This window comes from Rutidosis leptorrhynchoides, chromosome 11 (assembly GCF_046630445.1).
Source record: "Rutidosis leptorrhynchoides isolate AG116_Rl617_1_P2 chromosome 11, CSIRO_AGI_Rlap_v1, whole genome shotgun sequence".
Lineage (NCBI taxonomy): Eukaryota > Viridiplantae > Streptophyta > Magnoliopsida > Asterales > Asteraceae > Rutidosis > Rutidosis leptorrhynchoides.
Genome location: NC_092343.1, coordinates 79,883,050 through 79,955,138, shown reverse-complemented (window position 1 = coordinate 79,955,138; position 72,089 = coordinate 79,883,050).

Below are 72,089 nucleotides of genomic sequence, written 5' to 3'. Positions count from 1 at the left end.
TATAACCCTAAGGTAATAGTAGAAATAAATAAAATCCTTCGGTGGTAGATGAAAAAGAAGAATGACAGAGATGAAAGTTAAGAGTATATCCAGGATCAGTACTGGATGAAGCATACTGATGAATGCTTTAAAATATGAGTTGAGGGAGAAAGAATAAAAGGTGTGAGTTGTAAGAAAACGAAGGAGGTGGATTTATAGTAAAATATCCGACAGAGAAATCGAGACAGATTATCGCATTAAATCGAAGAGGATCATAATCTCCTTGTTTACCGAAGAATCAAATCTTATTACGAAGATTTTCTCTAAAATCCCTTGATTACCGGAAACCAACCGTGACTACGTCACCTGTTAAGACAAATCTGCATTTATTCATTTCACTATTTTTCAATAGCTTTACTCCTACGCTTCGAGGAATTGAATTATTATATTCATATCTCTTATTCATGATAAAACTCTAATTATCAACTCATATTTGTCATGAAAACATTTTTATTGTTAGCCATGATCACCTCACTCAAATTTCGAGACGAAATTTCTTTAACGGGTAGGTACTGTGACGACCCGGAAATTTCCGACCAAATTTAAACTTTAATATTAGGTTATTTCAACATGTTAAGCAGAGTCTGTAATGTTGAGTTTCAAAAATTGTGAACTATTTACATGAATTCAGTTGACCTTTAACTGTCCTCGACGATTCACGAACAACTAATTGTAAACAGATACTTTTATAAAAAATAAATATATATAAATATATATATCAATTTGAAATATAGGATGATATATGATTTAATTATTAAATAGTAAACGATATAATAAAGTTGTTATTTTAAAATGAATATATATATATATATATATATATATATATATATATATATATATATATATATATTAAATATTCAAATATATTATAAGTACTTACATAATTAATGAAATGTAAGATTATTGTATTAAATGATGTTGCAAGTTTAACTTTAGTTGTTATATTGTCATTATTACTTTCATTATGGATACAAATATCAACATCAATATTAGTTTTATGCATATACTAGGTGCAATGCCCGTGCGTTGCACGAATATGTTTACGTTATGTGTATGCCACTCGGAAATGAGGTTGATTGTTGTAGGTTGTCTAAAAGGCACGATAGTGAAGCTTTTGGCTGAGGTCAGCTACTTTTTTGTATGCAGTTGCAACAAAGGATTTGTACAATGCATATAAAACATCAAATAAGGAATGTATGAAACAAATAGTTCTTTACATTAGGTAGATATAGTGATGATTGTTACACATGATTGTTCATGCAGGTTCATAGATGGATACAAATCATAGGAGATAGGAAACAACTTTCAGATACGCAAAAAGTACTCACTAAGCTCCATCTTCGATAAAAGGAAGCTTCTTCCTCTGGTCATGACAAACAGGGTGAGAATAGAAATGATGGACATAATAAACAGCGACCTCGTGTAGTTCCACATCAAGTGGCCCTGCAAGTTTTTTAAGAGGCGTGAGGGGAATTGTTTGGATGTAAACAGCAAGTCAATTGTATGCATTTGCAGCAAAAATAATGTAATGTATATAAAAATTATAAAATAAGGAATATAAGAAACAAATAGTTCTCAAAACATACCTCATAGAGGAGTAATGTGCCGAGTCAAAACTAATGTTATTATACATGGCGATGTCCAGCGACTGAAATTTATTGAAACCTGCAAGTTATAATAATAAAATATAGACTTTTTAGATATCTAATAATTGCAAAGGTTCCCACACTTTGATAATAATGATAGAATTGGTTATATTACGACATTAATGGGATTCGTTTGTATTTTTGGGAGAAAGAAAAAGGAGAAAAAAAAAGTCATGGAATCCTCAAATTTATAATATGTAATTCATGGGAGGTATTCGAATAAGCAAGCACAAATAATCCTAAATGTTAACATCTTCAATTTTATGAAGCATCACAAAGGTAACTTAGAGAGGTCATTTTAAATATGAAAGTGAAAGTATAAAACAAAGTCATCTTAAATTTTCCTTCAAACAAATGCAACTTAAAAGGCACCCTCACATTTGCGGTAAACAAATGCGAGTTAAATTTTTGTCTCGGACAAATGCTACTTAAAGTAAATGCAATATTACGTCAGCAGCACAAAGCCATTCTAAGCATCACAAAGGCAACTAAAAGTTCCTTAGCATAAAGAAAGACAACAGTAAAGGCAAACGGGGCAGGGTGAGCAGATTTGAATTGTTTGGAATATCTTGTAAAGTCAGTGATCGGTGTAAGCAGAAAAATAATTGTATGTGGTTGAAGCAGTAACTGTGTATTATGTATATAAATTATAATATAAGGTATATAAGAAACAAATACTTCTCATAACATACCTGATAGAGGAGTGGCGTCCCGAGACAAAACTAATGTTATTATACATGTCGATGTCCAGCGACTGAAATTCTATTGAAATCTGCAAGTTATAATAATAAAGTATAGACTATTTAGATATCAAATAATTGCAAAGGTTCACACAGTTGGATAATCATGATAGAATTGCTTAGGTTACAACAGTAATGGCATTCGTTTGCATTTTGGGAGGGGAAAAAATAGTCATGAAATCTTGTAAATTTATATACTCTGTAATTAATGGGAGGTGTTCGTTGAAGCAACCACAAACTATCCTAAAAGTCAACATCTTCAATTTTATTAAGCATCACAAAGGCAACGCAGAGAGGTCATTTTAAATATGAAAGTGAAAATATAAAAGAAAGCCATATTAAATTTTCCTTTAAACATTGAAGGTTGAGTATATTTGAATTGTGTGGATAATGTTGGAAAATCAGTTTGATATGTTGGGTCAGTAATAACTCCATATATGTGTTGAATTTATGTTCTGCAAAGGCACACCATCTTAAGATAATCACAATAAGGGTAGCTATACTTACAAATCACAGTATAAATGGAAAGTGAAGACATATTCTATATTCAGTAACCATAGGCTAATCAGCAATCGCTATCCTAAAAATAGAATTCTGAGTTACAGTCAAGGTTGGAAATACGTTGTTAATGATAAAAAATACCTGGTCAAGCTGCAACTCCTAACTGAAGAATGATATCATATATTAATGGATGTATGACAATTAAAAATAACATAAAGTGGCAACAATAAATTAAATGATGGGTTATATGGAGGGTTTAGTAGTATTGTTATAAATTGTGGTTCAAGTTGAAGAAAGTTTTCTTGTAGACAACATTTCTTGTGTGGTCCTTCAAACGCTCATTGGCGTCATTAACCATTACTATTTTTAGACCATCGGGATCAGTGACTCTTGAAAGGGCTACGTATAGTTGACCGTGACTGAATACATGTTTAGGCAGGTATAGGGCGACAAATTTTAGCGATTGGCCTGGGCTTTTGTTTATCTTCATTGTATAACATGGCCTGACCGGGATTTGTATTTGTTGCATGACAAAGGGCCATTTTGATTGTGTGGAAGTGAGTACAATTCTGGGTATTATCACGGTTTTCCCTATATGAGATCCAGTGATAATTTGAGCCAGGAGAACAAACTTTTGGAAGTTCGTTATGATGAGGCGTATTCCATTACACATGTCTGCGCTTGGACACAAATTTCGCAACAACATTATTGGTTGACCTATCTTTAGCTTAAGTTTGTGAGGAAGCACCCCTGGGAAATTTACCTGTTTTTTCAGGAATGTCGAACCGTGAAGCCGAATCATGAGGTTGTTATCTTTCAAAATACGATACTCATCTTTGTTCGGTATGACCTCAAAGTGATTGAGCAAGTAAACACACCCCTCCTTCAACCGTGGGATGAAATGGTGAGCAACATTATTTTTGGTAGTCAATTGGATCACATTGCCCTGAGTAACATGTGAATATGTGATGCATCACAATTTTATACATGAGAAGGAGAAAAGAAAAAGAAACTAAAAAAATGAGCAATCTATATACTAATTTTAAAGTAAAGTCAATTATGTTTAATAAATTAAGAACAACCTATTTTGATACTGTTTCATGATTTGTCCCCAGAGCAACCATAACAATTAGTTATGTAAAAAGAATAATATGATCCATATCATGAAATATGCGTGTAACTTCTGTTTAAATGATGCATACTAATAGTTTTCAGAAGGAAATCGTCTTTTCATGGTATCTCGGTTCTGTGGATTTGGGTTGGTGATCAATTACTAATATCCAAATTAAGTAAGACTCAGATAAGTATATATGTTGTTTGATTGATAACCAACCTACAATCTATTGATAACACATATACAAAGTTTAAAATCTGCGCAAAAAAATAATGTGCTATGTAAATGCGAGTTTTTACCTGCTCATCGGAGGCGATGAAATCAGTGCTCAAAAACTTCCCGTAAGCGGTATGCGTATCCTAGCTTCGACAGATCATCACCTTCACCTCTGCTTCCTTTCCTTGTTCAAGTTCATCAAGGAACACATAAGTTTTTTTCTGAAGGTCAGATGTGCAGGTTTCCTTACTTTCTGCAATTGCAATTGAATCTGGTGCTTTGGTTGATATGCATAACAATAGTGCAGGTAATGGCAATTTATAGCCATGTATGAGTTATGATGATGGGGTATGTGAACCAACTCTTCAACTGATCGATTCAATTCAAAATTTAAATGCAAATTTCAGTTACCTATCTTGCGTCCAGGAATGTGAAGGTGAGATTAAGGCATTCAATTGGATTGATTGATAACAGAACATTAAAGATGCAGTTTATCGAGCAATTGAAAAGTCGAACCCGGTTCGTCCGTCTACTCTTCCTGAACCATAAGGAGAAGAATAACCGGCGGGTTGATCGGCCGGTGATACAGTGGGAGACGATGGCTGTGTGAAATTAACCCTAATTGAATTGAGTTCAACTGCAAATCTACCCTACACGTAGAAGACGCAGAGAAGGAGGCGGTTGATTTGAGTTAACGTAGATAAGGGTTCTAATAAAAAAGAATATAAGTCTCATACGGAGTAGTAATAAATACCTTGTACGGAGTATTTTTTTATAAAAAGCTTATACGATGTTTTTTTTTTTTTTGACAAATTATGTATTTAGCTTTACATGCAAAGAGTGTGGTAATAAGGGTTTTTTTTTAACCCTAATTAAATAGGAGTAAATGTGCATATTTAATTTGTTTGGAGTCACTTTTTAGATAGATATAGATTATAATTGTAACTTGAATATTATCAATTATTATTATTGTTATTATTAGGTATTAATATTATAAATATTATTAGTATATTTTTTGTTAAACTTACTATCATTACATTTACTATTATTGTGTATTAATCCGATATTATTATTATATCAGTAATATTATCATAGCTATTATTATTAGGAAATAATACAAACTATTTTCTTTTATCATTAATAATATTAGTAATTTACTTAGTATTAATCAGTATTATTAGTATGATTAATAAGTATTATCATTATAAATTATATATTGAATAATTATTAATATTAAATATATATAATTTATAAACTTGAAAAGGAGATCGTGTAATCTGTTACACATTATTTTCAAACTGTAATCTAACTTTGTTTTTGTCTTCAAAATTTGATTTTCTATCCCTATTAGTAGTACGATTCTGTGATCTATCTATCTGCTTTTTATTTTATTTTTTTGTTTCTTCCCTTTGTCTAAGTAACTGCTGGCGATACCTCTTTCTGTATACAACCAACTATGATCACCTACCTGTTAATTTAACCATTCAACACTCTCTTTATCTATCGCAAATAATTATAACTGATAACAATAGGGAAATTAGACAAAAAAATATAGAATTCGCTGGTATCTCTGTTCCTTGTCACGATTATTAAAAATTCGATTTCTGAACAAAACTGCAAAATCTAAAATTGTAGTTTTGTTAGGTTTATTTTACTCAAACTTTATGCAAAATCTCAGCATCCAATTCTTCAAAACCATTTTGAATTTTTGAGTCAAACTTTGTAATTCAAAAGTCAAATAGATTGTTCATTGAAAAATTCGAGTTCTTTGTTATGTTTTAAGTTAAATTGAGAATGGATAAAGTTTCTAGGAGTGATTTTAAACTTATTTAGTATTGTGATCTTGGTCTATAACGTGCTCATTTTCAAAATCAATAAAAAAAATTAGAACCGTCGCTACAGCGGGTTCAACCTTTTTATATATAATTTTTTTTTTAATAATTCAATCATTTAATTTTGATAGGTTCCAATTAGTTTTAAGTACCTAAGATTGTCTTGTAATTGAGTCATGGAATTGGATGTTTTGGCTGATTGTTTTTGGGAAGGAGAAGAAGAAGGAAGCGTATTATATGCAGGTTATATTTGTTTGTGGGCAATATAAATTAGAAAATGGGCCATAGCCCAACGGTTTAGGAGTGTTGACGGGTATCGAGAGGTCTAGGGTTCAGGTCTTGCAGCAGCCATATATTTTTAGAAAAGGCTTTATGAGGTAGTTACTCTCATTTATTATTATTATTATTATTATTATTATTATTATTATTATTATTATTATTATTATTATTATTATTATTATTATTATTATTAGTTTTAGTATTATTATGATTATAATTATAATTATTGTTGTTATCAAGATTTGTTATTATTATGGTTATTATTGTTATTAATTAATGTTATTTTTACTAGTATTATAATTATTATTAGTATTATAGATATTATTATTACTATGATTATTATTATTACTAATAAAATTGTATTTACAAAAGTTATCATCTAGTACTAATAAAATGTTAGAAACAAATATGATTATTATTAAGATTATTACTAAAGTAATTATAATTATTATTACTTTCATTAATATTAGTATTAGTATCACTTTTGGTAACTATTAGTATTATTATTATTAGTATCATTACTAGTATTATCATTAATACTTTTATTATTATCATTATTATTAATTTTTATAAGACTATTATTGATATAAGTATTACTATTATTATTATTATGATTATGATTAAGATTACAAATTGATGTTACTGAAACTTTAACTATTAGCTTAGAAATTAAACACGAGAATTGTGATTATCATTATTATTAGTATACGTATTATAAATACAATTAGGATTATTATTATTTTTATTATTATTAATATTATTGTCTTTATCACTAATATCATTAAGTAGTATTATTATTATATTATCACAAGTATTATCATTATGTAACTACTCAAAAATAAACAGTAAAATTAATATTTTTACAATTACAATTATTAATATCATTATTATTATCATTAATAGAATTATTAACATTATTATCTTATTAGTAATATTAAGTATTATAATTATTATCATTTTTACCACTATTAATATTATTTTAACTACTATTATTATTAATATACAAATGATATATGTATACTAAACATATATTTATTACATATAACATAATGAAGATTAATATTTTTATATAACAAAAGGAATATAAGAAAACATACATATATTATTAATATAAAAAAAGACATAATTAATAAATTTATATATATTTGTTCGATTACAATTATGTACATTAATAAATATACAAATGATATAGGTTCGTGAATTCGAGGCCAACTCTGCATTGTTCATTGTCGTCATATGTATTTTTACTACAAAATACAGTATGGTGAGTTTCATTTGCCTTTTTACCCTTTATATTTTTGGGCTAAGAATACATGCGAAATTTTTATATAAATGTTTTACGAAATAGACACAAGTAATCGAAACTAAATTATATGGTTGAATGATCGAAGCTGAATATGCCCCTTTTGCTTGGTAACCTAAGAATTAGTAAACCGATCTACTAATTGACGCGAATCTTAAAGATAGATCTATTGGGCCTAACGAACCCCATCCAAAGTATCGGATGCTTTAGTACTTCGATGTTGTTTTATCATGTCAGAAGGATTTCCTGGAATGATAGGGGAAGATGTCGGTTACCAGGTGTTCAATCTGTATGAATGATATTTTTTTATCTCTGTGCATGGAACGTATATTTATGAGAACTGATAATGAAAATCTTGTGGTCTATTAAAATTATGGAAATGATTATTTATGATAAACTAATGAACTCACCAACCTTTTGGTTGACACTTGAAAGCATATTTATTCTCAGATACGAAAGAAATCTTCCGCTGTGCATTTGCTCATTTTAGAAATATTACTTGGAGTCATTCATGGTATATTTCAAAAGACGTTGCATTCGAGTCGTTGAGTTCATCAAGATTATTATTAAGTCAATTATAGTTGGATATATTATGAAATAATATGAATGCCGTCAACTTTCGTTGTAAAGAAAGATTGTCTTTTAAAATCGAATGCAATGTTTGTAAAATGTATCATATAGAGGTCAAGTACCTCGCGATGTAACCAAATGTAATGTATTCGTCCAGATGGATTAGGTGCGTTGGTTAAACTGAATGGCATCACGAGAAACTCATAATGACCATAACGGGTTCTGAACGCAGTTTTCATCACATCACTCTCCTTCACCCTCAACTGTTGATAACCGGATCGCAAATCGATCTTAGAGTAAGCGCTTGAGCCTTGCAACTGATCGAAAAGATCATCAATTCGGGGAAGGGGATACCGATTCTTGATTGTCAATTTGTTGAGTTCGCGGTAGTCGATACACATGCGAAAGGATTCGTCCTTCTTCTTCACAAACAAAACAGGTGCGCCCCAAGGTGAAGAACTTGGTTGGACAAATCCATGGTCTAGCAGCTCTTGTAGTTGACTCTACAACTCTTGCATTTCGGAAGGTGCGAGTCGATAAGGTGCGCGAGCTACAGGTGCAGCTCCTGGCACTAAATCAATCTGAAACTCCACCTCCCTCGTTGGCGGTAATCCAGGCAATTCTTCTGGGAAGACATCGGGAAATTCGTTCATAATTCGTACATCATCCACGCTCTTCACCACGGTTTCTAATGTTTTCACATGTGCTAAAATAGCAAGATGTCCTTTCTTCATGATCTTTTGTGCCTTCATACAACTAATGAGGTTCAGCTTCGAGTTACATCTCTCTCTGTAAATAATCAGTGGCTCACCATCTCCGTTTGGTATACGAATACCTTTATCTCCACAGATAATGTCGGCCCTTACCTTGGTTAATCAGTCCATACCGACAATCACATCAAAACTTCCCAGTTTGATGGGTATCAAGTCAATCTCGAAATCCACACCAGCTATGTTGATAATACCTCCTCGGCTAATTTGGTCAACTTTCTCAAGTTTTCCATTGGCTACCTCAACAAGCATATTCTCCTTTAAAGGAACTAACGACCAATTTATCTTAGAGCAAAATTGTCTACATACATAACTCCTATCGGCACCAGTATCAAATATGACAGAAGCTAATAGAGTGTTGATAGTGAATATACCTGTAACCAAGTCGGGGTTCTCACGAGCATCGCTTGTGTTTACGTTGAAAGCTCTTCCACGCGCCGGCCCGCCGTCCTTTCTCTTATTGGGACATTCATTCCTGAAGTGGCCATGTTGTCCACACTCATAGCATTTCCTTGGCCAGTAGGGTTTGTCTTCACAGTTGGGGTGGTGATCTTACAGTCTTTGCCAATATGCCCAGTCCTTTTACACTTTTCACAGACCACGTTGCAGTACCCGGTATGATGCTTATAGCATCTCTTGCACTGCGGGAGACTACCCTTGTAGTTAGGGTTTGAGCTAGGGTTCGGGTTAGGGTTCCTCCCGTCGTTGTTTCCCTTGAAACTTTCATGCCTCTTAGCTGGGTTTTGATCAAAGACCCTTCCCTTGTTGCTGTCCCACTTACATTTCTCATTACTAGTTCCCGATTCGGATTTCCCCTTTTCTAGTTTTTTGCTGGTAATTTGGTTCATCAGGGTGTGGGCCATGCGCATAGCTTCCGGGACATCAGCTGGTTTCGAAGAGGTGACATTTCCCTGAATGGACTTGGGAAGTCTCCACAAATATCGTTCCATTCGCTTAAATTCTGGGGTAACCATCGTGGGGCACATCAGAGCTAATTCCAGGTACCTTCGGTTATAACCATCAAGATCGGTTCCCACAACCTTCAACTACCAAAACTCAGCTTCCATTTTCTGAATCTCTGTTCTGGGGCAGTACTCCTCGATCATAGCCCCCTTAAATTCCTCCCACGGTGTAGCATAGGCCTCGTCAATTCCCTTAGCCTGGGCAAGGGTGTTCCACCAGGTTAAAGCGCCGTTCGACAGCGCACATGAGGCATACTTAGTTTTGTTCATTTCTGAGCAGTTGCTCAAACGGAACACATCTTCCAATTTCTCAAACCATCTTGTCAGTCCAACTGGCCCAGTACCACTGAAATTGTGGGGCTTGCAGCTTTGAAATTCCTTATAGGTGCACCCGTTATGATTGTTCTGGTTAACAGGTGGAGCATGGGGGTTGACATTCGCAATTGCTTCGGCTACTCGAGCAGTTATCATTTCCTCAATCTGTGCCGCAGTGGGCATTTCCCGTGAAACTCTTCCGTTTGCCATTGTTCTTCTGAACAAAAGTTTTGACTTAAGTCGAAATCCAGCATTCAATAAATAATAATACAGTATATGGTAACCAACATGGAATCAACACAACACATGCTAATTAAGTAATGAAACTAGATACAGATACCACAAAATCATCATATAGTAATGTAATTAGAACACTGTACAGAAATTAAACAACACTAAGTTCCATTCATTAATAAGAAAATTGCATACATCCGCATACGTTTCGTACAATACATGAGTAAAATATGAAACTACAAACAGGATTACATAATGAAATCTAATACAATAGCCCTATGGTGACGGTGGGTAAAGGATGTCCATCATGTGGGACACCTGGTCCTCGAGCTCAGTTACCCGAGCACGGAGGATATGCACTTCCCTCGTCAGTTCCTCGACGACGGGGGATGCTGGTGGGGCAGGCGGTGCAGATGGTACAGGTGGAGCTGGTGGTGCAGATGATGCTGGTGGAGCTGGTGGTGCAGACGATCCAACATCAGAAGTCGATGGTGCATAACGGGAAGCCTTACGCACCAATGGATCGGCAGGGTGAGGCACAACCCGCTTACAGGCGGTAACCCTAACCAACTGTCCGCGTGCGTCCACTAATGGTCTACCTCCGTTAACCCCTGGAATAATAGTACCATCGAAATGATACCGCTTCTTCGGCAGGGTAGAGGGCGGCTGCACGGGCGTCTCCTGTGACGACCCGAAAATTTCTGACCAAATTTAAACTTAAATCTTATATGATATCGACAAGATAAGCAAAGCCTGTAATGTTGAGTTACAAAATTTTGAAACTATTTCCTGATAACATTTGACCTTTGACTATTCTCGGCGAGTCACGAACAATTGGGTGAAAATAAAAATGTATGTATATATATATATATATATATATATATATATATATATATATATATATATATATATATATATATATATATATATATATATATATATATATATATATATATGAATATAAACAAAAGTATATATAATGATTTAAAATAATGAAATACCAGATAATAGATTGATCATTAAAATAAAATTTATATATAAATGTGTATGATTTATATAAATAATTATTATGATATATATTGGATATAAATATATATATATATATATATATATATATATATATATATATATATATATATATATATATGAATATAAACAAAAGTATATATAATGATATAAAATAATGAAATACCAGATAATAAATTGATCATTAAAATAAAATTTATATATAAATGTGTATGATTTATATAAATAATTATTATGATATATATTAGATATAAATAGTATATTTTATTATATTTAAATATAATTACTAATATGTAATATTAATGTATAAAATTTAATTACAAGTTAAACTATAAGTTGTATTATTAACTTTCATTAGTATTATTAACATTTATTAATATTAACATCAGTATTATTAATTTTTATTAATTATTATTATTATTACTATATATATTTATTTATTATTAAAAGAATTAATTAATTATATAATAAATAGATGAAGGGATTGAATTAGTTTCAAGTAGCTTTCCAGCTGTTGTTAAATTTTATTTATACCTGAAAGTTGTTACACATCAATCTCAATTCGTACGCACCTGTTTCTTTCATAATTTACTTTATATTTTATTTAATTATTTTATATTCTGATTAAAAGATGTCGATCAATTTGTCCATATATTAAATGAATTGCACGATGATTTTGATTAACACAATCAGTTCTCCCAATTATCACTACAAAACAATCTTAATAAAGTTCCAATCAATCACTAATTATTGTATTCGACTAGTTACTTCCTGTTATCTATCTAAATCTATCAATTCCTATCTATCTAATATATCTGTATACTTAAGACATATATTATAGAAACCAAACAACACCCACTTCTATCCTCTTACTTCTCCTTCTTCTTTATTGTGACTGCTCAAACGAACCAAAACCACTGCTACAATAATTATTGCCATCACCTAGTTCATGTTTCTTCAACCAACAAAACCCATTTTTAAACCACTTAAACCACACCTGCAACTCCCTTCGTGACTGCTGCTGCTATATCATGCTATTCCAACTTCTGTTTTATGTTCTTAATCGACTGCAGTACCTGCTGCTATTATATTGTGCTTCTACTACTGTCTAAGTGAACGGAGAAGATGAGAACGATGATGAACGAATAACATAAAAGATGATGATTATCAATGCTAGCTGCTGCTATAATATTTATGTTCTCTATCGTTAACATCAAACCCACAAACCATCACAAACTGTTACGTTGGCTGCTATTACTAACCTTATCATTGATGCTCACTTTATGTTTTACAACTCAAACCACCACTATAAACCATCATCGAATAACTTTAAAACACACTTGCAGCTACTACTACAATTGTCCACTGTGCAGCTACTCCTATGCTTTTGCTACTCCATTTTAAAATCGATAAAGATGATATGGAGCAAGTGGGTATCACACAAATATAATAAAGTGGCAGTCTCCTTCTTTTACAGCTGGTATGCTCCTGATATAATATTGTTAAATGGATGGTGACGTGGGGAAGTATAGGATTCTAAATCCAACAAATTTCTTTAAACGGCTCCTTATGCTATTTTATTTGAATCAAGCCCCACCTAAAATAACTTTACAGCTATTTTAAAAATCCTGATTCACCTACTACGGTTCTTGTGACATATACAGGCCGTAATCCTTTTAGTTAGATACATATTGGGCCGAGATAAATGGGCTTGAAAAACCATTGATGTGCCGATTCTATAACAATAACCCATAAGAAAACGTCTTATGTTCTGTTAATACCCGAAGGTAATGATGATGTGATGACGTATGGGGATAAGATGACATATGATATTGAAGATGATTATAATCATGTTGTTACATCGATAATGATAATGATGTGGACGATTATGATAACGATGATGTTGGTGAATGTTGAGTGACGATGATTATGATATGATGAAGACGATGGGAAGAACATGATGATGTGAAGTCGATGGAAGTCGATGATGATCGTTATCATATGTTTAGGTTATAAGATGATGATAATTAAGAAATGATAAACGAGTTACATAATGGTGATGATGAAATGAAAGAGATGAAACCATGATGTTATGAACATAATGATGTGATCGTGAGTGATCATAAAGATGATGGATGACACGATGGTTATAGATGATAATGATTATGATGTTAAAAGATCACGATGTTGAAGACACGAATGATGATGATAATATGTATGTTGATGATGAAAATCACGAAGCATGATGATGATGCTTAATGATTAACTATGATGTAAGATTGCGAGTTAAATAAGTTTAGGAGAATAGTTATTTTAGAAAAATAGAAACAGATTAATGGTTAGAGGGTGATGTCGGGAAATGAGAGGTCTCGGGTTCGAGCCCGGGCATAGACTTCTATTTTTGGAACTTTGTTTTTCTTGAAAGGTGGTTATTATTATTACTTTTATTATTATTATTATTATTATTATTATTATTATTATTATTATTATTATTATTATTATTATTATTATTATTATTATTATTATTATTATTATTATTATTATTATTATTATTATTATTATTATTATTATGTTTAATATAAGTATTATTATTATTATTATTATTATCAAAACTACCATTTTTAATAAAATTGTCATTTTGGTTATTATTTTAATATTGTTTTATTATTATTATATTTATTATTATTATTATTATTATTATTATTTTTATTTTTATTATTTTTTGTATTATTATTATTATTATTATTATTATTATTATTATTATTATTAATATTACTATAAATATTATTATTATTATCACAATAAAAGTAGTCATATAAAAATATACCTAATAAAACTATATTTTATAAATTATTTATTTAAAGTATATAAAATAAATATATTTGAGTTAATAATGAAACACACGAATTACTAAAATAACAGCTATAATAATAATAATAAATAAATTTATTCGACTTCAATTATATGTGTTAATATATATATATATATATACTTGATATAGGTTCGTGAATCTGATGCCAACCCTGCATTGTTCAATATAGTCATATGTATTTTTACTACAAAATACATTAGGTGAGTTTCATTTGCTCCCTTTTTAAATGCTTTTGCAATATATATTTTTGGGACTGAGAATACATGCGCTGCTTTTACAACTGCTTTACGAAATAGACACAAGTACTTAAAATTACATTCTATGGTTGGATTATTAAACCGAATATCGCCCTTCAAGTATGGTAACCTAAGAATTTAGGGAAATGGCCCCTGATTGACGCGAATCCTAAAGATAGATTTATGGACCTTGACAAGTCCCATTCGGGGTACGAATGCTTTAGTACTTCGAGATTATTATACAGACGAGAGGTTCTGTTTTGGGGATATTCTATGCATTAAGTTAACGTCGGTTACCAGGTGTTCAATCCATATGAATGATTTTTATCTCTATGTAGTTTGCGAAATGCCTGATATGAGATGTGTATTTATGAGAAATGAAAATCTTGTGGTCTATTAAAATGATGAAAATGATCATTTATGATAAACTAATGAACTCACCAACCTTTTGGTTGACACTTGAAAGCATGTTTATTCTCAGGTATGAAAGAAATCTTCCGCTGTGCATTTGCTCATTTTAGAGATATTACTTGGAGTCATTCATGGCATATTTCAAAAGACGTTGCATTCAAGTCATTGAGTTTAATAAAGATTATGATTAAGTAAATGACAGATTAGATCATTTATAGTTGGATATTATGAAATGGTATGCATGCCTATCAACTTTTGATGTGATAAACGTATGTCTTTTATAAAACGAATGCAATGTTTGTAAAATGTATCATATAGAGGTCAAGTACCTCGCGATGTAACCAAATGTAATGTATTTGTCCAGATGGATTAGGACGGGTCATGAAAGTTGGTATTAGAGCGGTGGTCTTAGCGAACCAGGTCTTGCATTAGTGTGTCTAACTGATAGTTGTTTAGATGCATTAGTGAGTCTGGACTTCGACCGTGTCTGCATGTCAAAAGTTTTGCTTATCATTTCGTGCCAAAAATTACCTGCTTATCATTCTTAGAGAATCACTTGCTTATCATTCTTAGTCTAGACACGTCTTACTGCATTTAGAGCATCGATAGTGTATAGACAAAAATTCATATCTTAGCGTATCTGGTAATTCATATCTTAGCGTATCTGTTACTGTAGACTTTGCCTGACAGCTTCCGTAGATTCCTCCGTAACTTATGGGATTTTAGTATTATATTTGCATATGTAAATTATGTATTGCAGGATACTAATCTACATCCTATAATCTAATTCATATTGAAAATCCTCCATCTGATCGTACGAAATGGATCCCTCAACCAGTTCGAATACCTCGGATTCTGACAGCTATTCCGATATGGATTTCGACTGAAGCTCCGAAGACAGTGTAACCAGAATGAATCAACCAATCAGCCATCCCCAATTCATTTAATGGGTTCGTAGTTAACTTAATCGATGGACACGCGAAGAAGGCGGCCCTTTCCATCCACCACATTCCCCTCTTGGCAAAGAACCTGAAGTACTTACCGGCGAACCCATTCGAAACACCATTTCCACACTCATTTCTAGAGTATCTCACCACGATTATATTCTATCTAAAATTCTAAACCTTATTGATCCACTCGTTCCGACTGACAATCATCCTGGAGTAATAGAAGAAGTTAACGAACTTCGCGCTCGAGTAATCAATTTGGAGAATATGGTGCACAACTTACAAGCACCAGCAGTATAATCGGCATCAACAGTATCACCAGCATCAACGATACCATCAGTGTCAGCACCAACAATACCAGTACCACCAACAACAACATCCGCATCCCAATCCTCAATCTCACAATCTGTCCCACGAACATCAACATCATACGCACCATAGATACCAAGGAGTACAAACAACAATGGACAATGAAGTATTAATTCATAACTTCATTGAAGATATATTCTGTGAAGAATATGTGGTTTCTAAAAGTTTTAGAGATTACTTATTCTAGCTCAAACCGAAAACCAAAATGAGATTAATATCACATTAACTCATTAAATCCATAATTATATCTGAAGAAAATATATATGTATATATATATTTTCATAAAGATTGTAATTAAAAATTCTTTCGTACAAACTGTTAATGGTAAAAATATTTTAACGGGTAGGTAATACCCGAGGAATATTTAGATTTCACATTAATAAGTACACTGTACATTCTTTCAAATCTAATTCAACAGTCATTTACTATCCTATTTACAATCACCGATATACGTATCCGCTCACCGCAAAATAACCATTTTCATTCAATTTCATATTTGAATTTTGATATATCAGAATCCAACAAGTGGCATAATGAAGAAAACATTGGACAAAATAAAATTTGTTAGAAACAAACGAATTAACTGTGAGAAATTTTGTTAAGAATCCACGCTAACTGTTTCCAGCTAACTGTTCCTAGCTAACTGATTACATTTTATTTATCGCAGTTTATTTATCGCAATTTAATTATCGCAATTTTATTTATCGTCATTTAATTTCTGTTATTTATTTTACGCACTTTAAATATCGGGACACGTATACAAGGTTTTGACATATCATATCGACGCATCTATATATATTATTTGGAATAACCATAGACACTCTATATGCAGTTATGCGAGAGTTAGCTATACAGGGTTAAGGTTAATTCTATAATAATATATATACTTTGAGTTGTGATCGAGTCTGAGACATGTATATAACGGGTTACGACACGTATTAATTAATTCAAATATTATATATTAAACTATATATGAATTGTTGAACTACTAATTGTGGACTCCTAACTGTGGACTACCAACAATGGACAATTAAAATGAATTAAAATATTGAGTATAACATATGAAACTAAACATTTCTTCAAGTTTGCCACTTGATTTCATCTTAAACCTCATTTGTATCTTGACGATTACAATCTGCGTTCAAACCTTTCATGATTCTCGAGAACACCTCAATCGAGAGAATGAACCAACCGCACTTCATCTACGTAAGAAGAGATTGATGCATATAGTTATGCACTTGAAAACACTCAGAACTTGAGTAACCGTTTAACACGTATCTGTATTAGCTCCTTTGGCGTTGTTATTACTGAAAATCACTTTGCAATTCTTTTCCAAAGTAAGCAATTTTGTCACGGCTCCAGCAAGTCAACTTTGACTTTCATTCGGATTAGCCTTATTATAACCTTGATATATAAGGTTGCCTTTCATCATCGTTACCGGAGAACCGTTTATATTCCACCACATTAGCAGTAAACTTACCAGTAACTTCATTACTCATTGGCTTAAGTCTCTCTGAAGAACTATTATAGTTGTTCATTAAAACCTATCATATACTCATCCGCATCTTGCAACGATAATTGTCATACCAATTGCTGGGAATTAGCAATCAGTATTTTGAAATCTCGCAGCATGTCTACATCAACAGTTATACGTATACATATAACATTTATCTCTTAGAATTATGATCTTTCATTCTGAAATTCTGAAAAGCACTCAGTCTACAAATCAATACTCTGAATGTTGAAAAAACTGAATGAAGCAGCAGAAACCGTAGACAACCATAAATGACCTTAATCATCGGAAGTTTGATGATAAAGAATAGTATGTTGGAAAAGCTCAGAAAAGTTGGAACTGGAAAACGGATTGAGCTAACCACGAAGGAGACCAAGGACAAATGCAAGGACCATACCCTATATTCAAAGAATCCAGGTAATTCTGGATCCGTTGAAATCTTTAGAGAATATCTTGCTTCGAAGTCATGTTAAAATTTTGCGGAAATTTTTTCTTCATCAACCTTCAAACTTGGAAATTCCAAAATATCATCATAAATATCTTCGATATTTCTGAGGATATTTTCATAAATATTCTCGTCTGAAATTATATACCTCTTCGTACTTCCTGTGTTTCATTATATTGGAAAATTCTGTAAAATCTAAGTTTAATTTATGAATGAATTCTGGAGAAATGTAAAGAAATTGATGCATGAATTAGTATAATATAATGACACTTGATCAACGTGATTATATTACAGTAAGTCATGCTGAGTTTCTAATGGGACATGATGATTCACAGATCATAACGTCATCATGTGCCATGTTACATAACTCTTTCATTCTGCTTAACTTCTGAACATATCAAGAAAGTATATTTTTGATAGTTCTATTCTCAGTGATTCTGATAACTTGACAAATAAAATCGTGCTATTACGTTCTTTCATGTTTAGAACATTAAGTTCATTCGAATTTCCATACTTACGAATTCTGGATCATTACTCGCTTTACTAGAGGTCGAGAAGAGAATAAAAAGGCAAAGAGATCCAAAATATAAGAGAAAATATAAAGCCCAATAACAACACGAAGGTTACAACTCGTAGATATTAATACGAATAGCAATATAAAGACACGGTATAATTAAGAATAGTATCACCCAATGTAATAGTGGAAGTAAACAGATTTTTCTGGTGGAAGATTGAAAAGAAGGATGACAGAAATGATAATTAGGAAAATATCAAGGATTAGAACTGGATTAAGCATTTTCACAATTTTTTAGATGTATGAACTAAGATAGAAAGAATAGGAATGGCAAGAATAATGGAACGGAAGAGTTTAATTTATAATGGAAATATCAGACAGAGTAATCGAGGCAGATCACCGTATTTAATTAAAGAGATCCTAATTTCCTTAAATCTCGAAGAATCAGATCTTATAGATTTCCAAGATTTCTTTTGAATCCCTTGAATTCCGGAATTCAACCATGACCAGTGAAAAGTTATGATGAAACTTGTCTATCTCATTTCATTATTTATTGATAGCTTCATTCGTACGCTATGAGTAATAGAATTGTTCTATCTATATTATTTAATAGTGATAAAACTCTATTTATCAACTCATTTTCGTCATGAAAACATTTTTATTGTTAGCCATGACCACCTCACTCAAATTTTGGGACGAAATTTCTTTAACGGGTAGGTACTGTGACGACCCGAAAATTTTCGACCAAATTTAAACTTAAATCTTATATGATATCGACAAGATAAGCAAAGCCTGTAATGTTGAGTTACAAAATTTTGAAACTATTTCCTGATAACATTTGACCTTTGACTATTCCCGACGATTCACGAACAATTAGGTGTAAATAAAAATGTATATATATATATATATATATATATATATATATATATATATATATATATATATATATATATATATATATATATATATATATATATATATATATATATATATGAATATAAACAAAAGTATATATAATGATTTAAAATAATGAAATACCAGATAATAAATTAATTATTAAAATAAAATTTATATATAAATGTGTATGATTTATACAAATAATTATTATGATATATATTGGATATAAATATTATATGTTATTATATTTAAATATAATTACTAATATGTAATATTAATGTATAAAATTTAATTACAAGTTAAACTATAAGTTGTATTATTATAATTACTTTCATTCGTATTATTAACATTTATTAATATTAACATCAGTATTATTAATTTTTATTAATTATTATTATTATTACTATATATATTTATTAATTATTAAAAGAATTAATTAATTATATAATAAACAGATGAAGGGATCGAATTAGTTTCAAGTAGCTTTCTAGCTGTTGTTAAATTTTGTTTATACCTCAAAGTTGTTACACATCAATCTCAATTCGTACGAACCTGTTTCTTTCATAATTTAATTTATATTTTATTTAATTATTTTATATTCTGATTAAAAGATGTCGATCAATTTGTCCATATATTAAATGAATTGCACGATGATTTTAATTAACACAATCAGTTCTCCCAATTATCACTACAAAACAATCTTAATAAAGTTCCAATCAATCACTAATTATTGTATTCGACTAATTACTTCATGTTATCTATCTAAATCTATCAATTCCTATCTATCTAATATATCTGTATACTTAAGACATATATTAGAGAAACCAAACAACACCCACTTCTATCCTCTTACTTCTCATTCTTCTTTATTATGATTGCTCAAACGAACCAAAACCATTGCTACAATAATTATTGCCGTCACCTAGTTCATGTTTCGTCAACCAACAAACCCATTTTTAAACCACTTAAACCACACCTGCAACTCTCTTCGTGACTGTTGCTGCTATATCGTGCTATTCCAACTTCTGTTTTCTGTTCCTAATCGACTGCAGTACCTGCTGCTACTATATTGTGCTTCTACTACCGTCTAAGTGAACGGAGAAGATGAGAACGATGATGAACGAATAACATAAAAGATGATGATTATCAATGCTAGCTGCTGCTATAATATTTCTGTTCTCTATCGTTAACATCAAACCCACAAACCATCACAAACCGTTACGTTAGCTGCTATTACTAACCTTATCATTGATGCTCACTTTATGTTTTACAACTCAAACCACCACTATAAACCATCATCGAATAACATCAAAACACACTTGCAGCTACTACTACAATTGTCCACTGTGCAGCTACTCCTATGCTTTTGCTACTCCATTTTAAAATTGATAAAGATGATATGGAGCAAGTGGGTATCACACAAATATAATAAAGTGGCAGTCTCCTCCTTTTACAGCAGGTATACTCCTGATATAATATTGTTAAAGGGATGGTGACGTGGGGAAGTATAGGATTCTAAATCCAACAAATTTCTTTAAACGGCTCCTTATGCTATTTTATTTTAATCAAGCCCCACCTAAAATAACTTTACAGCTATTTTAAAAATCCTGATTCACCTACTATGGATCTTGTGACATATGCAGGCTGTAATCCTTTTAGTTAGATACATATTGGGCCGAGATAAATGGGTTTGAAAAACCATTGATGTGCCTATTCTATAACAATAACCCATAAGAAAACATCTTATGTTCTGTTAATACCCGAAGGTAATGATGATGTGATGACGTATGGGGATAAGATGACATATGATATTAAAGATGATTATAATCATGTTATTACATCGATAATGATAATGATGTGGATGATTATGATAACGATGATGTTGGTGAATGTTGAGTGACGATGATTATGATATGATGAAGACGATGGGAAGAACATGATGATGTGAAGTCGATGGAAGTCGATGATGATCGTTATCATATGTTTAGGTTATGAGATGATGATAATTAAGAAATGATAAACGAGTTACATAATGGTGATAATGAAATGAAAGAGATGAAACCATGATGTTATGAACATGATGATGTGATCGTGAGTGATCATAAAGATGATGGATGACACGATGGTTATAGATGATAATGATTATGATGTTAAAAGATCACGATGTTGATGACACGGATGATGATGATAATATGTATGTTGATGATGAAAATCACGAAGCATGATGATGATGCTTAATGATTAACGATGATGTACGATTGCAAGTTAAATAAGTTTAGGAGAATAGTTATTTCAGAAAAATAGAAACAGATTAATGGTTAGAGGGTGATGTCGGGAAATGAGAGGTCTCGGGTTCGAGCCCGGGCATAGACTTCTATTTTTGGAACTTTGTTTTTCTTGAAAGGTGGTTATTATTATTACTTTTATTATTATTATTATTATTATTATTATTATTATTATTATTATTATTATTATTATTATTATTATTATTATTATTATTATTATTATTATTATTATTATTATTATTAGTATGTTTAATATAAGTATTATTATTATTATTATTATTATTATCAAAACTACCGTTTTTAATAAAATTATCATTTTGGTTATTATTTTTAATATTGTTTTATTATTATTATATTTATTATTATTATTATTATTATTATTATTATTATTATTATTATTATTATTATTATTATTATTATTATTATTATTATTATTATTATTATTATTATTATTATTATTATTATTATTATTATTATCATTATTATTATTCGACTTCAATTATATGTGTTAATATATATATACCTGATATAGGTTCGTGAATTCGAGGCCAACCCTGCATTGTTCAATATAGTCATATGTATTTTTACTACAAAATACATTAGGTGAGTTTCATTTGCTCCCCTTTTAAATGCTTTTGCAATATATATTTTTGAGACTGAAAATACATGCGCTGCTTTTACAACTGCTTTACGAAATAGACACAAGTACTTAAAATTACATTCTATGGTTGGATTATTAAACCGAATATCGCCCTTCAAGTCTGGTAACCTAAGAATTTAGGGAAATGGCCCCTGATTGACGCGAATCCTAAAGATATATCTATGGACCTTGACAAGTCTAATTCGGGGTACGAATGTTTTAGTACTTTGAGATTATTATACAGACGAGAGGTTCTGTTTTGGGGATATTCTATGCATTAAGTTAACGTCGGTTACCAGGTGTTCAATCCATATGAATGATTTTTATCTCTATGTAGTTTGCGAAATGCCTGATATGAGATGTGTATTTATGAGAAATGAAAATCTTGTGGTCTATTAAAATGATGAAAATGATCGTTCATGATAAACTAATGAACTCACCAACCTTTTGGTTGACACTTGAAAGCATGTTTATTCTCAGGTATGAAAGAAATCTTTCGCTGTGCATTTGCTCATTTTAGAGATATTACTTGGAGTCATTCATGGCATATTTCAAAAGACATTGCATTCAAGTCATTGAGTTCAATAAAGATTATGATTAAGTAAATGACAGATTAGATCATTTATAGTTAGATATTATGAAATGGTATGCATGCCTGTCAACTTTCGATGTGATAAACGTATGTCTTTTATAAAACGAATGCAATGTTTGTAAAATGTATCATATAGATGTCAAGTACCTCGCGATGTAACCAAATGTAATGTATTCGTCCAGATGGATTAGGACGGGTCATGAAAATCTCCTCAGGGTCCTCGTCGAAATCCTCCTCGCTGGAGTTATCGGATGATGAGTCGTCTGAATCATCTGAAGGCGGATGTGCTCGGTCGGTAGTCATAAGTCGGTATCTGCCAGGAAGGATCGGCACGACACGTCCATCAGGAAGGCGTCTAGCCCAATGTCCATGCTCATTACGGAAAGGACCGTCCCTATTTTCTCCAGGAATCACAGCACCACCGGAATGGTGCTGTGCTCCGGGGGTCCTGAGCTAGGTGGAGCTGGAATCTCCTCTGGGTCCTCGTCTCCGTCGGAGATGATCATCAGGTCAAATGCGTGGGTACTGTCCCCAGAGGATGAATCACCAGAGTCACTGAAGGGTAGTGATGACGGGATCTGTGAGTCAGCGGTAATAGCAGGCGAGGCGGCAGATGAATCTGAGTCGCTCACCAAGTCAATGATGATGGGAGGGATATCCGACATCTGAACAAAGAAAAATAACTTTTTCCATGTCAGTAAGTCATATAGCAAACACGTATTAGGAAAAGTAACTACGACAGTCCAGATCATCTAGCAGTAAATAGCATGGAAATAATAACAAATCCTACAGAAGTATCATGCAATCGAAAGCAGATAGTAGCATGCAGTAGTGAAAACAAGTAGCAGTATATGACATATAGCAGTAAATGTAAGCAGCAGCATGCAGCAAGTTCTGCAGAAACAAGTAAACTAGCAAGTTGTAGATTAGTCCTATTAGTGAATCCTACTCGATCCAGTCTAGACTCACTAATGCAACCTAATTCCCTACAACCAATGCTCTGATACCAAATGTGATGCCCAGTACAAAATTAACGTGTACGGATCATCAACAACAGGATCATTACAAGGTCAAACACTATATGCTGTTTTAAAATAAGTTTGCATTCATAAGAAGGGGTGACGTCATAACCAACATCAAAAGTTTTACAAACGATAGCAAGCTTCTACGAATAGAAGCAATTGACATAAGTACGAGACCCGAAGGTCATTACAAATTCATTGTTCAAAAGTAACATAGTTGTGAATGCAAGGTAAACGTTTCATACAGAGACATCTCTAATAAAAGCAGCGGGAGTCTACACAGCAGGACTAGTACAGCGGAAGCATCAAACCTCTAAGCACCTGAGAAAACATGCTTAAAAATGTCAACACGAATGTTGGTGAGCTATAATTTAAATGTAACAGCAATGTAAGGTAGGCCACGAGATTTCTTATTTCAAAATAGTATGAAAAGTATATGTTCAACCGTGGGCACTTGGTAACTAACTTAACGTAAATAACACCCCCTAAAAGTACACTTGGCGAGTGCGTAAGTTTACAAAGTATTAAACACCCGTTAAATGCTAGCGCTACTAGCCCGAGTGGGGATGTCAAACCCTATGGATCCATATCTAAGATTCGCGTTCACCGGTTCAAAAACCAATGACTAAACGTTACCAAGCTAAGGGGAAAGTTTATGCCATTGTATAACCCACACATATATAAAGTTTTAGTACTCGTTCCTAGTATGTAAAATGTAAAAAGCGCATGTATTCTTAGTTCCCAAAATAGTTAAAGTAAAAAGGGATGCTATAACTCACAGTGAAAAGTAGTAAAGTCGGTACGAGATAAGTAAGCAAGTAGTTGGTCCGAAAGGTCCTCAACCTAAGTCAAAAGTTACTAAGTCAGTAAATCGTTCCCAAAGGTTTAAAAGTATGTAAATTAGGTCTTAAGTATCATCATCACCAACAAAATAAGTAAAAGGTAAAGTAAGTTTCCAATCAAGAATAGAGATCGAAACAAAGGCTGATTTCGTTCAGCTGCTACGACCTCTATACAAATCGAAAAGACGTGTAGTCAGTGGCTATGGCTCCGTATGTGAGTCCTCCAACCACTGACCAATTTTCAGAACTAAAATCGTATTCATTTGACCGTGGCGACGGTTTAAGTACGAGTAGGTCAGAAATTTCAGCACAACTTTACAAAGGTGTAGTGACTTTCGGAAGGCTATAAATCCTAAACCGTAAATCGGATTAAGAAGAGTCCTAAATGAAAAGTCATCTACTCGAACCGAAAAATCTGGAAATCAACTTTTCCAGTAGCCCAGGTGACTGATCAGACCTCAAAAATAGTAAGCAAAGTGCTCTGGTGGGTTCTTGGTGCTTGATGTTCATCACGGTTCTCATCCTTGATGCTTGTAGCTTCAAGTGTACAACTCGTTGATGTGTTTGCATCACCTTAACCAAATTTTGACCATCATGACACTAATGTATGTCTAAGATAAATATCACAACTCATTTAAGGGTTGTATGAAGGTTGATGAACCAAAGTTACATCAAGATCTTAGATCCGACACATACATGAGTTCTAATAGTAATATTAAGCTATAAACTTGAATGTAAACTAAATAAACAAGATCTTAAGTTGTAGAACTTAGATCTTAGTTAGATCTTGAAGATCCTAGACTAGAAAGTCTAGGTCTAGTGTTCTTAAGTTAAACCCTAAGTTATGGAACTTGGATCTTTACTTTAATAAAATCACAAGTTATGAAACTTAGATTTTTATCTTGTAAAATGTATATAAGCTTATAAGCTTTTGTTTTAGACAAAATTTGGAAGACCATAAGCTATAGAAACTTAGATCCAACATAAGTGTTTAAAGTTATAACTAGAAAGTTTAACTTCCATGTTCTTGAACTTACAAAGTTTAAACTTTAGTTTCAAGAAAAATGAGATCAAGTTTAACTAGTAATACTTGACCAATATTATACAATCACAAATTTAAAACAAAAAAATAAAGAAATAAACTAAAGTTACAAGTAACAAGTTCATGTTTGTTTCATACTTAAGAAGATTCAAGCCAAAGCTTGGATCTTAAGAAAATAAACCTTAAGTTTACTAAACATGAACACAAGTAAGATCTTAAAGCTTATGAACTTTAGATCTTTATAATATTTCAAGTGTAGAACCATAAGCTAACAAGCTTAGATCCTTGTTCTTGGTTCCTCATCAAACAAAGGATGGAAGAAGCAAGATTACATGAAGATACAAACTATAAAGCTTGATCTTTAACAACAAACACAAACAAGTATGATGATGATGAAACTTGGCGGTTTTAAAGGAAGGAAGAAGAAGAAAAAAGAAAGGTTTTACTTACAAGTTAGAGAGAAAAAGTCTAGAGAAAAGAAAGTGTAAGTATGATGTGTGTGTGGAATGGAGTTTACACATGCATATATGTAACAAAAAAAAAGAAAAATTGAACCTCCCTCCCAAGCCTAAAAACCGTCGGCCTTTAGGCTCCAAATGGGGAAGTCAAGGTTCAACTTTCATGCATGAGAGAGTGGTGTATGCTAGGAAGAGTGTAAAGCCAAATACATGGGAAAGGTGGTCATGCATGCTTGCAACATCTTTGTCTCCTCACTTAACTAATTAATCTTGTTTAACCTTAATAAATCACTAGCAATAATGGGCTCACTAATTAGTCCATTAAGAATTGTAGGGTGGGCTTTGTAGTCCAAGTCCATTAATATAAGCCCATGTATAAGTATGCAACAACTTAGTAACAAGCCCAAGTAATTAAATATTTACATTAGTTAATTAAGAATAATTAATAATAATTAATTATGAACGTAAATAATATTCGAAATATTATTCGTGAAAAGCACGTGTCGAAAAGATGAGTCGGGACATTGAAATGTCAATTACGGTAACAAGTAAAATGTATAAGAATACATTTAGTACAACGCAAGTATTAATAATAAATATTAATAATATAAGTCGGAAAATTCATGGTCGTTACAGTGAATGCCATGTGCCTCTTTTCTTTTTCTTTTTTTCTTGATCGATAGCAATAGCATAAAAAGGGAGGTATTGATGGGTTTAGGGTTTTTTAAGAGGGTAGGCGTCTGATACCATGTAAACAATTGTAATATGATTATTATTATTGCTCGATTGAAATCGAACGTGCATACATGCTATTATAAGGCTAAAACCCTAACTAATATAAATAGGCTAAGCCCGATAAATACAATACATGGACTATAAATATATGAGCTAATAGTATGTGCTAACATAGATGTCACGACATTCGTGAATCGCGATGCACAAAACTAGAATATTCCATGTGTGAACTCAGAAGGCTTAATGCGTCAAATTACGAAAGATAAATTTTAGTGATTAAAGTGTCATGTATTATATTTAAAGGGGCTTCCGCTTTAGCAACCCAACTTTCAATCACCTCATTTTTCCATACCCAGTTCCTACTCATTTTCTTAACAAAACGTTTGCCCATACCGGCGTTCTTATCTCAGATTTTAGATATCTGCAACTACATTAAGGTGGTTTGAAAAGGTCAATAAGAACATGTGTTCTCATTTGTGTTTGTGTACCACGTTGCTGACATGACTTAACTAGAGCAGCTACAAGATCTGGGTCCCTACCAAGGATCGGGCTGACTTAGACCACGGATAATGGTGACACCTACGTGGAGTGAAAGAGGTGCACTTTTTAGGGCAAGTCAGTGACTGGACCATGCCATTTTAGGGGGGAGTTGTTATGGGGGGCTTTTGTCATAGGATGACAGTGACGTGACATTTAATTTTAATTTTTCTTTTTACTTTTTTTATTTGTTTTTTATTTAATTAAATAATAAAACATAAAACATAAAATAGAGTTAATAATCAAATTAAAATATGTTTTTGTTAAGTTATTACGGAGTATAATATTTACATAGAATAGATAGATATATATTTAATATTTATGTTGTAAATATCATCGAACAGTTGATATGCATTATCTGTCATTCATAATGTTGTCTTCAGTTGCAACATAAACAAACACAGAAATGGAAACAATGAAAAATGAAATCAATAATAAAGCTAACCTGGGAGCATAATCCGGCCAAGAAAAGCAGTCGATGTAGCCACAAATTCACGCAATTGTTTCCCGTAAGTGGTGGTTCGTAACATTGCAATCGGATTTGTGGGTTGGTGTTGATGGTGGCGGCGATGATGGCGGTCGCTGGGGTGGCCGTCGCTGGGGTGGATGATGGAGGAAGAAAGCTCTGGAAGGCTGGAAGAAGAAGAAGGAAAAAAAGCCGCCAATGTGATACTGTTATACTGTAGCTCCTGGCTAGTGGGATTGTTAGGTTAGTTACGGCAATTAGTATATAGTTAAATATATTTAATATTTATGTTGTATTTTTCAATTTTTTTCAAGTTTAAGGTTTAAATAATAAATGCATGCAAAATCAAGGGATAGAAACTGTAAATTATTTTCTTTTATCTTCTTCATCGAACAGCACATCACATCTAGATCTATCTTTTGTTTCTTCTTCTTCTTCTTTTTTAAACATTTTCTTCATCAAATAAAATCACAACAAAATTAAATCAAAATACACTCAAAAAGTAAAATCAAAATAGATAATATAACTGTTGAAGCCACGTGTTGGATTGCCACTCTTCTCCCTCAACCTCACGCCCTCTTCCTTCTGCGTGATCCGGCGACAAACGCCGCCGTACAAACGCACACAAACGCCCATTTCCGGCATTTGTGGCGGCATAGAGGCGGATGCCACCGCATTATCTATGGTCTTAACCATAGCAGCTACAAGATCTGGTCCCTACAAGAATGAGAAAGTGTATGCTTCACACTTTGACAACCATCTTTTTCAGTTTAAAATCGAAGCAATATTTTTTAAGGCACTTGTAAGTTGTAAGGTGTTGACGGTAAAACTTAGTTATCCTCTTAGTAAGCTATTTCAAGAAACCCCAAGTTTATGGCAATTGATCTTGAAGATGTAATTCGGACCTTAGATCAAACGTTGTATCTAGATTAATGGCGGAAACACTAATTAGAATGAGTCGAATACGTATTAGACTAACGGGATCAAATTAACCAATGAATAATTGATAGAATTGATGCCTAAGACTGTGTATTCGGTTGGTAAGGGTTTTGGGACGATTAGCAGCAAGTAATACGACGGCCTAAGGGTTTATGGTGTGTAACCTAACACAAAACCACGAAACCCGTATTTATACTAAATACAGTGACCATCGGCCGGTGGTCTAGGACCTTCGGCCGATGGTGACAGTCCCTCGACCGATGGTCCCTACCATCGGTCGATGGTCTTGAGCAGTCAACCGACTACTTGACCTATTCACGACATTATACTAAGTATCATAAACACAAAGTATAAGTGTCCACGTACATATATGACTGAAATATCAAGTACATAACAAATAGAACAATAAACGTAATAGAACTCGGGATTTATGCACCAACAAACTCCCCCTAAGACCTAGTTCTATTCCATAAGACTTCAGTCATCATACGGATCGATCACCATGTTGTTCAAGTAGCACAGCTTAGCCACTTTAACATACTGTTCAGCCTGTACCCTGTTTTCATGACGATAAAGCATACGGTTATAGTACAAAGTAAAAATATCAGCTTCGGTACAGTTCCTTAACCAGATCGGATCCAACACACGAATACAATCGATATCATCTTCCTTCAGCTTATCTAAAACAATCACAGCTTCCTCAGAACGATCATCATAAAACCACCAACGAAATCTCTGACTCCAATTCTGCGGCAATTTTCTTAACGGAACCTTCTTCATAGTCTTTGCCGGCTTATACTTCAAAATTTGTCGAGATACTCCACTAATAGGATCAACCGTGTACTTAATCCTCGGATACTGTGGTCTAAAATCCTTCCAGTTATTCGAATTGTACGCGATTCGAATTTTCTTAACCAACAATGATGAGCGATCGTTCATTCCACAATACAACATCTTTAACCTGGCAATCTGCATAAGCTAAAAATACGGCAGTGACTTGAACTCATGACCATGTTTGATGTAGTCAACTCCAAACTCTCGTTTAATTGCAAACATGTTGAATTCTCCAATGTATGCCCAGGCCAAGATCCTTCCTTTCGCACCTTTCCTCAAATTTATCATCTTCAAATACTTTGGCTCAAGCTTCGGTTTTTCACAATACTTTCGAATCCTCAAGATATCACACCAGTCAGCTTCTAACTTCGCAGCAACCTCATCATTATACTTGACTGGTAAGAACCCTTCAGGCAAAACCTCAGTTCTCTCTTTCTCTTTACACCTTCGATTCAAAACTTCGTCATCTGTTCTAAACAACTCCTCAAAACCAGGAAGATCTTCATTCCTATCATTCATATACGTAGGATATTCTTCAAAAGTAACATCTTCCATTAAACCATCAACTTCCCCATCATCGATATCCTTAGAAATCTCAGGGCCAAAAGAATCATCCTCTGATGGAGGATCATCGGACTGTGCGTCAGCAGCTTTAGCTTCTTCTTGCTCTAGACGCACCAGCTCGTCCAGCTCAGCTCTGGTGAAGTTGTGAGGGATCTCCCCCTCCTCTAAATCATCATAAACAATAGAATGCTTGAGCTCCCCCTCCAGTACCAGAACCACCTGTACCCTGAGTATTCATCGGCTGATCAACCTCTTCATCACTGTTTGCTAGCTCAAAATCAGGCTCATGACCAGATAGACTGTTCTCATTCCTCCACTTCTTGCCTGGTGGACATTGATAATCTTCCCTCACAAGATGACACACCAGCTTTCCATCACTAGCACTCTTCTTCTGATTTAATCGATTAAACGTAAGATCAGTCATATGTTTCAGCTTGATGACGTCCTTCTTTGATCTCGGTAGATCCACAGTTTGAGCATTAATCATTATCTGCAGGAACCTCGGATAAATCAAGTATTGTAGGCTCGTAACATTCTCCATCAACAGATCAAAGATAACACCCGAAAAATTGAAATCAGCTTTCAGAATCAAGGCAGCAAACATTCCCTGATAAATCTCACTCAGCTCATCAAATCCGCCTTGTAACGTACTCAAACACTTAACAATCACTAAAGACAGATATCTGTACGGTGGAGTAAATCCGCTTCTTTTGATCGTAGCACGTGTAATATCACCAGCATACTCACATCTCAGCACACATCCAGTAATCTTAGTCTTCGACAGTCTCTTGGGCATTTTCTCATCATCCTCAAACAAAAACGTGTTCCGAATAGTATACTCAGATATCTTAACCTCTTGATCACATACTCGACTTACTATCACAGGCTTATTATCAACAGTTTCCACTCTAGCGTTAGCCCAGAATTCTCTCTGATGAGAATAGTAAGCAGTACATGGCATTGACACCGCAGCAAATATCCTTGAACGTTTCAAAAATTCAATCACAGTCTTGTACTTGCTAGCATTTGGACCTTTGTCATTTAGACACGCCATCAGATTAGAGTTAGGGCTCGCCTTCAACCCTGGAAGACTAGCAGATGTGGGTCCCCCTGATGATTCAGTCTCAGAACTGTGGACAGCTTGTTCTTGATCCATTTGTGCACCTGACATGATTAACAAAAACTGCAAACACAATTCTTAATCAGCGTTAAATTCATGAGTAATTAAGTATCACTGATTTATCATCACAGAACATATCACATTAATACGATCACGGTTACATAATCACATGTTCAAAGTTAGATCATTACAGACATAAGATACCGTATCAATGCTAACAGGCTAGCATTATCAAATTACACAATAATCTGAAAATAATCAAACATAAACATAACATCAGAATCAATCATCCCATTATGGGATCCTCTGGCACTAACTTTTCTTCATGTTGAATCACACCAAGTTTCTCAAACAATTTATACAGTAAAGCTGCATATGGGAATGGTTCTTCTGATTCAAGAAAATCTTTCATCACATGAATGAGAAAGTGTCCCACATTCACTTGAATACCCTCTAGTAGGCAATATAGAAACAAGACTTCAGTACCAGACAGCAAATGATCTCCTTCTCTCCTAAAAGTCACATTTCTTTTGATGATTCTCAAATGTATCTCATATTGTGGCAAGATATCTTCATCACTAACCTCAACTCTACCAGTATACACTACCTTCTCTGGCTTGCATATCCTAACAATAACATCTGACAATCTGAATCTACTGGGAATCTTTCTGATATCTTTGCTAGGGTACAGTATCTTAACCCCAGTATGAGGAACGTTTAACAGGTTTGAGAATTCCTCTAAAGTCCACCTATACTGTTGATTAAATAGACCCGAGTGTACAAACTTCTTCTTACCATCCTCTAAAGCAACATTGGCGTAAAATTCTCTAAGTAGAGCAGGACAGTAATAATCCCCAATATCTATGAAAGCCTGACACCCAATCTGTTCCCAAGGACTATAAGTCTGTCGAGTCGCAATGACCTTTTGTTCTACTAAGATTGGTCGATATCTAGCTAGGATTCTCCTACGGTCGATGTTGAACATCCATTGACCAACAAATGAGCCACCTGACATTCTAATACAAACTACAAACACTAGCATTAGATGGGCATCACAGAAATTATCAGAGACCAATCATTCAATGAAAATTAATCAAAATAATCTACCATCGGTCCAACAGAATGACCATCGGTCGATGGTGGAGACCATCGGTCCGATGGTCTAGACCTACGGCAGATGGTCTAACCACATACACACACTGGTCAAATAACGACCTTCGGCCGAGAGACAAGATGTCCGGCCGATCGATGGACACCATCGGTCGATGGTCAGAGACCCTCGGCCGGAGGTAGTTCATCAGATCTGTGACTCGAAATTGATCAAATCGTCCGATTTGACGTTTCTAGTTCAAATTCCTGTTATAATAGATGCTAAAGGGGCCGTTTATCATACATCAAACATCAATTTCAACAGATCTCAAATAAAACTCATCCGATTTAAAGTTTATACTTCGAACACTAAATCATCGATTACAAACAAACGATTAAGAGTTATGTTACCTTGTTTACGGCGCTAAGATCACAAAGAAAAGATGAATAATAAAAACTGGATCAAAACCTTTCTCCTTAACTTCAGAAAATTAGGGTAAAATCACACAATTTTGGCCAGAGTGACTGACCCATTCGTCGCTGGGTCCTTTTATACCCTGTCAGTGACCATCGGTCGATGGTCAAGTCCGTCGGCCCGATGGTCTTGACACTCGGGCGAGGGTCTGAGTCCACCGGCCGGATGTAAGGACTGTCGACCGGTGGTCTGACATTTGAAAACTTTTAAAACTTAACACTTTTCAATATCAGACTTTTACCCATTTACACTAACTCCCCCTGGGACTGATCTCCACAATAAAAAACATCACGCTTTGTTCCTTTAATCTCAAAACAACTTATATTCAAAACAATAAGAAACCTAAGGTTCCTTTCACAGTAAACCTTACCCAGAACTGAGTTGTGGACTTAAAAGATGAAATATAAATGCACATGCAACTAACACATGAATGCAAACTAATTCAGAAATGCATGCTCATGCAAATACACAAAGCAAATAACTGTACAAGATCAAGTGTATCATGATCAGCAATATAATAACAGATATAATCAGTAACATTTAACCTTTTAGATCTGCGGATAATAAACCTTTAACATCAGTTTCATAAAGCATTAACATTAACAAATTCATGATGTTATCAGCATAGGAACAAATAATACTGCTTATCATCAGTCACACTTCCAGAAGAATAACATATCTTTTGTGAGTTGGCATATAAAATTGATTGAATCCTTTTGATTCGGGGATCAGAACTGAACTATATTGACATGTTATTCCATAGTTCATTCACGAACTTATTCATTATAGCATATACAGAACAACCTTCAAATATATCAATAAACATTCATCAACTTTCACCCTAGACTTCGATGATCACGTTAGATTAATTACTTTAACATTTTTCAATGTCAGATTTACATCACAAAGTCAGTCCTCGTTTGAGATCGCACGATTTCTCGGGTAGAACAATTGAGCACAAACCTGTTGACGCTGTCCTCTTATCACATCAATGTACTTTCGATTCTATTGAACATAACCATCTCACGATGTTTCTAGCAACCCTGTCAGCCTTTGGCTTCTACCTTAAACTTATACCTTTCGTTTCAGATAACATTGTTAATCTCAAATTTATTGCATACTCTGTTAAGGACGCATACCGGCCGCTATAAACCCCATACTTAAACGGAAATAGTATGATGTATGGTGTTGGATGGATGGAAGTGATATAAATATTTGAGTGATGGAACGCTAAGATACCTTCCAGAAGATATTCCCTCTATCAAGGTCAATAGGCACAATCCCATATCACAGACAAAAGATGTAAAGTTCACTAATTGAGATGTGAACTAAATGATTTAAGTTCTCTATATCTGATGATCTGATAAATTCTCCCCCTTGGATGTAGATAACGAAATCGTTCAAATAAGTCTCCGATTGGAATGTATGTTGTCTCAAACATTGATAACCGAGAAATCTCTGAAACTCTGTTCAATTCTTGATCCATGATTCTCTTGCAGCTATGTAGTGCATCATGTTATTTACAAATTGAAATAAATACATAAATAAACATAAGCAATCCATAACTTGCATTTTTTTTTTTTTTTTTTTTTTGGATTTTCTGATGTTGCATTTTCTCCTTACAATACATAAACAAAATAAATAAATAAATGATTACAACTAAACATGATGATGACGCACCACTGTCTTTGACATTTGTTATAACTGCACGGAAAACCAATCTTCGTATGTGGAAATCTAGAACCCGATGATGTTGCCTTTTAAAAATCATTCTGTGTCTGTGATACAAAACTGCACTTCTCAACCCTTTTAGAGAAAACACCTCCCTTTGGGTACCCGATATGTATGTTGTTGGATTTCGGTCCAAGTAATAAAGGTAAATAGAAACAAGTATGCATCCTAGACAAAATATGCTCACCTTGGGGACTCACAAAATTATCCTTTTGCTACCGAGTATAAATCGTAGTAGGGGAGACCTCAACCGTCTGTCGAGTTTCTGTTCAATCATTTCTCGGTACATATTCAGTGATAAGTAGGTGACTACCCTCAACCGCTGTAAACCTTTCCACGATTTCCTCATCATGATATTTACGCGTTATTAGTGTGATCATCTCTATCTAGAATTAGATCAATAAAGTTTACCAACATATTATCAATCATCCTGTATTACTTGTTTTTCACAACTTACATGTCAGTTCAGTATTGCAATCACTTCCCCACAAACATAACAAGCAACTCATTTTCTGATTTTTCACTTTTTATGGATTTTCTATTTTTCTAATTTTTATTTGTTTTTCTGGTTTTTCAATTTTTATGGCTTTTTGATTTTCTCTGTACAAAAGCATAAAACTATCTAAAAACATAAGCAAACATGCAAATTTCAGTAAAAACTAATCTATCATGCAAACGAAAAATGCAAATGATCTAGAAGCTATCATGCAAAACTATTCAAACTCTACAAGCAGTTTCTAACCATTCACAACTCAGTCTCAGGCTTAGATTCCTCTGTGTCAGGTACCTCAGTTTCAGGAATTTCAGTTTCAGGAACTACATCTTGAAGCAACTTAACACCTATCTCATTTAATAGAAATTCAAAACGTGGTTTATCAAAAGCTTTTGTGAAGAGATCAGCCCTTTGGGCTGTAGTGTCAATTTGCACTACATCAATTAACTTTTTCTCATAGCAATCTCTAATGAAATGGTATTTAATCCCTATATGTTTCGTTTTAGAGTGATTTACGGGATTCTTAGTGACAGCTATGGCAGCAGTATTATCAACATAAATAGGAGTGTTAGAGATTTTCAAACCATAGTCACGTAGTTGCTGTTGTATCCAGATAACCTGTGATGTACAGCTGGCCGCGGCAATATATTCTGCTTCACAAGTGGACTGAGCCACTGCTGTCTGCTTCTTACACTGCCAGGTTACTAGTTTGCTACCAAGAAATTGACACCCTCCTGATGTTGACTTGAAATCTTTCTTGCAACCTCCATAGTCTGAATCACTGTACGCTGTGAGATCAAAACCATCCTCACACGGATACCATAACCCTAAGCTGGGAGTATCTTTTAGATACCTCAGAATCTTCTTGACCACTAACATATGATGAACATTAGGGTTTGCCTGATAACGAGCACACAGGCACACCGCAAACATTATATCTGGTCTAGAAGCAGTTAGGTACATTAGAGAACCTATGATAGCCCTGTACAAAGTAGGGTCCACTGGAGCACCCTCCTTATCTGGTGAAATCCCATGATTAACCGACAACGGAGTCTTAGCTGGTCTCTCTGTATCTACCTGAAAGCGCTTAAGGATATCAGCAACATACTTCGTCTGATGTAAGAAGATGCCTTTATCCGTTTGAGCTACCTGCAAACCTAAGAAAAACTTAATAGTTCCCATGGAACTCATCTTAAACTTCCGTTGCATAACCTTCTCGAACTCATCAACCATACTCTGATCTGTAGACCCGAAAATAATATCATCAACATAGACCTGCACTAACATAAGATGTTGTCCTTTCTTCTTGATGAAAAGTGTCTGATCAATGACACCTCTCCGAAAACCATTCTCAAGCATGTAGTTGGACAACGTTGCATACCAAGCTCTAGGAGCTTGGTGTAGACCATATAGCGCCTTTTCTAGTCGATACACCTTTTCTGGGAAATGCGGATCCTTAAAACCAGGCGGTTGTTCAACAAACACTTTCTCGTTTATCTCACCATACAAAAACGCACTCTTCACATCCATTTGATAAACTTTGAAACCCATATAGGACGCGAAGGACAAGAAAATCCTGATAGCCTCCAGTCTCGCAACTGGAGCAAAAACCTCATCATAGTCAATTTCCGGGATTTGCTGATATCCCTTAACCACCAATCTAGCTTTATTACGAATCACTATACCCTGCTCATCTTTCTTATTCTTCAAAACCCAACGAAGACCATAGGGTACACAACCATGCGGTGGATTGACTAACCTCCAAACCTTAAGATGTTTAAATTGCAACAGCTCTTCCTGCATAGCACTTACCCACTCATTGTACTTTAAAGCTTCGTATACATCTTCCGGCTCGATTTGACACACATAACACGAGTGGGCATGAACAAACACTCTCCCTGTCTTGTTCAATGATGAATAAAAAGCTGTCACCAAATTTGCACTTTCACTTTGAACATCTTCAACTGCAGTCATATTTTCAGTAACCGCGGGAACCTCGGATGTAGAGATAACTCCTGACGTGGATGCCCCAGATGTAGTAGTTTGAGGAGGATTGACACTAGGCAGTCCTCTTGTATCCACATAATAGTCTGCCAGACGCTTTGGTGGCAGAATAACACGATTCGATCTCCGTACACCTCCTGCATCTGCTATCTGTTCTGGATCAGTCACAGTAGATGGTTGGTTATATAGAGGATTCAGATGTCTCTCTGTCAATACTGTACGTTCCACATCATCATCTAACTCACTATCTTCATCTGTATCAACTACCCCGTCCTCATTAGACTCAAGATTACCTTGAACACTTTGTGGACTTGGTTGCACGCTAGAAACCGGATTTTGAACCTGCGTAGGAATAGTGATAATATTTTCTGAAGAATTCCGAGAATCAAACAATATCTGAGTCAGAAGTTCTTCCTCTGTAGCACCTGGTGGAAGATTGAATGAATCAAAAAGCTTATCATACTCAAACTGCCATGCATAACCTTTACTGACACGAGGCGGTGCATTGCGCTGAATATCAACTTCAAACTGTTCTTCCAGACATTTTGTCTCATTGTTGTACACCCGCTTGTTCGGATTCCCGTAACCCAAGAAGATACCAGAAACAACCTTTGAATTAAATTTTCCTCCAGCATCACGTACCAAAATAGTACAAGGTGCGCCAAAGGGTTCAAAATGTTTAATATTAGGTTTTCTCTTATGCAGCAGCTCGTAACAAGTTTTACCATGACGCTTCACCACGAGAACTCTGTTCATAACATAACACGCTGTACTCACTGCTTCACCCCAGAAGGCAATCGGAAGACATGAATCAGCTAACATTGTTCTTGCAGTCTCAATCAAAGTCCTGTTCTTTCTCTCAGCAACACCATTTGACTGTGGTGTATAAGCAGGACTGAACTACTGTTGTATCCCCTTTTCGTTACAAAACTGCAGCATCTGATTGTTCTTAAACTCCGTACCATTATCAGTACGAATCTTTCTCACTTTCAATTTATATAAACTTTCGAGCTTTAGCAACAGCACCTTAATATGCTCAAAAGTATCCGATTTATTCTTCAACATCACCACCCAAGAAAAACGTGAATATTCATCAGTAACTACCAAGCAATAGGATTCTCCTGTGAGAGTTTTACAGTTGACTGGACCAAAGAGATCCATATGCAACAGCTCCAAAGGAATGTTAACAGAATGATGCTTTTTGGTAGCATGTGACTTTTTCGTTTGTTTCCCCTGTTTACATGGAAGACACACATCAGGAATATGAAAACTTTTAAGATTAACACCATCAACTAATCCATTGTGGACTAGATTGTTCATCTTCCTCAGACTCAAATGACCCATACGCTTGTGCCATATGATAGACTCTTGTTCAGTAGCTTTAGAAACGAAAGCCTGATGGCCAGTAGCTTCCTTTACATGAGCCTTACGCATGTCAAGGATATAGAGATCCTTGCATCTGGGAGCAGTCATCAGAATCATGTCTTCCGGAATAACAAATTCTTTCTTCAAAATATAGCATTGTTTATCATCAAATGCTACTGTATACTTCTTGTCAGCAACCTGAGAGACTGAAAGCAGATTGTTTGACATCTGCTCCACAAAATTAACCTTATCATAGCTGACATTTTCATTCGCGATTACACCTTGAGCAGTAATAAACCCTCCTTCACTACCAGCAAAAGAAACCGGTCCACCATCCACTGTTTTCACATTAGAAAGTAAGGACAAGTTCCCTGTCATGTGCCTGGACGCCCCACTATCAACAATCCATGTACTGCAGCGTGGATTGTAGGCGACCTGCACATTAAAGTAAGAGGATTAGTTAGAAAGGGCAACCCATGCCCTAATGGCAGTGGGTTTCCCGTCAATGCCAACAACTGGCAATTCCACCCATTGTCCCTTAGATCCCGAAGGACCTGCAGGACGTTGAACACCCTTCACCTCAGATTTTGGTCTCCAAACTGTATTTTTAGGCAATGGTTTTCTATAAAAATCGTTAGTTTGAAAAACCTTTGAATCAATTACTTTCACATTTGAATTGTGCACAGGAGAAGATGATCTTCTATAAAAAGAACGATTTGGACTGAGATCAATCTTCCTGCGGGGTGTCTGTCTAATGGGTCCACAATCCACAGCCCTGTGTCCCAGCCTCCCACATTTGAAACAGTTAACATTATCAAAATCATTAACGTTAAACAACCTGCGTCTAATCGGTGAAAACTGTCTTCTAGGCTGTTCAGTACGTTGTCTAATCGTAGGGGGTGTCAAAACCTGTTTTTCAACAGTCTGACGCCGACTAGGCGGAACATACTTGGACACTATCTCAGAATTAGAACTCCCACCTTTAGGTGGTTGTTCTACCTTAGGAACACTAACCTTCTGTTTTCCTGAATTATTTTCTTTAACAAACTTAATAGGAGTAGACAAAGTGGTCTTTTTCTTACTCTGTTTGGGCCTTTCTACACTCTTTGTCGGCGTCTTAAGACTCTCACTCCTATTCTCACTGTGTTTTGGATTCTTAAGAATCATAACTGGCTTAGTCACTGGTACAAATGGTTTGCTATCTTTCTCAGTGTCTATGTCAGTATCAGACTCAGTCTCATAAACAACCTCTGTAGGGTTCTTAGAATCAACAAACTTACTAGCACTAACCACTGGGGTCTCCTTAGGTTTACCATATGGTGGTTCCACCACTGGTTCCTTAAACTTCTCTACGGGCTTATTAACATACTCACCCATAAGAGGTGGTGCAACCTCAGAATATCCCAGACCCTCCCGATTAGAATGATTAAAAGTCTGAGTCATATACGACATCCTCTGCCAGTTATCTATTCTAGCTTTCTCAGACTCATATTTTAACTTAAAAGAATCCTTTTCAGCCTTAAGAGTCTCTATTTGCCCCAAATACATTGTGATCACCTTTTCATCATCTCTAATCGTTGATTTCATGTGACCTATTTGGTTTTCTAGAGACTTAATCACCTCAACATATTCTTTCTGTTTGTTAAGGTAGAAAAGGGCATCTTCATAGTTCTTCTTGTTGGTCTGATTTTCTAAGCTTAGGTTCTTAAGGTCAGTCCTAAGTTTAGGGCAGGTCTCACAAGTAACAGGTATTTCACTTAGCTTAGAAATAACGCATTCAAGTCGTTCAATTTCCTGTTCATAACCAAAACAATAAGCACATTTAGAAATTGAATCAGTACATACCTTATCGTTACTGGAAGTATTAGCCATAAAAGCATAGTTATGCCTTCCATCCTGTGATTCTGCATCTGACTCTGATTCGTACTCCGAACTTGTGCTGTCCGAATAATCAGCTTCATAACCTTCCTTACCCTCACTATTATCTGAACTAACTTGACTTTGAACCGTCACAACTTTCTTATCACCACTCACAAAATCACGGTTGAGCAAATGACCCAACACTTCTTTGAACCAAGTACCCTCATGACAACTTTTACCTTCTTCTTCATCGGATGGATCAGTAGTAAACTCAATGTCTGACAAATCCTTGGCTTTCCGGAACTTATCATACAGCTGTTCCTTAACCCTCTTTCTGAAACACCATTTCATAAGCTCCTCAGCTCTCTTTAACCTTGCATCACACTTGCACACGTAGCATGTGCAGTTTGGATTATCTTTACCCTTACAACCTGCTCTTCTTCGAACTACTCTTTCTTCCTCAATTTCAGCCGGACTCTTTCCCACAAATACAACATTAGCTTTCTGAGCATCAACTGGAATAGACCAGTCACAAACTTCATCAGGATATATTGTGGAACCAGTTAAGGCTTTAGTTTGAGCAGAACCAGATGATTCCTTCTCAACAATGACGTGTTGGGGAGTCACTGAGATGGTTGTACTAAGAAAAGGATCATGATAACCAGCCTTTGGTGGTCTAGTACAAGTCTTCTTGAAGTGACCAAGTTCATCACAGTTATAACATCTAACCTTCGCCATGTCAAAACCAAACTTAGAATCCCTGTTTAAACTCAAAGATCATTGACCAGTTCTCTTTAAATACTTCCTTGCATGCCTAACAATGCTACCCATACAGTACAGAATGTCCATCCTCTCTAGCTCATCTTCATCGATCTGATCATAATCTTCATTCTTGAGATGATTGTTAAGAACCTGTCTACTAATCATATCGTTGTAAGAGTTAACAACGATAGCAGCTAAAGCCATGTCCTCCTGAATGGACTCAATAGATCTTTTCCTGATATTGTCAGTTTGAAACATAGGACTCTGAGTCTGAGTCTGATGTGGAATCTGAGTCTGCTGAGTCGGAACGTCCTCAATCATCTTAATTGTAGAGTTCTGTATTTTGGCATTAAAGTAACCAGATTGTGACTTTGGTGCAGATATCTGATTTGCATTTGCTGTGATGTATGCTGTCTGCAATGGAGCATGACCAGAAGAAGAAGCACTAGATGTGACATTGGCTGCTACAGTACCAAGCCTTTTCCTTTTGGCCTCAACCTGAATATACTTCTCCATTAACTTTGAAGTAAATGCAGTCAATGTCAAAGGACGTGCAGAAGCAACATATAGGTTTTGGATCTTCTCTACTTCATAATCCCACTTCTCAGGAAGACCAAGTGCCAACACTTTTATTGCCTTATCATCTTTTACCTCAATCCCATAATCCGTCATCTCTGCAACCAATAACCTGTACCTTTCTAAGGTCTGGCTCAAAGTTTCTGTTGGAAGGGCTGCAAACACCTTCCACTCATCCTTCAACACTTTACCTTTAGTTGCTTTATAAGTAGCAGTACCCTCAGTTGCGGACACAATAGCCTGCCAAAGAGTATAGCACGTCTTATAACGGTTCTTAAACTGACCGAAGATTTCCTTAGACAAGGCTTGCGTTAACTGAGCATAACACCGACACTCAAGATTATACCCTTCGCGTTCTGCGGGATCAAAATCATGAGTTTCTTTAGGTTCACCGTCAGCCCCTGATGGCCAAACAAAAGGAGACTCAATACACTCCCAAAGTCGAGAATCTTGTCCATTAAGGTAAATCACAAACCTAACTTTCCATTCTAAAAAGTCTTTTAAGTTTTCAAGCCTCGGAACTTTATTGTTAGATCCTGATTCACTTTCGCTTAATAATAGTCTTTGAATTCCGGGTGCAATAACAAGTGCACTGTATTCGTTTGTTAATTTCTCGTTTGTATCAGACATTATTAACTGATTAAGTGATTAATTATGGATTAATTAAATTATTCTGGATTAAAAGAGGATCGGCCGATGGACTGAGAGATCGGTCGGAGGACGGAGACAATCGGTCGATGGTCTAAGGACAAACGGTCGATGGTCTAGACAAACGGTTCAAGGTTATCACAAACTGTCCTCCGGTTCAACTTAAGACGTTCGATCGAGTGTGAGTGACTATCGGTCGAAGGTCAAGACACTCGGTCGATGGTCAATGACGATCGGCCGAGGGTAGTTCTTACGTATCTGGGCAGAAAAAAAACTAGGGTTTTTGGCCAAAACTCAAATTTTGATTGATTCTAACGTTCTGGACTCAAACAAAACCGATGAAAACTTCACAAAAACACCTTTGAACACAAAAACACTCGAAAACACTGGATTTAAACGTAAAAGTTCCAACCTTTTAATTGAAACCCGTTTTGACACAAACCCTAATCACAAAAATCAAAAATTCGACTCAAATAACGTATGGATCAGCAACCCAATGCTCTGATACCACTTTGAAGATGTAATTCGGACCTTAGATCATACGTTGTATCTAGATTAATGGCGGAAACACTAATTAAAATGAGTCGAATACGTATTAGACTAACGGGATCAAATTAACCAATGAATAATTGATCGAATTGATGCCTCAGACTGTGTATTTGGTTGGTAAGGGTTTTGGGACGATTAGCAGCAAGTAATACGACGGCCTAAGAGTTTATGGTGTGTAACCTAACAAAAAACCACGAAACCCGTATTTATACTAAATACAGTGACCATCGGCCGTTGGTCTGGGACCTTCGGCCGATGGTGACAGTCCCTCGACCGATGGTCCCTACCATCGGTCGATGGTCTTGAGCAGCCAACCGACTGCTTGACCTATTCACGACATTATACTAAGCATCATAAACACAAAGTATAAGTGTCCACGTACATATATGACTGAAATATCAAGTACATAACAAATAGAACAATAAACGTAATAGAACTCGGGATTTATGCACCAACAGATCTTTTTGGTTTTCGATCAAACAAGTCTGCTCTGTAACTTCTATCTACAATGATATTGTAAGAACTAAGAAGCTAGTAGAATGTTTGAAGTTGTCACCTTCAAAAGGTCACACAAACAGAACTTGAATGATAATTTTATGTTATTTACACTTTTTTTGAAAGCATTTAACTTAGAATATTTCATAATAGAGAACATTTGTTGTCATATGTTGTAAATACTGATGGTTTATGTTGTCACTTGGGAACCATTGGTGATACTTTGAGGAGATGTCAAGACAACATTTGAGAGGTTTAGGTTTGTATACAAATAAAGAATAATGTTTCACGAAAATGAAACTAAAGGAGTTTAAAGTGTCAAAGATGAAATATAACAGGGCATATGTTATAAGTAGATAACTAAGTTGGTAGTTATGTTTGTTAGGCTGGTAGTTATGAGATACTCCAATAGGACATGAACCTCTAACATTAAAAGAATGAAAGAAAATTACAGATATACCCTTCTATGACAACAATCGCGACAATCATACCTGACAATCGGGTCAGATCGGGTCATGTTGGGTTTGGGTCGAATGATTAATTAGGTAACTCAGGAACTTCTGACAGTACCCCCTGTTGTAAGAAGTATAGCCAATATTATAGCGGTGAAATGCAATAACTCTGTTTCTTTTGCCAATATAATAAGCAAATAGTATATTACGAGTAATATAGATGCATTCCTAAAAAAGGATACAAAAACTTATGCTATCAAAACATCCAACGCATGCCATACGATTCATGAATCTAACTAGATTAGCAACCAAAATTACGTATACACCACAATGGAGGAAATTGAGGGATATTGCTAGACCATTTATTATAATTAGATTTATGCTAATTTTCAAAGTTGCTTCAACTACATTTGATATTTGATATTGCTTCATTTATACATATTCTTACTCGCAATATCGGTTAGTTTTTATTTAGTTTTTGGTTATAAATTGAAGAAATGATGAAGGAAATGTTAAAGTTTGAGTTTTTGTGTTCCTACGAGATGATTCGAAGAGTTATTACGTTTTGGAAGATATTTGGTCAAAGGTTTGAGTGCTCTCGAGAAGAAATTGCAAGCCGAAACGAAGTGTCAAAGTAGTAAATTGAAACAGAAAAATATTGAACAAAATGGTGAATCTCGCGGTCGCGAGATAACTTGATGCGGCCGCGGGATTGGTCTTTGCCAGTGATAAAATTCTCGCGTTTGCAATTTGTTAACAGAAAGTCAGAATTCTGAGAAGTAAACTCTCGCGGTCGCGATTCATCAAGATGCGTGCGATTTTGGGATAGTCTCGCGGTCGCGATATGCCTAATGCGGCCACGAGATTAGCTGGCCGACTTCAGTTTTGGGTTTAGTATAAATACACGTTTTTTAACCCTTTTTAGGGTAATCAGTTTTTACTTACGAATTTTTATGCTCCAACCACTAGGGTACGAATTTCTTAGTTTTTCTATCAATTTTTCATTATCTTTACATCATTACAACAATTGTGATTAGTTTAATCTTGCTATTACTTTTATTCACATTCAAGTTAATGGATTCAATGGTTTATTTTTCATGCTTTTGTGTTCTTTATTTTAATATGAGTAGCTAAACTAGTTGTATCTACTTAGATGATTGAACTAAGGTGAATGATTGCTATCTTTATGATTTGAACAATTAGATCTTTTTATTTCATGTATTGTTTGGCTAAGAACGACTGTTATTGTGGTTTATCATTAGTTGAAGTTGCGGGGATTATTAACTAGTCAACGAGAGTTGAATAAGTGGTGATCTTTACTAGGTTATTGAACGTGAATAGCTTAGGCTTTTGGTTAATTATATAAGGGAGACCGGTATAATTGATTAATTAGTAATTAAACTGTGATAAAACTTGATAATTGTGGAATTGTTAGGGAGACTTAAGCAATTCAAGTCAAATTAATATATTGATTAATACATTGGCAACTAGATTAGAGAATTAGGATCAACGAAAGTTGAGCTAATGATTTAGTTGATAATTTGTGAGGATCGAGAGATAATCATAGTGTTACCACAAATACAATTGTTTAAAATGAACTTAACAGCAATCCTGATTCGAGGGAATTGATTCTAAGTGGATGCCTTTATCTTTATTGAATTTAATTTAATTTTATTACGCGTTTAAATTCTAAACAAAACAACCCCATTTTTACTAGAATAATTACAAGTTAAGGTTTCTGATAAAACTGCTCTATGTGGACGAACTGGTCAATTTTACTTATAAATTACTGCACGATCGGGATTAGTTGCCTGTATTGTGTGATAATTATTGGGTAGTATTCGCTAATTATTTTTAGAGTAATAAAACACACATCAACATTGAAGCATCTTGTTTAGCATGCCTAATAGCCCTAACAGACTACAAAACGTACCATCTTCCCTTACCACATCTTCAAATCCCTCAATCATAAACCAACATATAGTTTAAAGGCGAAGGTTCGTAGTCATAATGCCCATTAAAGAGAACAATTGGGCAGTGATTCGACCAAAGATTAGGTAACACGCGCCCAACAAGATCCGGGCATGAGTCAACAATACCACCCGAAACAAGAAAACGAACAAGTTTTGCCCTACTATCACATGATTTACTTGATCGGGTAAAAGCTCGCGCACCTAAAGGGAAGTCCACAAAACCAGTAGAAGAAACAATGTGATTAAAATCATTAGCCGAGAGATCACAGAAAACAAAACCTTGTCTTTCATGAGCAGATCTAACTACATTAAAACAGTGGTAATAATGCACACCTTACCACTTCCTTTCTTATCCTCGACTTCTGTATCTTGAAACACAACTCTACCAAAATGAAACGCAATCTTATTAAAAGCATCATAGTGCCACGCCTTTGCAGGTAACCCAACGATCTCGATCCAGATAGCCCTTTCTTTAATAGTGAAAGAACCTGAGTAGTGGCATAGTTCAGATAATGAGTTTCGAACAAGGAGATTGTTTTTAAAATAACAAAGCCTCATAGATAGTTGTTAGAAGTCAACGAAGCATTGCTTCAACAGCATCCCCTTCACCTATTGCGTTGGGGCTGGGGGTTAGTGTGACGCCCCGTACAAAACCATCGTGTACGGTTCATCAACAACAGGATCATTACAAGGTCAAACACTATATGCTGTTTGAAAACCAGTTTTGCATTCATAAAAGATAGCGTTTTACAAAAGATAACGTGACACAAAGGTCATTACAAAGTCATTGTTTAAAAATAAGATAAATTACGAATGCAAAGGAAAAGTTCCATGATTGAGACATCTCTAAGTAATGCAGCGGAAATCTAACACAGCAGGTCCATAACAGCAAGTCTATAACACCAAGACAGCAAGTCTAACAGCAAGTCTAACAGCAACAACGTCTAAGCACCTAAGAAATACATGCTTAAAAAGTCAACACGAATGTTGGTGAGCTATAGTTTGTTTGTAATCAGTAATGTAATGTAGACCACGAGATTTCAATGCTTCAACCAGCAGTTTAAATTAGTATTTCAAATCAGTATGAAAAAGTATATGCTTGTCCGTGGGCACACGGTAACTAACTTAACATAATAGTAATACCCCCTAAAAATACACTTGGCGAGTGCGTGTGTCCTCGAAGTATCAAACACCCATTAAATGCTAGCGCGACTAGCCCCCGAGTGAGGATGTCAAACCCTATGGATCCATATTTAATATTGTGACGATCGCTCCAAATCCATATGGACGAACACGTCATTCATCAATTTCATTGCGAGGTATTTGACCTCTATATGATACGTTTTGTAAACATTGCATTCTTTTGAAAAGGCACACCATAATTGAATATTTAAATCAAAGGTTTTCAACATCTGATGATTTCTACATATAGACATTCACCGTAATATAATAGTTTACAATAATACTTCTGTTGATAATGCAGTCAAATAAGATAGATGGTGATGATTTGTGAATGCAACGTTTTCTCGAATAAAGCATGTATGACTCCATGCACATAGCTTGTATAACATATAAGCAAACAACGAAAGACTTCTAGGAACCTGAGAATAAACATGCTAACAAGTGTCAACACAAAGGTTGGTGAGTTTATAGTTTTAATGTTGCGCATAATCTGTATATAAAGGTGGACCACAAGATTTCAGTTGTTTCATCCAGAAACGTTTATCAAAATATTCTACAAGATTGAGCACCCTGGTAACTAAACTTTAACGTCTATATAATAAGTACCCATGTTTTAACATACATGCAACCAACATGTACAATACACGCAATCCAACATGTACTAAACTCAAATAGCATACGTCTGTTTTAGCATACGTCTGTTTTATAGTTCAGGCTAGGGTTTCTATACCTGGAACAGACGGGGATGTCAAGCCTAATGGATCCATATACAACTATTCGCGCCCACCAGTTCTTATAACTGGCAGTTACTAGTTACCAAAGCTAAGGGATTTTCGGTTCAAACTCGGTGTAGAATTTAGTATGTACTTGTATCCATTGCGTTTAAAATAAAGTGCATGTATTCTCAGCCCAAACATATAGATTGCAAAAGCAATTAAAATGGGAGCAAATGAAACTCACCTTAACAGCACATAAAGTCGTTCACCGAAATGTGACCGAAACTCGAAATACCAAATAACCGTAGATCTCAACCTAGAGAACATATGTTGGTTAATAAATGTCTATCAAGCTAGGTCAGATCATAGTGTATCACAATCCTAATGCTCGAGATCGACATACAAAAGTTATCAAAAGTCATTTAGAAAAGTCAATCTGACTCAATACTATAGTTGAATGATCATGGCAATCGAAACATTTTAACATTTCACATAGTTTGCCAATTCTTGTAAAATTATACTATAGTTTTTATAAGGCTTTAAAATATGATAAAACAGTCAATTTTGACAATTGTTCAACAAAACGAGACGTGCCTTATATAGAAATTCATTTACTCGATTAGTAATATTTGAAAATCCAATTTATCAATCTTTAAAACAAGTTGTTTAAATATCAATTGCAGATTCAAAAGCAATTTCAATTAACGTTAATCATAAATCAGTTGACCATATCTTTTAATTCGTTCATCGAAATTACGCGATTTCTAAATGAAAAGTTATTGATTTTTCGCCAGCTTTCCAATAACATGCATATCATATACCTTTTATTAGTAATATATGTATTAAATTTGTGATTCATTAACGACTAGATTTAGCATACAAATATGCATAAACATATATACTCGAGCACTAGTCAGGGATGCACTATTAATATATAAAAGATAAGATATGAATGCTCACGTATCAATATTGTGATTCAATATTGTAGGAAAGTACGTAGACGCAACAGAGATGATAAACACTAGGTTTTGTAGTGACCCGAACTTTTCCATGTTTATATATATTAATTGAGATTGATATTTACATGATTAAATGTTTCCAACATGTTAAGCAATCAAACTTGTTAAGACTTGATTAATTGAAATAGGTTTCATATAGACAATTGACCACCCAAGTTGACCGGTGATTCATGAACGTTAAAATTTGTAAAAACTATATGATGACATATATATGGTTATATATATAGTTAACATGATATTATGATAAGTAAACATATCATTAATTATATTAACAATGAACTACATATGTAAAAACAAGACTACTAACTTAATGATTTTGAAACGAGACATATATGTAACGATTATTATTGTAACGACATTTAATGTATATATATATCATATTAAGAGATATTCATACATCATAATATCATGATAATATAATAATTTAAAATCTCTTTTGGTATTATAAACATTGGGTTAACAACATTTAACAAGATCGTTAACCTAAAGGTTTCAAAACAACATTTACATGTAACGACTAACGATGACTTAACGACTCAGTTAAAATGTATATACATGTAGTGTTTTAATATGTATTCATACACTTTTGAAAGACTTCAAGACACTTATCAAAATACTTCTACTTAACAAAAATGCTTACAATTACATCCTCGTTCAGTTTCATCAACAATTCTACTCGTATGCACCCGTATTCGTACTCGTACAATTCACAGCTTTTAGATGTATGTACTATTAGTATATACACTCCAATGATCAGCTCTTAGCAGCCCATGTGAGTCACCTAACACATGTGGGAACCATCATTTGGCAACTAGCATGAAATATCTCATAAAATTACAAAAATATGAGTAATCATTCATGACTTATTTACATGAAAACAAAATAACATATCCTTTATATCTAATCCATACACCAACGACCAAAAACACCTACAAACACTTTCATTCTTCAATTTTCTTCATCTAATTGATCTCTCTCAAGTTCTATCTTCAAGTTCTAAGTGTTCTTCATAAATTCCAAAAGTTCTAGTTTCATAAAATCAAGAATACTTTCAAGTTTGCTAGCTCACTTCCAATCTTGTAAGGTGATCATCCAACCTCAAGAAATCTTTGTTTCTTACAGTAGTTTATCATTCTAATACAAGGTAATAATCATATTCAAACTTTGGTTCAATTTCTATAACTATAACAATCTTATTTCAAGTGATGATCTTACTTGAACTTGTTTTCGTGTCATGATTCTGCTTCAAGAACTTCGAGCCATCCAAGGATCCATTGAAGCTAGATCCATTTTTCTCTTTTCTAGTAGGTTTATCCAAGGAACTTAAGGTAGCAATGATGTTCATAACATCATTCGATTCATACATATAAAGCTATCTTATTCGAAGGTTTAAACTTGTAATCACTAGAACATAGTTTAGTTAATTCTAAACTTGTTCGCAAACAAAAGTTAATCCTTCTAACTTCACTTTTAAAATAAACTAAACACATGTTCTATATCTATATGATATGCTAACTTAATGATTTAAAACCTGAAAACACGAAAAACACCGTAAAACCGGATTTACGCCGTCGTAGTAACACCGCGGGCTGTTTTGGGTTAGTTAATTAAAAACTATGATAAACTTTGATTTAAAAGTTGTTATTCAGAGAAAATGATTTTTATTATGAACATGAAACTATATCCAAAAATTATGGTTAAACTCAAAGTGGAAGTATGTTTTCTAAAATGGTCATCTAGACGTCGTTCTTTCGACTGAAATGACTACCTTTACAAAAACGACTTGTAACTTATTTTTCCGATTATAAACCTATACTTTTCTGTTTATATTCATAAAATAGAGTTCAATATGAAACCATAGCAATTTGATTCACTCAAAACGGATTTAAAATGAAGAAGTTATGGGTAAAACAAGATTGGATAATTTTTCTCATTTTAGCTACGTGAAAATTGGTAACAAATCTATTCCAACCATAACTTAATTAACTTGTATTGTATATTATGTAATCTTGAGATACCATAGACACGTATATAATGTTTCGACCTATCATGTCGACACATCTATATATATTTCGGAACAACCATAGACACTCTATATGTGAATGTTGGAGTTAGCTATACAGGGTTGAGGTTGATTCCAAAATATATATAGTTTGAGTTGTGATCAATACTGAGATACGTATACACTGGGTCGTGGATTGATTCAAGATAATATTTATCGATTTATTTCTGTACATCTAACTGTGGACAACTAGTTGTAGGTTACTAACGAGGACAGCTGACTTAATAAACTTAAAACATCAAAATATATTAAAAGTGTTGTAAATATATTTTGAACATACTTTGATATATATGTATATATTGTTATAGGTTCGTGAATCAACCAGTGGCCAAGTCTTACTTCCCGACGAAGTAAAAATCTGTGAAAGTGAGTTATAGTCCCACTTTTAAAATCTAATATTTTTGGGATGAGAATACATGCAGGTTTTATAAATGATTTACAAAATAGACACAAGTACGTGAAACTACATTCTATGGTTGAATTATCGAAATCGAATATGCCCCTTTTTATTAAGTCTGGTAATCTAAGAATTAGGGAACAGACACCCTAATTGACGCGAATCCTAAAGATAGATCTATCGGGCCCAACAAGCCCCATCCAAAGTACCGGATGCTTTAGTACTTCGAAATTTATATCATATCCGAAGGGTGTCCCGGAATGATGGGGATATTCTTATATATGCATCTTGTTAATGTCGGTTACCAGGTGTTCACCATATGAATGATTTTTTTATCTCTATGTATGGGATGTGTATTGAAATATGAAATCTTGTGGTCTATTATTATGATTTGATATATATAGGTTAAACCTATAACTCACCAACATTTTTGTTGACGTTTTAAGCATGTTTATTCTCAGGTGATTATTAAGAGCTTCCGCTGTCGCATAGTTAAATAAGGACGAGATTTGGAGTCCATGCTTGTATGATATTGTGTAAAAACTGCATTCAAGAAACTTATTTTGTTGTAACATATTTGTATTGTAAACCATTATGTAATGGTCGTGTGTAAACAGGATATTTTAGATTATCATTATTTGATAATCTACGTAAAGCTTTTTAAAACCTTTATCTATGAAATAAAGGTTATGGTTTGTTTTAAAAATGAATGCAGTCTTTGAAAAACGTCTCATATAGAGGTCAAAACCTCGCAACGAAATCAATTAATATGGAACGTTTTTAATCAATAAGAACGGGACATTTCAGTTGGTATCCGAGCGTTGGTCTTAGAGAACCAGAATTTTGCATTAGTGTGTCTTATCGAGTTTGTTAGGATGCATTAGTGAGTCTGGACTTCGACCGTGTTTACTTGAAAAATGATTGCTTAACAAATTTTGTTGGAAACTATATATTTTTAACATGTGAATATTATGTGATATATTAATCTCTTAACGCGTTTGATATTATGTGATAGTTGTCTACCTCTAGAACAAGTCCCATTGACTCACCTAATAATAATGAAGAGTCAAATGTAAATTGGAATGATTCGTGGACTGATTCACAAGTTCCCGAAGAGGAACCGGAAGAAGAGTCGGAACCGGAAGAAGAATCGGAACCAGATGAAGAAATAGAACCGGTGGGGGAAATAATAAAACGGTTAAGTAAAAGAAAATCCTCAACCAACCGACCAAGGTTAATTATGGTCAATGGTGTTTCCGCCAAGGAAGCAAAATATTGGGAGGATTACCAATTCTCCGATGAATCGGATTCCGACGAGAATTCCGATGATGTTATAGAAATTACCCCAACTGAATTTAAAAAGGCAAAAGAAAATAATAAGGGAAAGGGCATAAAAATAGAGAAATCTAATTCCAACCCCGATGAACTTTATATGTATCGTCAACCCCCGAAGTCCTTAAGTTGTAACAATGACCCGAGAACCTCTAAACCACCAGGTTTTTCTAAACCAATGTGGATTACGACGGCTCGTATTAGGGGAACATCATATATCCCTAGAAACTTGGCAAAACGAACCAAAACAGAAGAAGAAGAAACAAGCGAGTCGGAATAAGATAGTTGTATTCGTGTGGTGTAATATATGTAATATAGTGTGCTTATGCTTTATGATATATGTAAAAATTGCTTGTATTAATAAGTATTTTTTTTTTTATGAATCTAACTCTTGTCTATTTTACAGTATAAAAATACAAAATGGATAGACAACCCAATATTTTAAGAGACCTACCCTGAGACATGATTGATAAAATCTTGTCTAGAGTCGGTCAGAATTCTTCGGCACAACTATTTAAGGCGAGATCAGTTTGTAAGACATTCGAAGAACGTTCCAAGAATGCCTTGGTTTATAAAAGGCTTTCGCTCGAAAGATGGGGGATATCACATTGGGAAATCCATAAGTTACGATGTGTTTACTTTGACGCATTTATTGCGGGAAACCCAAATGCTATTTTACGCAATGGGTTAAGAAATTATTTTGACTCAATATATCCGAATATTGGACTTCATGATTTAGAAAAAGCGGCTAACATGCAACATAAAAAAAAGCATGTTATGCTTACGGATTAGTAATGTTCGCTTCTCACCAAAGTGAGAACAAGAACATCGGGCTACAACTATTAAACAAAACGTTCCCACAAGTGACGGAGTCGGTAATTGGGGTAAGAAATGAGGTTTTTAGATTGTTACGGGACTGTTGGACATTACGTAACCCTCGTCCCTTTGACGACGTTACAACACGTTGTCTTATCAACGGTCATAACGGTTATGTTCCACAAGACCAAGGATGGGAAGTAATCCTAGTAAAACCAGTATGCATGACTTGTTTCTGGACGTATGAATTACGTGTCTTTATTGCCTTTGCTGAACGACTTGTGTACTAGCTAGAATTATCTTCACAACCATCTTGTATCAAATTTATTGTGTGCTATATTTCATGCTATATGTAAAATAAGCGGTATTGTAAGTTTGTAAAATATTGTGTAAAAGTTTGAACGCGAAATATTATTATAATCAGTTTTTCATATAGAATTGTAGTAGTTGAATTGTATATTAGCTACTAAGTATGAACTTAACGGGTAGGTACTACCCGAATTTAAACTTATAAAACGCTAATATGAAGAAAAAGCTTTTATAAATGAGTTCATATTATGCTACGAAATACTATTAACTACTCTTAATATTCTGTATGATTAACTTGTTCCATTTGACTATTTTGAAGGAAATGGCACCGACTATTCGACACACCGTGAATATGAATGAAGAGGAATTCCGTACTTTTCTAGCTTCAAACATAGCCGCAGTACAGGCTGCGCTACATACCAACAATAACCTTGGATCTAGCAGTACAGGAAATCGTGTAGGATGCACCTACAAAGAATTTACTGCCTGCAAACCTTTGGAATTTGATGGAACCGAAGGACCGATCGGATTGAAACGGTGGACCGAGAAGGTCGAATCGATGTTTGCCATAAGTAAGTGTACTGAAGAGGACAAAGTGAAGTACGCTACGCATACCTTTACAGGTTCTGCGTTAACATGGTGGAATACCTATCTAGAGCAAGTGGGACAAGACGATGCGTACGCACTACCGTGGTCAGCATTCAAGCACTTGATGAACGAGAAGTACCGTCCCAGAACCGAGGTCAATAAGCTCAAGACAGAACTTAGAGGGTTACGAACCCAAGGATTTGATATTACCACGTACGAAAGACGATTCACAGAATTGTGCCTATTGTGTCCGGGAGCATTCGAAGATGAGGAAGAGAAGATCGACGCATTTGTGAAAGGATTACCGGAAAGAATCCAAGAAGATATAAGTTCACACGAGCCCGCCTCTATACAACAGGCATGTAGAATGGCTCACAAACTAGTGAACCAGATTGAAGAAAGAATTAAAGAACAGACTGCTGAAGAGGCCAATGTGAAGCAAGTCAAAAGAAAGTGGGAGGAAAACGGTGATAAGAATCACCAATACAACAACAACAGCAATTACAACAATAATCGCAACAATTATCCCAACAATCGCAACATCAATCGCAACTACAACAAACGGCCCAATAATAACAACAACAACAACAACAGCAACAGCAACTACAACAATCATCCCAACAACAATAATAACCGTAACAACAACAACAATCAGAAGCAGCTATGCCAAAGGTGTGAAAAGTATCACTCGGGGTTCTGCACCAAATTTTGCAACAAGTGTAAAAGAAATGGTCATAGCGCGGCGAAGTGTGAGGTCTACGGACCAGGGGTTAATAGAACGAAAGGAACAAATGGTGTCAGAACGAGTAATAGCGGAGCAAGTAGTGTCGGAGCAAGTTATGCCAATGTAGTTTGTTATAAATGTGGAAAACCGGGCCACATTATTAGAAATTGCCCAAACCAGGAGAACACGAATGGACAAGGCCGTGGAAGAGTTTTCAATATTAATGCGGCAGAGGCACAGGAAGACCCGAAGCTTGTTACGGGTACGTTTCTTATTGACAATAAATCTGCTTACGTTTTATTTGATTCGGGTGCGGATAGAAGCTATATGAGTAGAGATTTTTGTGCTAAATTAAGTTGTCCATTGACGCCTTTGGATAGTAAATTTTTACTCGAATTATCAAATGGTAAATTAATTTCAGCAGATAATATATGTCGGAATCGAGAAATTAAACTGGTTAGCGAAACATTTAAGATTGATTTGATACCAGTAGAGTTAGGGAGTTTTGATGTGATAATCGGTATGGACTGGTTGAAAGAAGTGAAAGCGGAGATCGTTTGTTACAAAAATGCAATTCGCATTATACGAGAAAAAGGAAAACCCTTAATGGTGTACGGAGAAAAGGGCAACACGAAGCTACATCTTATTAGTAATTTGAAGGCACAAAAACTAATAAGAAAAGGTTGCTATGCTGTTCTAGCACACGTCGAGAAAGTACAAACTGAAGAAAAGAGCATCAATGATGTTCCCATTGCAAAAGAATTTCCCGATGTATTTCCGAAAGAATTACCGGGATTACCCCCACATCGATCCGTTGAATTTCAAATAGATCTTGTACCAGGAGCTGCACCAATAGCTCGTGCTCCTTACAGACTCGCACCCAGCGAGATGAAAGAACTGCAAAGCCAATTACAAGAACTTTTAGAGCGTGGTTTCATTCGACCAAGCACATCACCATGGGGAGCTCCTGTTTTGTTTGTCAAGAAGAAAGATGGTACATTCAGGTTGTGTATCGACTACCGAGAGTTGAACAAACTTACCATCAAGAACCGCTACCCACTACCGAGAATTGATGACTTATTTGATCAACTACAAGGCTCGTCTGTTTATTCAAAGATTGACTTACGTTCCGGGTATCATCAAATGCGGGTGAAAGAAGATGATATTCCAAAGACTGCTTTCAGAACACGTTACGGTCAGTACGAGTTTATGGTCATGCCATTTGGTTTAACTAATGCACCAGCTGTGTTCATGGACCTTATGAACCGAGTGTGTGGACCATACCTTGACAAGTTTGTCATTGTTTTCATTGATGACATACTTATTTACTCAAAGAATGACCAAGAACACGGTGAACATTTGAGAAAGGTGTTAGAAGTATTGAGGAAGGAAGAATTGTACGCTAAGTTTTCAAAGTGTGCATTTTGGTTGGAAGAAGTTCAATTCCTCGGTCACATAGTGAACAAAGAAGGTATTAAGGTGGATCCGGCAAAGATAGAAACTGTTGAAAAGTTGGAAACCCCGAAAACTCCGAAACACATACGCCAGTTTTTAGGACTAGCTGGTTACTACAGAAGGTTCATCCAAGACTTTTCCAGAATAGCAAAACTCTTGACTGCATTAACGCATAAAGGGAAGAAATTTGAATGGAATGATGAACAAGAGAAAGCGTTTCAGTTATTGAAGAAAAAGCTAACTACGGCACCTATATTGTCATTGCCTGAAGGGAATGATGATTTTGTGATTTATTGTGACGCATCAAAGCAAGGTCTCGGTTGTGTATTAATGCAACGAACGAAGGTGATTGCTTATGCGTCTAGACAATTGAAGATTCACGAACAAAATTATACGACGCATGATTTGGAATTAGGCGCGGTTGTTTTTGCATTAAAGACTTGGAGGCACTACTTATATGGGGTCAAAAGTATTATATATACCGACCACAAAAGTCTTCAACATATATTTAATCAGAAACAACTGAATATGAGGCAGCGTAGGTGGATTGAATTATTGAATGATTACGACTTTGAGATTCGTTACCACCCGGGGAAGGCAAATGTGGTAGCCGATGCCTTGAGCAGGAAGGACAGAGAACCCATTCGAGTAAAATCTATGAATATAATGATTCATAATAACCTTACTACTCATATAAAGGTAGCGCAACAAGGAGTTTTAAAAGAGGGAAATTTAAAGGATGAAATACCCAAAGGATCGGAGAAGCATCTTAATATTCGGGAAGACGGAACCCGGTATAGGGCTGAAAGGATTTGGGTACCAAAATTTGGAGATATGAGAGAAATGGTATTTAGAGAAGCTCATAAAACCAGATACTCAATACATCCTGGAACGGGGAAGATGTACAAGGATCTCAAGAAACATTTTTGGTGGCCGGGTATGAAAGCTGATGTTGCTAAATACGTAGGAGAATGTTTGACGTGTTCTAAGGTCAAAGCTGAGCATCAGAAACCATCGAGTCTACTTCAACAACCCGAAATCCCAGAATGGAAATGGTAAAACATTACCATGGATTTCATCACTAAATTGCCAAGGACTGCAAGTGGTTTTGATACTATTTGGGTAATAGTTGATCGTCTCACCAAATCAGCACACTTCCTGCCAATAAGAGAAGATGACAAGATGGAGAAGTTAGCACGACTGTATTTGAAGGAAGTCGTCTCCAGACATGGAATACCAATCTCTATTATCTCTGATAGGGATGGCAGATTTATTTCAAGATTCTGGCACACATTACAGCAAGCATTAGGAACTCGTCTAGACATGAGTACTGCCTATCATCCACAAACTGATGGGCAGAGCGAAAGGACGATACAAACGCTTGAAGACATGCTACGAGCATGTGTTATTGATTTCGGAAACAGTTGAGATCGACATCTACCGTTAGCAGAATTTTCCTACAACAACAGCTACCATTCAAGCATTGAGATGGCGCCGTTTGAAGCACTTTATGGTAGAAAGTGCAGGTCTCCGATTTGTTGGAGTGAAGTGGGGGATAGACAGATTACGGGTCCGGAGATTATACAAGAAACTACCGAGAAGATCATCCAAATTCAACAACGGTTGAAAACCGCCCAAAGTCGACAAAAGAGCTACGCTGACATTAAAAGAAAAGATATAGAATTTGAAATTGGAGAGATGGTCATGCTTAAAGTTGCACCTTGGAAAGGCGTTGTTCGATTTGGTAAACTAGGAAAATTAAATCCAAGGTATATTGGACCATTCAAGATTATTGATCGTGTCGGACCAGTAGCTTACCGACTTGAGTTACCTCAACAACTCGCGGCTGTACATAACACTTTCCACGTCTCGAATTTGAAGAAATGTTTTGCTAAAGAAGATCTCACTATTCCGTTAGATGAAATCCAAATCAACGAAAAACTTCAATTCATCGAAGAACCCGTCGAAATAATGGATCGTGAGGTTAAAAGACTTAAGCAAAACAAGATACAAATTGTTAAGGTTAGATGGAATGCTTGTAGAGGACCCGAGTTCACCTGGGAGCGTGAAGATCAGATGAAGAAGAAATACCCGCATCTATTTCCAGAAGATTCGTCAACACCTTCAACAGCTTAAAATTTCGGGACGAAATTTATTTAACGGGTAGGTACTGTAGTGACCCGAACTTTTCCATGTTTATATATATTAATTGTGATTGATATTTACATGATTAAATGTTTCCAACATGTTAAGCAATCAAACTTGTTAAGACTTGATTAATTGAAATAGGTTTCATATAGACAATTGACCACCCAAGTTGACCGGTGATTCATGAACGTTAAAATTTGTAAAAACTATATGATGACATATATATGGTTATATATATAGTTAACATGATATTATGATAAGTAAACATATCATTAATTATATTAACAATGAACTACATATGTAAAAACAAGACTACTAACTTAATGATTTTGAAACGAGACATATATGTAACGATTATTATTGTAACGACATTTAATGTATATATATCATATTAAGAGATATTCATACATCATAATATCATGATAATATAATAATTTAAAATCTCTTTTGGTATTATAAACATTGGGTTAACAACATTTAACAAGATCGTTAACCTAAAGGTTTCAAAACAACATTTACATGTAACGACTAACGATGACTTAACGACTCAGTTAAAATGTATATACATGTAGTGTTTTAATATGTATTCATACACTTTTGAAAGACTTCAAGACACTTATCAAAATACTTCTACTTAACAAAAATGCTTACAATTACATCCTCGTTCAGTTTCATCAACAATTCTACTCGTATGCACCCGTATTCGTACTCGTACAATACACAGCTTTTAGATGTATGTACTATTGGTATATACACTCCAATGATCAGCTCTTAGCAGCCCATGTGAGTCACCTAACACATGTGGGAACCATCATTTGGCAACTAGCATGAAATATCTCATAAAATTACAAAAATATGAGTAATCATTCATGACTTATTTACATGAAAACAAAATAACATATCCTTTATATCTAATCCATACACCAACGACCAAAAACACCTACAAACACTTTCATTCTTCAATTTTCTTCATCTAATTAATCTCTCTCAAGTTCTATCTTCAAGTTCTAAGTGTTCTTCATAAATTCCAAAAGTTCTAGTTTCATAAAATCAAGAATACTTTCAAGTTTGCTAGCTCACTTCCAATCTTGTAAGGTGATCATCCAACCTCAAGAAATCTTTGTTTCTTATAGTAGTTTATCATTCTAATACAAGGTAATAATCATATTCAAACTTTGGTTCAATTTCTATAACTATAACAATCTTATTTCAAGTGATGATCTTACTTGAACTTGTTTTCGTGTCATGATTCTGCTTCAAGAACTTCGAGCCATCCAAGGATCCATTGAAGCTAGATCCATTTTTCTCTTTTCCAGTAGGTTTATCCAAGGAACTTAAGGTAGCAATGATGTTCATAACATCATTCGATTCATACATATAAAGCTATCTTATTCGAAGGTTTAAACTTGTAATCACTAGAACATAGTTTAGTTAATTCTAAACTTGTTCGCAAACAAAAGTTAATCCTTCTAACTTGACTTTTAAAATAAACTAAACACATGTTCTATATCTATATGATATGCTAACTTAATGATTTAAAACCTGAAAACACGAAAAACACCGTAAAACCGGATTTACGCCGTCGTAGTAACACCGCGGGCTGTTTTGGGTTAGTTAATTAAAAACTATGATAAACTTTGATTTAAAAGTTGTTATTCAGAGAAAATGATTTTTATTATGAACATGAAACTATATCCAAAAATTATGGTTAAACTCAAAGTGGAAGTATGTTTTCTAAAATGGTCATCTAGACGTCGTTCTTTCGACTGAAATGACTACCTTTACAAAAACGACTTGTAACTTATTTTTCCGACTATAAACCTATACTTTTCTGTTTAGATTCATAAAATAGAGTTCAATATGAAACCATAGCAATTTGATTCACTCAAAACGGATTTAAAATGAAGAAGTTATGGGTAAAACAAGATTGGATAATTTTTCTCATTTTAGCTACGTGAAAATTGGTAACAAATCTATTCCAACCATAACTTAATTAACTTGTATTGTATATTATGTAATCTTGAGATACCATAGACACGTATACAATGTTTCGACCTATCATGTCGACACATCTATATATATTTCGGAACAACCATAGACACTCTATATGTGAATGTTGGAGTTAGCTATACAGGGTTGAGGTTGATTCCAAAATATATATAGTTTGAGTTGTGATCAATACTGAGATACGTATACACTGGGTCGTGGATTGATTCAAGATAATATTTATCGATTTATTTCTGTACATCTAACTGTGGACAACTAGTTGTAGGTTACTAACGAGGACAGCTGACTTAATAAACTTAAAACATCAAAATATATTAAAAGTGTTGTAAATATATTTTGAACATACTTTGATATATATGTATATATTGTTATAGGTTCGTGAATCAACCAGTGGCCAAGTCTTACTTCCCGACGAAGTAAAAATCTGTGAAAGTGAGTTATAGTCCCACTTTTAAAATCTAATATTTTTGGGATGAGAATACATGCAGGTTTTATAAATGATTTACAAAATAGACACAAGTACGTGAAACTACATTCTATGGTTGAATTATCGAAATCGAATATGCCCCTTTTTATTAAGTCTGGTAATCTAAGAATTAGGGAACAGACACCCTAATTGACGCGAATCCTAAAGATAGATCTATCGGGCCCAACAAGCCCCATCCAAAGTACCGGATGCTTTAGTACTTCGAAATTTATATCATATCCGAAGGGTGTCCCGGAATGATGGGGATATTCTTATATATGCATCTTGTTAATGTCGGTTACCAGGTGTTCACCATATGAATGATTTTTTTATCTCTATGTATGGGATGTGTATTGAAATATGAAATCTTGTGGTCTATTATTATGATTTGATATATATAGGTTAAACCTATAACTCACCAACATTTTTGTTGACGTTTTAAGCATGTTTATTCTCAGGTGATTATTAAGAGCTTCCGCTGTCGCATAGTTAAATAAGGACGAGATTTGGAGTCCATGCTTGTATGATATTGTGTAAAAACTGCATTCAAGAAACTTATTTTGTTGTAACATATTTGTATTGTAAACCATTATGTAATGGTCGTGTGTAAACAGGATATTTTAGATTATCATTATTTGATAATCTACGTAAAGCTTTTTAAAACCTTTATCTATGAAATAAAGGTTATGGTTTGTTTTAAAAATGAATGCAGTCTTTGAAAAACGTCTCATATAGAGGTCAAAACCTCGCAACGAAATCAATTAATATGGAACGTTTTTAATCAATAAGAACGGGACATTTCAGGTTTGACCTTTGACTCATGGTCATAACCTCCAAGTAGTACCCATAACCTTCATAGCTATAACCCATAACTTCCTTAGCTTTAACTCACTCGAAAACCATTTTTGAAATTGTTTGGACATAACCTCGTCGTAGTATTTTATGTATAATACAAATAATAATACAAATACTACTAATAATATTTAATAATAATATTAATCTTAATAATAATAATAATATTAATAATAATAATAATAATAATAATAATAATAATATAAATAATTTAAATGATACGGAGTAAAATGAATGGGGAAAGAAACTGGAACCAGATCGAGCTTTTATAGGACCTGACCAGCATCCCCTTGCCATGCGATCGCATGGCTTCACTGCCTAAATCTCATGCGATCGCATGGGTCAGTTTTCCAGCTCACATAATTTTTGTCCTAAAGCTTGTCGACATATTTTTATATTAATATATAATATATATTATTTATATTAATTATATATTATATTATATTATATTCACGTGCATAGTTGACTTGTAATTTTCGTTCTGATAACTTGTACGTTGATGCTCGACTTATGTCCCATTTCCGGTTGTTTCGAACGTCTTTTGTACACTTAGAAAACTTGTACTTTACGTTTCGCGACTCGTACCTTTGTCAAAATATAGACTTAAATTATCCATAAACTATACAACTCGAAATATAACTTATACATTTGAGTGTTTTGGTCATTTACTTCTATAAATCACCTTCTCGTTATTTATCAAAGTATTTTGAACAATATAGTTTTAAATCAAAACGTTTTATAACCAAGTTCATATTCATAAACACGTTTTAAATACACGTCGCAAGTTATTCATGCAATTAATATTCCAACCTATCATAAATATTCAAATAGATATTTAAACCAATAAATTTAATGCACAGTATCATACAATTAATACCTTGTTACGCTTTCAAGTTATTGTATATATATATATATATATATATATATATATATATATATATATATATATATATATATATATATATATATATATATATATATATATATATATATATATATATATGTATCTATTTACATATAATTGTTCGCGAATCGTCGAGAACAACCGAAGGGTATTTGAATATATGAAAGTAGTTCAAAAATTTTGAGATTCAGTTTTACAGACTTTGCTTATCGTGTCAAAAACGTTAATCATACAAAGATTAAGTTTAAATTTAGTCAGAAATTTCTGGGTCATCACAGTACCTACCCGTTAAAGAAATTTCGTCCCGAAATTTGAGTGAGGTTGTCATGGCTAACAATAAAAATGTTTTCATGACGTATATGAGTTGATAAATAGAGTTTTATCACCGTTGAATAATATGGATAAAACAATCCAATTACTCGAAGCGTATGAGATAAGTTATCGTAAAATAGTGAAATGAGGGAATAGAGATTCGTTTTAACTCTTGACGTAGTAACGATTGATTTCCGGAATTTAAGGAATAGTAAATCTTCATAATCTAAATAAGATTTGATTCTTCCGGAATTAAAGAGATTAAGATTTCTTTTGATTAAATGCGTAATCTGCCTCGATTGCTATGTCTGATATTTTGCTATAAATTGACCTCTTCCGTTTCATTTATTTTCACCACTCCTATAATCTTCTTCCTTATTTCATACTTCCTAATAGATCGTGAAAATGCTTCATCCAGTTCTGATTCTTGATATACTCCTAACTTTCATATCTGTCATTCTTCTTTTTCATCTACCACCGGAGGAATTTATTTACTTTTACTATTACCTTGAGGTTATAGTGTTTTTCATTCTTCCGTGTCTTTATATTGCTATACGCATTGATATACACGATTTGTAAATTTCGAGGTTCTTATCGGGCTTTATATTCTCCATTATATTTCAGAGCTTCATGCTTTCTGTGATGTCCCTGTCAAAACACTTAACGGTTCCGTCACTTGGTCCCACAGCTTGATCATAACTCTATATGAATTTAATAAATAACCTTGCATTATTTATTTAAAAATGATTTCCTATAAAGGAAACCTACTAAAATGTGTAAGTTTAGAAAAACCATACATTATTACTTAACCAAAAGTTGACCAAAACAAAGTCAATAACATCCACTATTAAATGTATCAAAATAGAATGCAAGTTAATGTTTAACAAAAGCTGCCATCATAAATATGCAGACTCTCTAAGCACAGCGGAAGCAATCAATCATGAACCTGAGAATAAAACATGTGTAGCGACCCCGACAAATCGTCAAGTGACGGCATCGGCTACGTGGGTCCCATTACCTGATTATAAGTCTTTAAGATAACGTTTGACCAAAATATGTCGCCTTCATTTCAAAATAAAGATTGTTTCAAAGTTTACAAGAATTGTTCAACCAAAAGTTAAGTTACAACGTTATAAGTACGATTGAAATCTAGGCGACACGGTTTAAAGTAAAGTCAAAAGACGCTCCAAGAAATGCATGTATACTCGACATCGGATGCAAGTATCAAATAGTAAGAGGAAGCATGTTTCACATATCGTGCAAGACCTGAGAAAAACATAGAAATCTGTCAACGAAAACGTTGGTGAAATCATAGGTTTAAGTAAGTAGTGAGTAAAAGTAAAGTAAGCCGAACCACAAGGTTTGCAAAGTTGAAATAATAGTAATACATTCTAAAAGTTAATATTCACGAGCACCCAATTATCAAAGCTTAACATTCCGTCCGTTGAATACCCCATAAATTAGTGCTAGAACTACTGTAACGACCCGCACTTTTTCGATCATACTATACTTATAAGATTAATATTTACATAAATTAAACCTTGCCAACATGATAAGCAATCCAAATTGTCGAGACTTATATTTCCGAAAAGAGTTTTACACAACGTTTGACCGTCTAGTTTGACCGATGATATCACGAACTATACAATATATGATAATTATACGTTTGTGTATATAAATGTATATATACATATTTAACATGATTAATAAATGTTTTAATATCTCATTTTGTATTAATAACAACAAGTTATATGTGTATTTTGAAACTACTAACTTAAGTTTTCAAAACGATAACTATACGTAACGTTATTTGACATAAATACTTAAGACATATAATGTTTATACATATATTGTATAAGTAATGTATTTAATCACTTTTAAAGACTTAAATACATAAAACTATATAAGTGTATTCACAAAAGATAGCTATATTTGAATCCTCATTCCATTTTTCACAAAATTTCTATACGTATACCTAGAGTATTTGTACTCGTATCATACCAAGCTCCTATACGTATTTACTAATAGTAAATACACATCAAAATCACCACCTAACCAGCCATTATTCATGCCATGAGGGCTAGGTAATTGAACTTGGAAGCAATTAGGACTAGATACATAAAATTATCACTTGAAATTTTGTCTTGATACTCCTTGGCCACGTTTTTAAAGGATCATCATGTATCCTCACTTTGATTCATTTTCACTTCAATTCTCTAGCTAAAAACACACACTCTTTCTTCATCTTTGAACTCCATAACAATTCAGTAACTTACCAAGAAGATCTAGCTTCAAAAACCATACTAAAACACCATAAGAAAACCATACAAAAACACTTCAAGAAAACCCTCCAAGAACACCAACTTACTTCCAATCTTTCATCCACCTCTAGTACCCTTTTGATTCAAGCTTCTTACTTCTCTTTTACAGCAACTTCATCCAAGGAACTTGAGGTAGAATCTATGTTCATAACCTTATTCGATTCATATATATATAGCTATCATATTTTGTGGTATACAAGTTTAACAACAAGAACATAGTTTGAATGTTTTCAAACTTGTTTGCAAACTAAATAGATCCTTCTAACTTAACTTTTAAAATACTTCAAGACCTGTAATATAACTTATGTATATGCTAATTTAACAAGGTAAAACTTGGTTTTTCAAAGTATAAGTATTTTTAGAAAAATGGTCATTAAATGATTTTGTTGTAACAAAAATGTTTAACTTCATATGTTTCACTAATGTTTCACTTATGCCGTATGATTTTGAATACAAACCAAGGTATTTACAGTTTATAGTCTTAAAGAAGAACTCGATCCAAGAAGATGGCAATTTGAATCAACGAAAACGGATTTGTAACGAAGAAACTATGACCGAAACAAAATTGGTTATCCTAGATCATTTCAACTACGGGATCAATTGGAAAAAAAATGATATAAATCACATATTTCTAAGATAACATGATATTTTATATATATGTACTTATAATTCAATTTTATATGGTTCAGGATCACCCGTAAGCAACACGAGAAGATTAATCATAAGATCCCATGATTGTACGCAACACGTCATTTGACAACACCGGTACCATGGGTCAAGATTAATCTCGACCAATACATATACGTTGGGGTTTTATTTATTTCGTTGGGGGTTTTATTTATTGCGGGTATATTAAACATCTAAAAATGAACCATTAAAAATTGAATTGCTAACCTCGGACAGCTAACTTCGGACTAAGGAAATATTCAAAGTATTAAAAGTATAACAAGTATATATATATATATAACGTTTGTTTTAAAATGAAAACATATTGATATATTATATATGGATAGGTTCGTGATATCAACCGGAAGACCGAGTCAAAATATATATATCATCAAGACAAGAGTGAGTATATAGTCCCACTTTTAAACTCTAAATATTTCGGGATTGAGAATACATGTATTTTATGTTTTACGATATGGACACAAGTAACTGAAAAATAGGTTCTACGTTGAGTTGTACCACTGGCATACTTCCCTGTAGCTTGGTAACTAATATTTACAGCGGTATTGTAAACGCGAATCCTGTTGATAGATCTATCGGGCCTGACAACCCCAACCGGACTGGACGACCAGTATTCAACGGTTGCACAGTACTTCGTTTTGTGACTACACTTGGTACGGTGTAGTAAGATTTCATATTAAAGGGAATATGCGACGTGAAAATGTTAAGTATGGTTACCAAGTGCTCAACCACTTAGAATACTTTTATTAAACTGTTTATATACGAAATCTTGTGGTCTATATATATATTGCTGCCGGCATTAAACCTATATCTCACCAACTTTATGTTGACCTTTTAAAACATGTCTATTCTCAGGTGATTTCTAAAGCTTCCGCTGCATCATGTTGGATCTAACCAGGATCTTGCGTACGCATGTTTGTGTCAAAAATAAAACTGCATATCCGAGATGTTGTATTGTAAAATATGCTAGAAACCGTGTTGTTGTCATCATTTGTAAAGTTTGTAAGTCGAAGATTATCGCTAAACGTTAATCTTCTTTTTATTGTCTTAAGCTTGTAACAAAAATAATGGTTATGGTTTGTAATGTATAATATATGCAGTTTTCTTTCAAAAATGTCTCATATAGAGGTCAATACCTCGCAATGAAATCATACGTTATCTAACGCGTTCTTATGGTTAAGGACGGGTTATGACATGTGGTATCAGAGCGTTGGTCTTAGCGAACCAGGTTTGCATTAGTGTGTCTAACCGAGAAGTCGTTAGGATACATTAGTAAAGTCTGGACTTTGACCGGGTCTGATTTTAAAAACCATTGCTTATCACTGTTGGTTAAAAATTTATATGTAAATATTATGTAAGTACTAATGGGTTAGTTGTTATGTGTTAGATGTCGGGCTCGAAACTTATTATCACATTCAGCGACTCCGAATCAGAACCTTCAGATTGTGTTTCAGTCATTAACATATCCGATGACGAAAGTGATATTTTTGGGGAAGACTCACAATTTCCGGATGAACCAACTATAGAAATATCGGAAAGTGAACCCGAGGAGGAAAGTGAACCCGAGGAGGAAAGTGAACCCGAGGAAGAAAGTGAACCCGAGGAAGAAATACTAGAAATTACGAAAGAAAAATTCGATCAAGGAAAGAAACGAAAAGCGAATGAATTAGAAAATTCAAAACCCGAACTTAGTGAGAATGACGTGGCACCAATTCCACTCAACACTACCACCCCTATTCCCGCTATTCCTATTAGTGCTATCCCCGCATCTAGTTCTTCGGCTCCTCAGCCAAAACGTAGGGAGACAGCTAGGATTCGCGTTGGGGGATTCCCTGGACATAAATGTTTTGGGAAATAGACCAAATGATGCGCTACCGTATTAAACCATGGAATCACATAATGTTTTGTATAATATTATTAGTGTGGTTTGTTTAAAGTTTGATGTAAGCATATGTAAAATAGCGAAGTATGAAATGCAATAATTTTCCATGGTTAAGTATTATTTAGATTGTAGTAATTGATTCTGTACTAAGCTATTAAGTATGAACATTAACGGGTAGGTACTACCCAAGATATAATTATAAAACGCTAATAAGAAGAAAAGGCTTTTATAATAATACCTGGTTCATATTATTAACAAGCTATAAATGTACTATAAATACACACTACATCTATAATATTCCATGTGAATAATTATTTTCTTTCATTAGGAAATGGCGCGATTGAATCGAATGACGGAACAAGAACTCGAGGAACTCATCAACCAGCGAGTGAACGACAGAATGTTATGGGTTGAGGCTGCAAGAGCTGCTGCAGTTAATCCAAATCCTCGTGTAGGATGCTCCTACAAGACGTTCCAAGCTTGCAAGCCCTCATCATTTAGTGGAACGGAAGGACCTATCGGTTTAACCCGATGGATAGAAAAGATGGAGACGGTGTTTAAAATCAGTGGTTGTGATGAAAAAGACATGACCAAGTTTGCATCGTGCACTTTACAAGATAGTGCACTCACATGGTGGAAGAATTATGTGAAGGCGGTAGGAGGAGATGTAGCTTATGATACTCCATGGGAAGAATTCAAAGCAATGATAATCACCGAGTATTGTCCAAGGAATGAGGTTATTAAGTTAGAAGATGAGTTACGAAGTTTGAAGGTGGTTGGTACTGAAATCACCAACTACAATCAGCGATTCATGGAATTGGTTTTACTATGTCCTGAATTGGTTCCAACCGAAGCACGAAAGATTGAAATATACAAAGGTGGTTTGCCCAAAAAGGTCAAGGCAAATGTTACGGCATCGAAACCTAAAACAATTCATGAAGCTATAACCATGGCGAACGAGCTAATGGATCAGGTCATTTTGGACAAGAAAGCATTCAATACTGAGGTGAAGGTATTGGGGAACAAGAAAAAGTGGAATGGAGGTTATGATCGAGGTAACCAACAACAACCTTATAAGAAACAAGAAACCACGAAAGGTGCGGGTAGTGGTTCAGGCTTTGCTTACAAAGGACAAAGTCCTTTATGCAACCGTTGTCACAAACATCATTTTGGTTACTGTAGTGTGTTGTGCACTAAATGCAATAGACAGGGACATCTTGCTGAAGATTGTAAGGCTCTCGTTACAAATGTAAATGGTAACAAGACTCCTGCCACCAACGCAAATAGAACTGCTTTGGCTAACATTACTTGTTTTGGGTGTGGAAAACAAGGTCACTATAAGAGCCAGTGCCCGAATCAGAATGGCGGACCTGCACGTGGAAGAGCGTTTGTTATTAATGCTAGAGAGGCACAAGAAGACCCGGAGCTTGTTACGGGTACGTTTACCATTAATAACTTATCCGCATCTATTATATTTGATACTGGTGCTGATAGAAGTTACGTGTGTAGAGACTTTCACGCTAAATTGAATTGTTCATCATTACCTCTCGATGCTAAGTACATGATTGAGTTAGCTAATGGTAAACTAATTAAAGCCGATAAAATTTGCCGTGATTGTAAAATAAATTTAGCCGGAGAAACGTTTAAAATTGACTTGATACCCGTAGAATTAGGAAGTTTTGATGTAATAGTCGGCATGGACTGGATGTCCAAAATAGGAGCTGAAGTTGTGTGCGCCAAGAAGGCAATTCGCATTCCTCGTAAGAATAAAACGCCAGTGATGATTTATGGAGAGAAGGGTAATTCAAAGCTAAAACTCATTAGCTGTTTGAAAGCCAAGAAGTGTTTAGAAAAGGGATGTTACGCTATCTTAGCACATGTTAATAAAGTCGAAAAGAAAGAAAAGTGTATCAATGACGTGCCTGTGGCAAGAGATTTTCCTGAAGTTTTTCCGGAAGAATTGCCGGGATTACCTCCATTTAGATCGGTAGAATTTCAAATAGATTTAGTACCAGGAGCTGCACCAGTGGCTCGTGCTCCATATAGACTTGCACCGTCCGAGTTAAAAGAACTTCAAAGTCAGTTAAAAGAATTACTGGACCGTGGATTCATACGACCGAGTACTTCACCGTGGGGAGCTCCAATTTTGTTTGTTAAGAAGAAAGATGGATCTTTTAGGATGTGTATAGACTATCGTGAATTAAATAAGTTAACTATCAAGAATCGGTATCCATTACCAAGAATTGATGATTTATTTGATCAATTGCAAGGATCATGTGTTTATTCGAAAATCGACTTAAGATCGGGCTATCATCAACTACGCGTCAAAGAAGAGGACATTCCGAAAACTGCTTTTCGGACACGTTATGGTCATTACGAATTTTTAGTTATGCCGTTTGGGTTGACAAATGCGCCAGCTGTATTCATGGACCTCATGAATCGAGTTTGTAGTCCGTATTTAGATAAGTTTGTTATCGTTTTCATTGATGATATTCTTATCTATTCCAAGAGTGAGCAAGAGCATGAAGAGCATTTAAGGTTGATACTGGAGTTGTTAAGAAAAGAACAACTTTATGCTAAATTTTCTAAGTGTGCTTTCTGGTTGAAAGAAGTGCAATTTCTTGGTCACGTTGTTAATAGCGAAGGAATTCAGGTTGATCCAGCAAAAACTGAAGCTATTGAAAAATGGGAGACTCCTAAGACACCAACGCAGATACGCCAATTTTTGGGTTTAGCCGGTTATTATAGAAGGTTTATTCAAGATTTTTCCCGAATAGCTAAGCCGTTGACAGCATTAACGCAAAAAGGGAAGAAATATGAATGGACCTCGGAGCAGGAGAACGCATTTCAAATACTGAAGAAGAAGTTAACTACGGCGCCTATTTTATCGTTACCAGAAGGGAACGATGATTTTGAAATATATTGTGACGCTTCGCGACAAGGTTTTGGTTGTGTTCTTATGCAACGGAAGAAAGTTATTGCATTTGCATCCCGACAATTGAAGATTCACGAGCGAAATTATACGACGCATGATCTAGAATTGGGAGCAGTCGTGTTTGCATTGAAGATGTGGAGACACTACTTGTATGGGGTTAAATTCACTGTGTTTACTGATCATAAAAGCCTTCAACATATTTTTGATCAGAAACAATTGAACATGAGGCAACGTAGGTGGGTCGAGTTAATAAACGACTATGATTGTGAAATTCGTTATCATCCCGGAAAGGCGAACGTGGTGGCCGATGCTTTAAGCAGAAAGGAACGAGAACCAATTCGAGTTCGAGCAATGAATATAAAAATTCGCATGAATCTCAACTCATAAATCAAAGAAGTTCAACGAGAAGCACTTACTAAAGAAAATAAAGGAAATGAAATAATGAAGAAGTATGAGAAGCAACTCGTTATGCGGGAAGATGGAATTCGATATTTTGCAAATCGTATTTGGGTACCGAAGTTGGGTGGATTAAGGAAGTTGATATTGAACGAGGCACATAAGACAAGATATTCGATACATCCTGGAGTTGGAAAGATGTACCAAGATCTTAAGACGCATTATTGGTGGCCTAATTTGAAGACAGACGTTGCAACATATGTTGGGGAATGTTTAACTT